General features: G+C 59.7%; 2 protein-coding genes across 8 annotated transcripts; one reads left to right on the top strand and one right to left on the bottom strand.

Moving 5' to 3' along the window:
* The first annotated feature begins 12,567 nt into the window (after positions 1-12,567).
* On the top strand, positions 12,568-23,526 carry CXCR5 (C-X-C motif chemokine receptor 5). Its single transcript, XM_059707745.1, has 2 exons — positions 12,568-12,729; positions 22,142-23,526. The coding sequence occupies exons 1-2, from the start codon at positions 12,670-12,672 to the stop codon at positions 23,201-23,203; spliced, it is 1,122 nt and encodes a 373-aa protein (XP_059563728.1). The 5' UTR covers positions 12,568-12,669; the 3' UTR covers positions 23,204-23,526.
* A 1,278-nt stretch (positions 23,527-24,804) lies between these two features.
* On the bottom strand, positions 24,805-54,473 carry BCL9L (BCL9 like). Of its 7 annotated transcripts, XM_059707669.1 has the most exons (10): positions 53,149-54,472; positions 37,275-37,373; positions 35,599-35,990; positions 34,830-34,949; positions 32,265-32,469; positions 31,542-31,626; positions 29,156-31,445; positions 28,485-28,763; positions 26,185-28,106; positions 24,805-26,085 (listed from the first exon to the last, which is right to left on the bottom strand). In XM_059707669.1, the coding sequence occupies exons 2-9, from the start codon at positions 37,298-37,300 to the stop codon at positions 27,016-27,018; spliced, it is 4,488 nt and encodes a 1,495-aa protein (XP_059563652.1). In that variant the 5' UTR covers positions 37,301-37,373; positions 53,149-54,472; the 3' UTR covers positions 24,805-26,085; positions 26,185-27,015. The 7 variants fall into 7 exon arrangements, with proteins under 7 accessions (XP_059563652.1, XP_059563654.1, XP_059563658.1 ...); XM_059707671.1 differs by lacking the exon at positions 24,805-26,085 and having other exon boundaries at positions 26,737-28,106; positions 28,485-28,661; positions 53,149-54,473; XM_059707675.1 differs by lacking the exons at positions 24,805-26,085; positions 35,599-35,990; positions 37,275-37,373 and adding an exon at positions 35,481-35,575 and having other exon boundaries at positions 26,737-28,106.
* Positions 54,474-55,602: the final 1,129 nt, after the last annotated feature.

The raw sequence follows: 55,602 nt of genomic DNA, 5'->3' as shown, positions 1-55,602 counted from the left end.
CCCCAGTGGGGACCCCCACCCTGAAGGGGATGTGACCAGCTGCAAACAGCCATCAGTCCCTCACCCAGGCTGGCCAGGCACCCCAGCAGGACCCCCACCCTGATCCAGGGCACCCTTCAGGGCAAACCAGCCAGCCCTCACCCATGCACCAGGCCTCTAGCCTATCTAATAAAAGGGTAATATGCAAATTGACCCTAACAGCAGAATGACTGGTCACTATGACACACACTGACCACCAGGGGGCAGACGCTCAATGCAGGAGCTGCCCCCTGGTGGTCAGTGTGCTCCCACAGGGGGAGCTCTGCTCAGCCACAAGCCAGGCTGACGGCTGCCAGCACAGTGGTGGTGGTGGGAGCCTCTCCTGTCTCCTCAGCAGTGCTAAGAATGTACGACTGCAGCTTAGGCCTGGTCTCCGCTGGCAAGTGGACATCCCCCGAGGGCTCCTGGGCTGCCAGAGGGATGTCCAACTGCCAGCTTAGGCCCCATCCCCTGGGGAGTGGGGGACAACCCCTGAGGGGTTGCAGACTGCGAGAGGGCACAGGCGGGGCTGAGGGACACCCCCCTCCAGTGCACAAATTTTTGTGCACCGGGCCTCTAGTATATATATAAATAATCTATCCCACATTCAAAGGCTGTTAAATTGTGTTGTTTACCCATATCTTCAGAAAAAAAATCACTTCTACTGTCGTGGTAAACAACATGCTTCCCTATTTATAATGGTCTGGCCCTCTAGCAACTTCAGCGCGAAATTTTAGCTAATTTGCCTACAAACATCAGGTGGTCATAATAATCTGGCTACTCAGTGTGTGTGTGTGTGTGTGTGTGTGTGTGTGTGGTGTGTGTGTATTTCAGAGAGGAAGGGAGAGGGGGAGAGAGAAAGAAACATCAATGATAAGAGAGAATCATTGATTGGCTTCCTCCTGCACGCCGCCTATTGGGGATCAAGCCTGCCACCCGGGCATGTGCCCTTGACTGGAATTGAACCCCAGGCCCTTCAGTCTGCAGGCCGAGGCTCTATCCCAGGGCCACACCGGCCAGGGCCCTCCACTTTCTAAGAAAAGCACCTTTCCGGATAGCGCTATACTCTTTAATATCTTCTTTACTCAGAAAGCCCCTTTCTATGTTTTGACCCAGGTGTGTTAAGAGTTGGTTAGTGATAAGAAAGCCAAGAACCAGAGAAATTAGTCTGAAAACAAAGGAAAAATAAATAAGCCTGAACAGTTCACAAAAGAGGAAACAGTATATAAATGGGCTAGAAGACACATGGGAAATGTTCAACTTCACTAATAACAAAAAATGCAAATTTAAGCACCAGGTATCATTTTCCTCTATCAAACTTGCAAAAGTAAAAAAAATAAATAAATAAAGAAGAAGAAGAGGAATATCCGCGATGACAGGCCGGCAGCGCACTGGCGAGTCCTGGGGCTGCCGGCGGCGAGATGAACTGACACCACTGGTAGGGAAACGACTCGGTGATCGTATCAATGACACTCCTGCCAAGTTATCCTGGGAAAACGATCGAAAATATATACACAGAATTACTCACAGATGCAGTGTTATTTGTAAGCCTGAAAAAATAAAAACGTAGGTGCCAAAATATAAGAGGCTGGTTCAAAAATATGTAGCATATTTCCACAGTAAAACATGAATGGAACCACTAGCAAAAATGTTTTGTAAAGTTTCTAGTAACATGGGAATATGCTTTATTTCAATGTTAAGTAAAAAGAGCAGAAGGTAAGATTATATATATAATCTCAGATATGTTAAAAAAAAAAAAACACCCAAAACAGAAACAAAGAAAGAATAAAATATACTAATTTATTAACAGTGGTTGTGTTGAGGTATTGGAATCATTGGTAACTTTTTCTCTCATTCTCCCCCCTTTCCTCTATTTTTTTATAATTGTCCTTATAATAAAAACTTGATTAAAAATAATACGTGGCACCCTCCCTGGTGTGGCTCAGAGGACAGAGCTTCGGCCTGTGGACTGGCTTCATGTAGAAACCACTGCTCCCCAACCTGCTCATCCAAATGTGGTGATGAAATGACTAAATGCAGGCCTATGCAGTGAATTGTGTGGCCTGTGGAAGGGATGGCATAGATCTGCTTTACACACTGATGTCAAAAGCCCATGATAGTCCAGCGGGTGTGGCTCAGTGGTTGCACGTAGACCCAGGAACCAATTCGATTCCAATCAAGAGCACATGCCCTGGCTGCGGATTCAATCCCCAGTGGGGGACATTTAAAAAGTTAAAAAAAGATAGTCCACCCGTTTCAATGGCTTTAATGCCGCCCATCATCTTTTAGTTGACACGGTGACAGTCTGGGAGCACTCACTGGGCATTAGAACTTGGAGGGACATGGATTGGATTGTGAGGGCGGCGAGGACTCCCAGAGAGGCGGGTGGGCGACAGGGCGAGCGGGCGTGTCTGTGCCTGAGCAATGGGCAGGGAAAGCAGTGGGTGGCACCAGTGAGACCCTCTGAACAGCCGTCTGCTGGGAGCTCTGTCAGCACTTGCTTGGGTCACTTTCTGTTGTCACTGGGAAACCTGTGGGGCTTTCTCCTCCCAGATGAACCGCATCTACGCCCGGGCCACTTTCACTCGCTCCCGCTGCCGGCGGCTGGGCGATCCGCGCCTGGCAGCCGCCTGGCACTACAACGGTGCTGATTTGTGGGAAGGGATCCGCGCCCACAGATTAGGGGCAGACATGGTATCCCATGAGTCATTGGCTCAGTTCAGTTTCATGCTCAGATAACTCTCTTGTACGCTCTCTGTTTGGTCCTTGAATGGGGCAGGGCTTCCTGTAAGCTGAGACACTGGTAAAGTCCCCTCCTTGCCATTCACTCTGACTTTGAACCCACAGTTCAGTGCTGAGCTGTTCTCACTCCTTTGATGACTGGAGTTGCCAAATCCCTTTTTGTCTAGGCTACTGGTTTCATGTAGAAACCACTGCTCCCCAACCTGCTCATCCAAATGTGGTGATGAAATGACTAAATGCAGACCTATACAGTGAATTGTGTGGCCTGTGGAAGGAATGGCATAGATCTGCTTTACACACTGATGTCAAAAGCCCATGATAGTCCAGCGGGTGTGGCTCAGTGGTTGTGCATAGACCCAGGAACCAAAAGGTCACCGGTGTGATTCCCGGTCAGGGCATATGTCCAGGTTGCAGGCTCGATCCCCAGTAGGGGCACGATCCTCTCTCATCATTGATGTTTGTCTCTCTCTCTCTCCCCCTCTCCCTTCCTCTCTGAAATCAATAAGAATCTATTTAAAACAAACAAACAAACAACAATAACAAAAACACTCCATGATATAAAAAAAATAACACCAAAAAGCATTTGTAATGTGTGTGTTGTGTGTGTACTTATAATTGCATAAAAATACTTTTAAAAATATTTATTCATTAAGGTGATTGGGGTGCCATCGGTCAACATGAACATACAGGTTTCAGGTGTGGGTTTCTATGTGACAAGATCTGTGTATTGTCACCACCCAGACTCAGTTCTTCTCCTCTAACCATATAGTAGGCGCTCCTCCTCCCCCCACGCCTTCCCTCTGACAACCACCAAACTTGTGATCATGAGTTTCCGTTTTATATCCCACATATGAGTGAAATCAGATGGTTCTTAGCTTTTTCTGACATTTCACTTAGCATAATGTTCTCACGGTCCCTCCATGCTGTTGCAAATGGTGCTACTTCATCCTTTCTGATGGCTGAGTAGTGTTCCACTGCGTACATGGACCACATCTTCATCCAGTCCTCTATCGCAGGGCACTTTGGCTGTTTCCGTGTCTTGGCCACCGTGAATAATGCTGCCATGAACATAGGGGTGCATATACCTTTGTAAATACATGATTTCAAGTTTTTCAGGTACATACCCAGGAGAGGGATTGCTGGGTCGTATGGTAGCTCTGTTCTTAAATTTTTGAGGAATCGCCAGACTGCTTTCCATAGTGATTGTACCAGTCTACATTCCCACCATTTTCATTTGTTTCAAGGTATTTTTTTAATGCTAAGTTTGTGTTTTAGCATTTTTTAAATCCTCACCTGAGGAGATGTTTATTGAATAGGATATGTTTATTGATCTTTGAGAGAGAAAGGGAGAGAGAGAGAGAGAGAGAGAGAGAGAGAGAGAGAGAAACATCAATGTGAGAGAGAAACATTGACTGGTTGCTCTTGTATGAGACCAAACCTGCAACCTCATTATGTGCCCTGACGGGGAAAGGAGCCCACGACCTTTCGGGGCATAGGACAACGCTCAAGTAACTGAGCCACACCGGCCAGGGCTCAAGGTATCTTTTGTGATTTTTCCTCCATTTCACTGTTAACCCGCGTCCAGACAGGAGCCCTCACACACCTTTTGGGCCGCTGTCTGAGAACCTCTTCTCTCTGATGTGTCCCAAACAGCTCACCTCCCGGGAGAAACTGGCTCCACAGAGAGTGGTGGTGGCCAGTTTGGGGCTCCTTCCCTCCCCAGGCCCCTCCCCAAGGCCTGTGTCGCCCCTGCCCAGCCCCAAATGGCCTCTCTTTCTAGCTGACCAGGCCCCAGCCGCCGGACCTTGTTCGGGACAGTGAGTCCCACAGCCACAGAGCTGGGCCAGCTCCTCTTCCACAGGCGGGCTCCTCCGTGGGGCTGGGTGTATCCGGCTTCCTGCTCCCCCCGGGCGGGTGGGCAGAGAGGGCAGAGAGGAGCAGCGCGGCTCTGGGTCAGGGGGCCAGGCGCTGCCCTTGTGGATAAGCCGGGCCTCTCTCCTAATTCTGCCTCCAGGGCACCCCTTCACGCCCTGCCCTGCCCTGCCGGCCTGGAGGGACAGGGGCGGGAATCCTCTGCCAGAGACTCATCAGGAACAAGCAACAGCTTCTGCTGTTTAGTTTCCAGAACACCTGGCTTAGCTGGGAGCAGGATTTTCTTCTATTATTTTAAATATCTTTTTATTGATTTCAGAGAGGAAGGGAGAGGGAGAGAGAGAGATAAAAACAGCAATGACGAGAGAGAATCATTGATTGGCTGCCTCCTGCACACCCCACACTGGGGATCAAACCCACAACCCAGGCATGTGTCCTTGACTGGAATCGAACCCAAGACCCTTTAGTCCGCAGGCCGACGCTCTATCCACTGAGCCACACCAACCAGGGCTGGAAGTAGGATTTTAGATTCCAAAGGCGATTCGTTTCCTGCACGTGTTTACCCACCCATTCGTCTCGCCTCTGCTGGCACCGGGCAAGGTTATCACCATGAGGAAGAGTTGGCCAGTACACAGATGTCTCTACTGCAAAGAGGAGCAAAGCAAATGCCCACCCCCTCTCCACCTAAAGAAGAAGCTAAAAACATTACTCTCCCTTGGATAACTGCTCAACAAACGTCACTGAGCACTTACTAGGTATTGGATGTTGCATGTATTGACCCTCACTGATCCTCACACTAATCTTTTAAGAGGGATATTACTGTATCGTTCACACTTGAGGAAGAAGATAGAGACGCCTCCTTTTCCTCAAGTGTAAACAATACAGTATTATCTGCCTTCACCGGCGGCTGAGTCACAAAGCTGAGACTCAACGCCCGGGTTTTCTCCTGGCCTCATGGCAGCCCCAGGAGAAGCACTACAGGCCCCACCCCCAGAAAGCCACCAGGGGCTCATCCCAGACACCCCACCTCTCCTCCACCCTCCACTGCCGCACCCTCCTTCCCTCTGCAGTCAGTCAGTCAAAGACAACTTTTTAAAATATACATATTTGTACTGATTTCAGAGAGGAAGGGAGAGGGAGCGAGAGATAGAAATCAATGATAAGAGAGAATCATTGATCGGCTGCCTCCTGCACACCCCTCACTGGGGATCAAGCCTGCAACCCGGACATGTACCCTGACCAGGAATCGAACTGTGACCTCCTGGTTCATAGGTCAACGCTCAACCACTGAGTCACACCAGCTGGGCTCAAAGACAATTATTGTGTACCTACTCAGTGCAGAGCTCTTGGGGACAGAGAAAGGGTGAATCATGAATGACTTTGTCACCAAAGACACTCACAGGAGAATAGAGTACCTGAATAACTACAATGCAGGGTAAAAGTGAGAAATATAGGTAAAATGCTAGGTCAAGTTCAAGGGAGGAAAAAACAGCTTTGATGCAGGAGAACCTTTGTGGAGGAAGGAAAGCCGAGAGGGGCACGGAGGACATTTCAGCCCAGAGGAGAGGGAAGGACGTGAAATGTCAGGAGACCCCTTAGCAACAGTGAGGAGGCAGGAGGGAGGGGGAGCAGGCGTCTGTGTGGTTGAGGAGCGTGTGCCTACAGGGGAACAGCAAGACATACATTTGGAGAATGTATAGACATTTCATAAATGTTTGTTATCTGAAGAGCAAAAGCAACACACTTGGCCCGGCCAGCGTGGCTCAGGGGTTGAGCGTTGACCTATGGACCAGGAGGTCAGGGTTCGATTCCTGGTCAGGGCACATGCCCGGGTTGTGGGCTTGATCCCCACTGTGGGGTGTGCAGGAGGCAGCTGATCCATGATTCTCTCTCATCACTGATGCTTCTCTCTCTCTCTCCCTTCCTCTCTGAAATCAATAAAAAGATGTTTTAAAAGCACACAAACAGAAAACGCAAGAGCAGTGCACTTGGACCAGCGTGCAGGGACCTCTGCTGCCAGGCCCCCACGTCTGGCACCTGTTGCCTTGCTCCCAGGAGCCCTGACGGGTTTGCCACCATCCTCAGGTGGCTGAGGCCCGGCAGCTGCTCTATCTGGGCCACCCCTGCCTTCTGCCAGCTGGTCTCGGTGCCAGGAGCCCTGTCCCCACTGCTGTGTCATCATTTACTCTCTTTCAAGTGCCTGGCCCACACCAGCAGCCCCCGTGCAGCCCAGGAAGCTTCCTTTCCGGGCGAGGGCGAGTCATTCGGAAACTCTCTGATGAGCTGTGATGTGTGCGGATAGGGCGGTGGGCCAGCTCACCCTGCCCCTGCGGAGGTGAGTTTCACCTTTTTGCCTTGGGCCCGGCTCACTTTCACTGCCCAGGGCGTGGCGATGCCTCTGGTGATGCCTTTGCACAGCCCGCCTCGGCCTTTGCCGTCCAGGCTGCGCTCAGCCACCGAAGCCAGACCTCTACTCCACCCACCGCTGACCGCAGCTCGCTCTCCCCTCACTGAGCGGCTCGCAGGGAAAGATGAACTTCTTGCCACTTGACTCTCTCTAGAACAAGCGGGAGCGGCCCCACAGGCCAGGCTCATCCCCTGCTCCTTGGAGGGAAGAGAGCTGCACCCCATGTCCGAGGTCTGACGGGGCTTCCTTTCCCACTGGACAGACCTGACGTGACTCCTGAGAGGGGCTGAGCCTTGGTTTTCTCATGAATAAAACGGGCTGAGCAGGCCAGGGCCTCCCTGCAGAGCTCCCGCTAGAGGCTCTCCCTGCACAGGGCGGCGGCCTCAGGACCGCCCAGCCCCGGGCCTGACAGCTGTGCTTACCAGTTTGTGAGGACTGAGTTGACATCATTGTTTGCTCTCTTGGCACCCTGTTTTTTGTGTTTGTTTGTTTGTTTTTAATAAATATATATATATATTTTTATTTCAGAGAGGAAGGGAGGAGAGAGAGAGAGAGAAACATCAATGATGAGAAGAATCATGGATCGGCTGCCTCCTGCACGCCTCACACTGGGGAAGGAGCCCGCACCCAGGCATGTGCCCCGACTGGGAATCAAACCCCGACCTCCTGGTTCATAGGTCGATGCTCAACCACTGAGCCACGGCGGCCGGGCGGCACCCTGTTCTTTTCCTTCAGAGCACCCCCAGAATTTCATAACGATAGGTTGTCATGAACGCCGCCTCCTCTCCAGACCGTGAGCTATGACGGGGCAGGCGCCATGCTCAGCTTTGTGCCTCGCTGCTTTCCTAGCCCCTGGCCCAGTGCGTGGATGTCATGGAGCTGGCGGCTGATGGAGGAAGTACCCGTTCGGTGACGGAAGGAGCCGTCCTCATAGGGACAGTCACTAGGCCTGTCTGTCTTGTTTGCGGCTCCCCCCCGCACTTAGTAGGCAAGTAGTCGGTGGTTTTGGGGAGTTGAAGTGCAGCACACCCCCATGGGCTCCATCCTCCTCAGGTCTTCCTTGCTCCAGCCCAGCCCACTGCCCTCCTGCCCCTCCCCAGATATGCTTGCACCTGTGCACCTCCCTTCCCCGCGTCCTGCCTGCACTTCCTTTCCAGGCCCCTTTGAAAAAGCATGTGTGTGGCCTGGCCAGCGTGGCTCAGTGGTTGAGCATCAACCTAGGAACCAGGAGGTCAGGGTCCAATTTCCAGTCAGGGCACATGCCCGCGTTGCGGGCTCGATCCCCAATGGAGGGCCTGCAGGAGGCAGCCAGTCAATGATTTTTGTCATTGATGTTTCTCTCTCTCTCCCTCTCCCTCTTCTCTGATCAATAAAAAAATAAATAAAATGAAAGTGTCCTCAACTTGCCTGTGTCCATGAGTGTGCTGACGTGCATCCATGTGTCTGTCTGTCCTCCTCTGTTAGACAAAATGCTCCAAGGACAGAGCCTGAGTCCCACCTCCTTGACCTTCCCATCCCCGCTCCAGCCACTCCGCTGTCCTCAGGACACAAGCACCCGACTGGCTCCCTAACCCTGGCCATGCGGCTGCCCCGGGGTCTGGCCTCCAGACACACCCGTGGCCCCTAGGACCTTGAGGTAAACTTGTGTCTCCTGCACCTGCGGCCCATTTCCTCCCTCCCCGCGGACTCCTACCTGTTACCTACAAGAGAGGCGCCAGCGTGGGTGTGGGCGCCCAGCCCTGAGAGCTGTACCCTCCACTTCCTGTGTTTTGCATGGGCTTCTGGGTCTCTGGTGTCTGCGGGAGCTGTTCACACTCACAACTGCTTCCCACTGCTGATCAGTTCCCACAGGTGCGACGATGTGATCAAAATACCGCGTAGGGGCGGCCGCGGTGAGAGGAAGCGAGGAGTGTGAAGAGCTCAGCACAGGTCAGGCACACGCAGCACCTGGTCCACAGCCCACGGGGCGTGGGCAGCGCTGCCCTGCCAGCCGGGCAGGTGCCGTCCTTTGCAAAACGAAATCTGCAGGAGCATGTTGTGCGGTGGTGGGGGGCCGGGGGGAGCCAGCCCCACGAAGGCGGCCTCGGACCCTGCTCTGCGATCACTCTCCCATCATCCTGAGTGAGGAGATGAGCCTCTTTCCTCTTCCCCTCAAAAGTGAGCCCAGGAAATGGGGGGCACCTGTAATAGTGTCAAAAATAAAAATGAAAATATTTTTCAAAGTGTGGCCAGGGACCACCCAATGTGGCTCAGTGGTTGAGCATTGACCTATGAGCCAGGAGGTCACGGTTCGATTCCCGGGTCAGGGCACATGCCTGGGGTGCAGGCTCGATCCCCGGTGGGGGCGTGCAGGAGGCAGCCGATCAATGATTCTCTCTCATCATTGATGTTTCTATCTCTTTCTCCCTCTTCCTTCCACTCTGAAATCAATACAAATATATTTTTTAAAAAAAAGGTATGGCCAGGGATGATGCCAGGACCTCCTGCACGAAGCATTTGAGGATTAAATATAAATAAATATTAAATTAAATATGAAGATTAGGTAAAACTAAAGTTAAAAATTGTAGGCCTTTGTAGATAGGTAAATGCTATGTTAATATTACTGTTATCCTTTCGGGGGCCTAGAGGAACGCCCGACACTTCCCCAGGCTGAGCGCTGCTCAGGTGGGGCCCGTGGGGCTCTGTTCTGAGCGGCTGTGAAAGCCCCCGAGGAAAAAGAGAACAAGATCTCCACCCAGTTAGAGAGAGAGAGAGAGAGAGAGAGAGAGAGAGAGAGAGAGAGGCCCAAGTCAGTGCAAGAAACACTCGGAGAAAAACCTAATTTCTATGTAGAAGATGGGAAATGAGCTCCAAGACTAGTGATGGCAGCAAGTATCTTGAATGAATAGAAACGTAATATAATCCATGGCCTTCGGAGTGAAGTTACAGAGAAAAACCCACGGAGCCACCGCTCAGCAGCCGGCCACCTGGGGCTTGACACCCCGTGTCACTCTGAGGAGGAGCCTGGGACAGTCTCGCCTCCGGTGGGCTCTCGGCGAGCGGGGGCGGGAGCTCTCAGAGTGAAAATATAACCAGGTTGCATTTGAGGTAACATCCGGGCTTCCAGCACCCTCCAGCTGACGACACACGGGGCGGGGTCCTTCCTTCTCCTCTTTCGAGCGGAGGGGCACACCCTAGGCACTGCCCCTCTATGCCAGGGGGCTAGTCTGGCTTTGGGTTTGAAGATGATAGAATCATCTTTTCCAACGCAGCAGTTATTCTCTGACTCTTCTGAAGCAGGAGTGGGGACCGCCCGGCCTTCGGGCCATAGCAGGCCCGCAAAATCATTGGGTCTGGCCCTGCCGCGGAGTTAGGGAGAGTGAATTAAATGTTTAACCACACGCAGCAGGCTAGTTTTTAAGTTGATAATTCTGTGTGGGCCACGAACGACGTTAGAAATATCCAGTGGCCCTTGGCAGAAGAAGTGCTCCCACCCCGCACAGCACCATTAGAACTCGTGGTCACTAGGCATTTACCTATTGAGGGCAAACTGAGTTGGCCAGCAAGTCAGTGCCTGGGGCAAGTGGGCCTTGGGAAGCTGTCGATTGAATGTGCCAGCATCTTCAGAGACAGGAAGGGACACCGTGATGGGTCCCTGGTACAAGACGCATTAGGAGCCCGGCTGGAGGTGCTCAGTGGTTGAGCGTCGGCCTATGAACGAGGAGGTCAGGGCACATGCCCGGGTTGTGGGCTCGATCGACAGGAGGCAGCCGATGAATGATTCTCTCTCTCATTGATGTTTCTCTCTCTCTCTCCCTTCCTCTCTGAGATCAATACAAATATATTTTTTAAAAGTTACTCTTTCTAAGCCAACGTGATGGACTGGAGCCGTCACACGGCGTGTGCTATGCATGTTGCCAAGGCAGGCGAGAGCCACAGGAAGCCCATCTTAGTTGCAGTGACATAAGCTCAGATCTTCAGTAAGAAAACTGTTATCGTCCTCTATTTTGTCCTGGTCAGATGTCGACCATTAACCTCAAATCACCCCGATGTCCACGCACAGGCTGCTGAGGGCCGGAAGCCAGGTCCCCTGAAGGCTGGCCGAGGCCCGGGAGGGTGCGCGTGAGAAGTCTAGTGAGGAGGCAACAACCGGCTCCAGAGGACGCTTCTGCGAAGAGGAGTTAGACGCCTGCACGTGAGGCCGAGCCAGGGCCCGGGAGATGCGTGACAGGGGACGTGTTTGGACTCGGCGTGCGGGACGCGTGTCTGACGATTCCATCATCTCACAGGAACACACCGGCTCTTGGAAGGAACAAGTGATGGTGTTTGTTCAATGCTGGGTGACCGTCTGGTGAGGACGGAGTGACAAGAATCTTGTATTTCCTGTATGAATCATCTAATTCCTACATGGTTTTATATCCTATATTCCTTCCTGATCAATGTCTTCGGAGTGGCAAAAGCTAAGGTGAATGTATCAATGGATTGGAGCGCAGGAATGGGGGGGGGGGGTCCTGGGGACAGCACTCTCCTCGGCCTCGGGTCCTTCTGAGTAAAATCTGCTCTAGCTGGTAGTCATTCCAGGATGTTCATAATTTAGATGCCAACCAAATTCATTTTTGGCTAGCACATCATTATTTTTCTTAGTCAGAAAATAGCTCTGTGGCTGTTTTTATTTTCGTGCTTTGGTAATTTGGATAATTCCATTTTTGTCCTCTACTAATATTTTGGTGTTGTTCCCTTTGAAAATGTCTCACCTATTTCTTCTAAACTTGAGCTAAAGAGGGTTTGGCTCAGTGGATAGAGCGTCGGCCTGCAGACTGAAAGGTGCTGGGTTCAATTCCAGCCAAGGGCACATGCTCGGGTTGTGGGCTCGATCGCCAGTAGGGGCCATGCAGTAGGCAGCTGATCAATGATTCTCCCTCATCATTGATGTTTCTCTCTCTCTCTCTCCCTCTCCCTTCCTCTCTGGAATCAATAAAAATATATTTTTAAAAAAATAAAGACGGAATGGGTTTTCTCTCCGCCTCGACAAAAGGATGGTGGCAAGTAGGGTGGGCCAGGGTCCCAGTTTGCCTAGGACTTAGGGCTTTCCCAGGACAAGGGACTTTCAGTCCCAGGCGCCCTGGGTGATCGGGCTTCCTGGTGGCGAGAAGACGCAGGTTGGGCCATGGCTTGGAGGAGTGGTCCTGGGAGGGCTTTCCTGTTCCCTGTCTCTGTGGAGTTTCCCTCGTTGCCCCACGAGCTGGTGTGGTTTTCATTACAAGGTACACTCCCTGGTGGGAGCTGGTGGAGGTCCAGGGAGAAGTGCGGGGCAGCCTTTCAACGAGTCACACGCCCCGAATGAGACAGCGATTGCCAGGAAAGAAGCTGAAATGCTTGACTAGCACAAAGGCTGCGGGGATTTTCCCTCTCTTAAAAAAACACACGGGCACACACACACACACACACACACACACAGAAAGACCCAGTGGAAAAAAAGTGATGAGCTGTGAGGCAGGCAGCGGGCCCTACGCAGCCCGGCCCGGGGCGACTGCGCACGGCTCATTTGCTTAAATTTGCACCTGTCGGCTGCCACCTTCCTATAGGTGCCGCCTGGGAGTTTCTCAGCATCAGACCACGAGTGGCCAGTTTGGGGACAAACAGCTACAGCCATGAACTACCCCTTAACCCTGGACATGGACTTCATCATCAACTACAACCTGGAGGACCTGGTGAGTAGGGACAAATGGCTGGAATTCTAAATATGTTGTGCCCAGGGCCCCTGGAAGAGCCCCGGCTGTGGAGTCCCCTCCCCCTCTGCAAGGACAGAGTTTAGACAGACCCATGGGCCCGTCCCATGACGGAGCAGATGAGCAGAGCCGGTGCCTTACCTAGACGCCCTTTAGCCGGAGCGGAGGTGGGGGTTCAGCTCTGTGGCCTGGGGCCAGTCCGTGGCCTGCCTGCTCTCCCTGCCTCTCAGGGCTGATGTAGGGCTCAGGCTGGGAAGGACTCTGGAGGGTCCTTAATCTCAGGGGGCTGGCACTTGCTCGCCTCTTGCTGGACAGTTCTATCAGGGGCACTCGTTCTGCTGAGGACTTGGCCTCAGCCCCACACTGGCTTGCGGTCTGGCCGGGAAAAGACAAATGACTCCCAGACGCTCTCAGACCATCCTCACGGCTCAGCGGCTCAGCGGGACAGGTCTGAGCCAGGTGGTCAGCACGAGAGAGCGCCCGGGGGCCGGAGTCGGGGCAGGGGTCCCAGTTGGTGAGAGGACTCCGTTCATCCCAGAAATGTCTTAGAACACGGTGCGGCCTCCCCGCAGGCCGGGCCCCCGCGCTCCGGTGCCTGGGGGGCTGAGGACAGGTCCCGGCCTCACTCTGCCCCACCCCAGCCTCTCCCGTGAAGCGAGTGGGTCCTCGGGCTGGGTGGTCACTGGATCCCAGAGAATGTGTGTGTGGAGCATCTAACCAGAGACCCCAGGACTCCTGCTGGCCGGCAGCAGAGGACTGCCTTAGGGATCTTCTGGAAACTTCTTTGTGGTCTTTTCTCCCCTCCCCCACGGCCAATGGCACTTCTGGGCTGGACTATGAAGGAACCAAACCCTTTCTCCTCACCTTCACCTCACCCTCCAGCTCCCCTGGCTGGAGTCCATATTGTAGCTCATCCACCCTGTCCTCAGACTTGCTGGAAAGGTCTGCCTCTCGCCCGCCTGGGTCCCGGGACGTGGGCGTGAGATAGGGCGTGGGAGAGAAGCTGAGGGAAGGGCTCGCTGCCTGCCGTCTGGCCTCAGCCCCGGACAACAGTCGAGCCAGAACCATCAGTCTAATCAGACCCCGTGAAAAGGAAACGGCCTCTTCTTCAAACATTATTCAACGTTTCACGACAGCTGAGCACCTGGCAGGCGCAGGGCTTAGCGCAGGGCCCTGCGTGGGTGCCCGGGCCTCCTGCCCACGAAGCTGGTCGTGAGCTGGAGCACAGAGTCCGGGCAATGCCCTGAATCAGGCTAAACCCCCACAGCCCTGACCGCCCCGGCCCCCTGAGTAGGTTACTGGGTGTCTTCCTCTGCTCCCAGCTTCGAGCTGACCACCAGCCCTGACCCAGTTGGCTATCAGGAACCTGTGACAGGCCTGGCTGGTCCCGGCTTCTGAGAACCCTCACGATTTCCCCTAACTGCTCGCCTCGCTCCACTGCGTGACCTACTAGACAGGTGGTGGCTGGGGGCAGGGAGACGGGGCAGGTCCCATCCACCGAGGACCCACAGCCCGGGCAGGCGCCTGGGGACTGCTTCGTGTCGCACTTCAAACGAGTGGTCTCAGGCCAGATGTCCCAGTGACCCAGTGACTCAGTCAGGGCCCATCTAGGGCGGCTCGTCTGCAACCAGCTCCCAGCGCCTGGCGTCACCTTCCCTAGCTCCTGGGCGCGCCTCCGGGCTGTGGCCCCCGACGCACGGACCCCACCCCGCTGACGGCCTTTCTGACTGTCCCTGTACGAGACCCTCGGTAGCAGAGTAGAAGGATCTTGCACGAAGTCGCTTCTCAATAAGTATGGATTGGTTTGCGATTTATCGAAGGTCTTAGCTCACTGTTTCTCTATGTGTTAGTCCAGCTTCAATGCCTGCTGCCTCCTGCCCACCCCACCCCCGGCCTTGCCCCCATCACATGCTCCCGGTCCCAGAGCCCTGGTCTCCATGCTCCAGGGCTGAGGAAGGCCTGGGGCTCGAGGCGGTCAGCCCCGAGCCTGTGGTCACCCTCTGTCCTTTCCCCTCTGGACACCTAAGCGGCAGGCCAGCAGCTTACAGGCCACCCTCTGAAGCTGGCTGCGAACTCCCGCGAGGGGAGGCTCCAAAGGGAACACAGCCAGAAGCCCAAGTGCCAGGGCTGAGGAGCCGGCCGGCGTGGGCGTGCCAAGACCTGTCCTGCTGGGAAGGGCAGACTAGCAAAGCCTGGTCCACAGGCACCTGGATCTGAGAGCGGGCGCCTCCTCATGACAGAACCAGGAGCTGGGCCACCTACAGGCGGGGGAGGGCATCCTCAACGGCACCTCCGGCCCCACCCTGCATCCACCCAGGGGGTAGCGACTACAGAGCAGGGAGAAGCTCGCCCATCCCCAGCTCCTGACCCCTGACCCCTGGCCCCTCGCCAGGGACAGCCCCATAAACTCTGGCTCCAGTGTGATCAGAGCGGCACAGGCTGCAGAGCCCGTCCACATGCCATCTCCTCTCATCTCACCCCGGAGGTGCGACAAGGACCCCAGCCGGCGCGAGCGTCTCTGAGCTTTATCTTGGGGGGAGGAAGGAGCCCCTGCAATGAGCTCCAAAGCCCCAGAAGAGCCTCAGTGGAGGAGGCCCCCTGGGTGTGACTGGAGGAGTTGGAGATGAGGGAGACCAGAGCCAGCCCGGGGAGGGTCAGCACTGGGGGCATCCGGGCTCTGGCACAGACCGCAGCCCCCTTAGGAACTCTCGCCGCCTCGAGTCTGGTCCACTCTAGAGCAACGGCCTGCAAAGGGGCGTTCGTACTGAGAATCAGGCCCCAGGCCCGGTGAGTGTCCTCTCGGAGCGATCAGTCCTGACCCAGCCCGAGGCCTCAAGAGGCTGCTGTGCACACCCAGGAGGCACCAACCTGCCCCTCTGGCTGCGTGGCTCTGTCTCCAAAGTGAAAATTGGTGTGGGGCGCCCAAGGGGACCCCTAAACCTAAAGACTCAGTGCGGAAGTAGGGATAGTCTAAAGTCTCCCCTCAGAACCACAGCCAGAGCCATACCTGTTCCTAAGAGCCGAGCCCCGTAAGCCTGTGGACTCGCTCCTGAAGGGGGGGGGGTGGCGGGGGGCCACGAGGAGAGGAGAAGCTTGGCAAAGGGCAAGCCAGTGACCCAGGTATTCTTTTGGGGAGTCCGACCCTCCAAAGGAAGAGTGGGGGCCCTGGCCAGTGTTGCTCAGTGGGTAGAGCGTCAGCCTGGGAACTGAAGGGTCCCAGGTTCGATTCTGGTCCAGGGCACATGCCGGGGTTGCAGACTCGATCCCCAGTAGCAGGTGTGCAGAAGGCAGCCAATTAATGATTCTCATCATTGGTGTTTCTATCTCTCTCTCCCTCTCCCTTCCTCTCTGAAATCAATAAAAATATATTCAAAGGAAGAGTGTGGTGAGGGATACAGAGCTCTGTCTCACCCTCAGCCCAGGCCCATTCTTCCGGACTCCAGCCCCTCCTCAAGGGTAGAATGAGAGAGACACACTGGCTGACTCCACTCACAGCTCCCGCCTCTCGGCTGGGCTATCCAGACGGGAACATGCACAGAGGCACATGTGCGCTCCCTGTAGTCAGCCGTGGTCTACACCTGTGTGTAGCTGCTCTGCCCGGGGCGTCCGGCTCGGCTCCTTGCCCCCAACTTGGGGCTGAGAAGCAGAGTCAGGCTGGGGCATTCATTGGCTGCAGGACAGACCAGTGAGAAAACAAAACAGCTCCCACTCAGGTCCGAGCCACATGAAGGTCAGGCTGAGACCCAGCTCCGCCCTGGGGGGGCGGGGTGGCAGCCAGGGGATCCCCGCAGCTAGGAGCTGGGAGCAAAGGCCGCTGGAGGGCAGGGCAAAGCCTTCTTTCTGGAGTAGGAATCCCTTCCCACACACGGGGCTCAACTCCCTCTTCCTCCCAAGAACCCCCGATGTCGGACAGTTCTGCCTGTTAAAAGGTTCTTTGTCCTCCGCCTGGAGCCCCTGACCCCAGCCTCTGCCCGGTCCTCCTGGTCGGCCCTCTGAGCCTCACACCACAGCCCAGCTTGCCCTCTCGCCCGCGGGCTCTTGTCAGTCCTCGAAGAAGACAGTTCGCCCAGACTCACGTCTCCTCTTCACCCCCGATGAGAATGCCCCCCCACTGCCAGCTGCCCACTCGTGTCCGGACCAAACATGGGCTGGGGCTGGACGCCACCTGCAGGCTTCTGTTCCCCGAGGGCAGGGCAGGGCCTTTGTTCTGCTGGGGCCACGTGGGTATTTACAACCTCATTCCCACAAAATTATCAACTTAGCCCGGCCAGCGTGGCTCAGTGGTTGAGCTTCGACCTATGAACCAGGAGGTCACAGTTCGATTCCTGGTCAGGGCACATGCCCAGGTTGTGGGCTCGATCCCCAGTGTGAGGCCTGCAGGAGGCAGCCGGTGGATGATTCTCTCTCATCATTGATGTTTCTATCTCTCTCCCACTTCCTCCCTCTCTTAAATCGATTTTTTAAAAAAATTATCGACTTAAAAATTAGCCTGCTCTATTTGGTCAAATACTCAGTTAACTCACCCCTAACACTGTGGCAGGGCCAGACCAGAAGATTCTGTGGGCCTTGCATGCCGGCCGGACGTTCCCCACCCCTGCCTAGAGTGAGGTCACAGTAGCACTTCCGGTAGCCGTGTCACCCCCTGACTCACTTACACTCTCAGTCAGCAAACTCTCAGGTCCTCTTCTCAGGTACTGTCACTGAGCCAGGTCTCCCCGAGCTTGTCCCTGCCCAGCTGAGGCCTGAGTCTAGCGCTCTCTTCTTTCCTATCAGTTCCATCTGGTCGGTGTGTGCTCCCAGTCCAGCGTGGAGAGGACTCTGCCTTGTCCTGGAGCGTCCCCCAACCCGCCGCCCACGCCAGGGCGGAGAATGTGAGAGGAGCGGGTCCAGGCCTGTCCCTGGGGCAGCCTGGCCTCTGCCCGCCTGCTTCAGAGTCCTCGGCCGCATGTGCGCTTGCCTTCCTTGGGGCCTGGGTCCCTGGCCAATGTGTAAGGCGGTCCGTACCGACCTACACCCGGGCTACTGTGGCCCCACCTAGGCACATCTGTACCTATACAGGGTGCATGCTGCGCCATAGTGTGTGTGCGTGCAGGAGAGTTGTACATGCATTAGAGTGTGTGTGCATGAGAGTATGTGCACGCATGAGAGTGCTTCATGCATGAGTGGTGTGCGTGCATGCGTGGTGTGCATGCATGAGAGTGTGTGTGTGCATGCATGAGAGTGTGCGTGCATGAATAGTGTGCACGCATGAGAATGTAGAAGAGGAGAGGATGGGTTACTGCTGGGCCAATTGCCGGCATGTGCTGCTTCTGGGTGTAAGTCTTGGAGAGCACCCTTCTGCATCCCACTCCTCCTGGTATTCAGAATTCCTGATTCTTCACCGCCTACCAGGCCAGAGCCAGCCTTGCTGGGTTTGAGGAAGGATGGAGTGCCTGATCCCCGGGTATGGGAAGTGGTTTCTAGACCAGCTTCCTCACCTGCCACTCCCAAGCCCTCAAACCAGCTGTTTGATGGGCTGTTTGATGCTCCTGCCAAGATGTGCCGCCAACCCCCAGCGCCCGCAGAACAGTGTCCTTCTGTCCCCTCCTGCCCGAGCGCTTCGCCAAGCAAATCCCTCCCGGCCAGAAAGGAGATACAGACCCTCCCCGCAACCTGCATCACAATCTGGGTTCCTGGGAGAGGGGCCTTGGGGTCCCAGGCCATCCCACTGTGCGGGCTTAAAGTGAAAACAAATGAATCCACCAGGACACTTTCGAGAGGGCGGACTGAAGTGCTTCTCAGAAAGGGCTTCTGGCCAGACGGGTGGCTGTACCCAAGCTCTCCCCTGGGCCAGGGACGCTGAGCTCCCAGCACAGCCGGTGCAGGCCAAGCCCAGCCCCATGGGCTATCCCCAGCTCTGCCTCTCTTCTGCCTCTGAACTGCATTGCGGTGCGTGGATTCCAGGATGAGTCAAATGGTTGTGTTCAGTAACGACATTGGAAATTGCTTGTAATGTGGAGAGAGAACCTGAGGCATGCTCTAGACCAGCCGTGGGCAAACTACGGCCCGCAGGCCGGATCCGGCCCGTTTGAAATGAATAAAACGAAGGAAAAAAAAAGACCGTACCCTTTTATGTAATGATGTTTACTTTGAATTTATATTAGTTCACACAAACACTCCATCCATGCTTTTGTTCCGGCCCTCCGGTCCAGTTTAAGAACCCACTGTGGCCCTCGAGTCAAAAAGTTTGCCCACCCCTGGTCTAGACTCTGCAGGGTATTGGAGGAAGCAAGAGCTGCAGAGGGTGACAAGCAGTGTCCGAATGTCCCCTGGGACACAGAGAGACTTTTCTAAGTCCCAGGATAAAGGGCCCAGCCTGCTCTGGGGCACTGTTCTCAGAGCTGCTCCGGACACACCTGCTGCACGGCCCCGGAGAGTGAACTGCGCCTCCTGAGGGGGCTACAGGGGCCTGCCTCCAAGAACTCGCCCGCCGCCCGGCCCGCGTGGCTCAGCGGTTGAGCGTTGACCTATGAGCCAGGAGGTCACGTTTGATTCCTGGTCAGGGCACATGTCCGGGTTGCGGGCTCGATCCCCAGTGTGGGGCGTGCAGGAGGCAGCCGATCAATGATTCTCTCTCATCATTGATGTTTCTCTCTCTCCCTCTCCCTTCCTCTCTGAAATCATTAAAAAATAAAAATAAAAGAGCTGGCCACGCAGGTGCCCGCCCTGGTCCTGTGGCAAAGGCGCGCGTCCTATAAGAAGGGAAGATGTGCAGCCAAAGGAAGAGCCGGGAGGGACGGAGGAGGCGCTGGAGCAGGCCTTGACTTGACGGCCCAGGCATCGGGCTGTCAGGAAGGACTGCTCAGCCAAGGGAAGCGTGGGGCCAAGTGTTGGAGACCAGGATGTGCTGGGTGTCCGGGCAGCAGGCCAAAGCCATAAAATGAAGTGTGAGGTTTCAAAGGTCAGAGGAAGGTGTATTTTGTTGAGCGTTAAAGGCCCTTTGGAGGCATTTAGACCTCACCCTGCAATTCCAGGGTTTCCAAATGAAAATAGAACCATTTTCTTAAACAAAAGCCTTAGTGGGAAACACCACCTTAGTGGAGGAGCCTGGTGTAAAGGACGGGGTGGGGCTGGAGGCTGCCGCCGCCCACCCTCCCCGCAGAAGTCCCGGACCGCTGCGGGAGTGCCCGCATGGTGTGGCAGTGTAGCAAGAGGGCTGGCTCTCTTTCCCTGAGAGAACTGGGAGGTGAACCCCACTTCTTCCTGAGCCCCACATTGCATCCCATGTGTGAATGCATGACGGCGGCTTACTCCAATCTTCTTTTAAAACCTTTATTGTTGAAAGTATTACATATGTCCCCTTTTCCCCCGCATTCATCTCTCCCCCCCGCACCCCCAAGTGCCTGTGTCTGATGCATATACACATATGATGTCATTGGTTGATCTCTTTCCCCCTCGCCCACCCTCCCGGCCTCCCTCTGAGCGATGCGGCTGTGCCTCTGGGTCTACTCTTGGTCATCAGTTCATGTTGCTCATTAGAGCCCACATGAGTGAGACCCTGTGATGCTTGTCTCTCTCTCTGACTGACTTGTTTTGCTCAGCGTCATGCTCTCTGGGTCCAAGGCTTACTCGATCTTGAGGCACTTTCTCACAAACATGACTTTCCTCATCATTGGTTTTGCTATTCAGTGTGAAATTGGGAAGAAAAGAAAAATTAAAAAACCACCATTTATAGGTAAACCAGGAATAAGCAGGATCTGGTGCGATGGGGATTTGGGGTTGGAAAATCCCTCCTCTGTGTAGGAGCCAGGCAGAGTGAAGGCCCACAGAGGGACACTGGTCCCCAGCATTAGGGTGTCGGTGGGATGGAGGGGATGGCAGAGGGATGGGGGGCAGAGGGTCTGCCATGGTACGAAGGTATCCCCTCACCCACTTCTCCAGAGTCACCTGCCCCGGGGACCCTGGGGGACGGGAACTGGGACTCCTGGGGCGCTGCAGACGCCTGGCTGTGCAGGACCTCACTCTCCAGAAGGAGGGCAGCACGGGACCCCAGAGCCAGGCTGCCAGGACCTCTCCCAGCCTCTCCCTCCCTGGGATCCTTGATGACAGGCAGTGTCTTTTGTAACCGACACTCACTGGTTATCGTTGGTTTTGAAAATGCCATAGAGAGAGGTCTGGTGAGGGGAGAGGCGGGAGGGAGGTGGAGCAGGTGCAGGGGGGCCAGCTGTGAGTGAAAGGTATGAAAAGGCACAGCCAACCCCCCCCCTCTTCCTTTGCGGTTAGCTGGGTAAGCAACCTGAGTGCCGGGGAGGGGCGGGGGGGGGGGGGAGGAAGAGGAGGAGGAGGAGGAGGAGGAAGCTGGGGCAGGGGAGCAAGGACAGAGTGGGCACACCCCCTTCCCTGGGAACAGGCTCCTCCCTCCTGCCCCCTGGCCTGGTCTCCCTCCCTTCCTCTTGCTTCTGAGGCTGCCAGGGGAGCAGAGAGCGAGCAGGAGCTCTAGCGATGGGAGTGTCCGGCAGGGCAGCCCAGGCCCTGCCCCTGGTGGTGGCGGCGCTGGCTCTGGAGTTAGGTCAAGTGGTTCAAACGACTGATCTTGAGCGAGATGCCGTGGTAAACTAGGAACATCGCCTGCCTGAGCCTGTTGTTAGATGAATGGAAATGGAGGCTGTTACTGCAGCTTCAAGGACACTGAAGGCAGACGGGAAGAGAGGGCACATCAAGAGGGGCCAGCAGCCCTCGGCAGCACCGTCGCTGGGGGGGACTCTAGGCTTTACGAATGGAACAGACAGCTCTGGCCCCGCTGGAGCCATTCCCACTCTGGAGTCTGGATTCCAGCCCTGAGCTGCACCTGCACACGTGGGGACACAGACAGGCGTAGCTTTCGAGGCACAGCCCGTCAGAGGCCGTGCAGCATGCCACACCTGTGTGTCCTTCCATCTCCATCACTCCCCTGAGCTATCAGTCCCTTTTATTTATTTTTAAAATATATTTTTTATTTCAGAGAGGAAGGGAGAGAGAGAGAGAGAGAAACATCAATGATGAGAGAGAATCATGGATCGGCGGCCTCCCGCACGCCCCCTCCTGGGGATCAAGCCCACAACCCGGGCATGTGCCCTGACTGGGAATTGAACTGTGACCTCCTGGTTCATAGGTTGATGCTCAACCCCTGAGCCACAGCAGCCGGGCCAATCGGCCTCTTTTACAGATGAAAACTGAAGTGGGAAAAGGCGCTCAGAGCAATGTGGTCAAGGACACCGAGGGAAGTTGGGGTGTGGTCAGTGGGACACCAGGGAGTGCAGGCAAGAGCAGTCCGTTGGGGATCAGGACAATCTGTGGGGAGTCGGGGCCCCTCTCCAGGGAGCAAGGCGGGTCCTCAGTTCTCTGCCTTCCTGTCTCCTCACTCCTGCGACCCAAGGAACTAGGAAACTACAGCGACAGCACGGAGACCGCCCCCGTGGAAAACCACGTCTGCTCGGCGGCCGAGGGGCCCCTCCTGACCTCCTTCAAGGCCGTGTTCATGCCCGTGGCCTACGGCCTGGTCTTCCTCCTTGGGCTGACGGGCAACATCCTGGTGCTGGCGGTCCTGGAGCGGCACCGGCACACGCGCAGCTCCACCGAGACCTTCCTGTTCCACCTGGCGGCGGCCGACCTGCTGCTGGTGCTCATCCTGCCCTTCGCCGTGGCCGAGGGCTCGGTGGGCTGGGTCCTGGGCGCCATCCCCTGCAAGGCCGTGATCGCGCTGCACAAGGTCAACTTCTACTGCAGCAGCCTGCTGCTGGCCTGCGTGGCCGTGGACCGCTACCTGGCCATCGTGCTCGCCGTCCACGCCTACCGCCACCGCCGCCGCCTCTCCGTCCACGCCACCTGCGCCGCCGTCTGGCTGGCGGGCTGCCTCCTGGCCCTGCCCGAGCTGCTCTTCGCCAAGGTCAGCCAGCCCTCGCGCAACACCTCGCTGCCGCTCTGCACCTTCTCCCAGGAGAGCCGCGCCGAGGCCCGCGCCTGGTTCACCGCCCGCTTCCTCTACCACTTCGGCGGCTTCCTGCTGCCCGTGCTGGTGATGGGCTGGTGCTACGCGGGGGTGGTGCGCAGGCTGTGCCAGGCCCCGCGGCGCCCGCAGCGCCAGAAGGCGGTCAGGGTGGCCATCCTGGTGACCAGCGTCTTCTTCCTCTGCTGGTCGCCCTACCACGTGGCCATCTTCCTGGACACCCTGTCCCGGCTGCGGGCCGTGGGCGGCAGCTGCGCGCTGCGCGGCTACCTGTCCGTGGCCATCACCGTGGGCGAGTTCCTGGGCCTGGCCCACTGCTGCCTCAACCCCGTGCTCTACACGTTCGCAGGGGTCAAGTTCCGCAGCGACCTGTCGCGGGTGCTGGCCAAGCTGGGCTGCGCGGGGCCCGCCTCCCTCTGCCAGTTCCTCCCCGCCTGGCGCAAGAGCAGCCTCTCCGAGTCGGAGAACGCCACCTCCCTCACCACCTTCTAGGTCCCAGCCCCCCTTTCTGCTTTGACTTTCTTGAGGGGCACCCTGACTCTGGAAAGGGGCATCCCTTTCGCAGGAATGGGATCCCAAGAGCTCGCCTGGCCAGAGAGGCGGCCGAGGCTGCCTCCGGGACATCCCTGCGGCTCTCCTCCCCCGGGGCTGGGCTGGGTCCAGGGCCCAAAAGGCACTGTGCCCACCTGAGTCACCCGGGCTGAGAGGGCCCCGCCCGCCTTCCTCATCTGAACCACCCAAACCTCGAGAAACAGGTTTGCTTTTGTCTTCACCAAAGTGGAAAGCCATCAACCCCCAGAATGCACGTCTCACAGGCCACCGGCCCGGCTCCGGCCGCCTCCCGCCCCGAAGGCAACGCTGAGCTGCGGGTTGGAGGTGGAGGCTGAGGAAAGGCAGGTGTGGCCTCAGCCTGATTCAGCCTCGGACACACGGACCCCTCCTGCTCGCAGGAAGCTCAGACCGATTCAACCCCGGCAGCTGTCCCCGGCTCTGACCACACTGTCCTGGGCCAGCTCCGTGTCCCTGGGCCCCGGGAGGGCAGGCGCATGCACCTCGGAGCAGCCAGTGCCCCAGGGAACTCAGGCCGAGCCAGGAGAAAGGAGCAGGGGGGGGGCTTCTCCTGCCCCCACCGCAAGGAGGGACGTTCTACTACACCAAAGCCGCCCCCTCCTCTGCCCAGGGGTGGGCCTGGGCGCTGAGGCAGGAGGCAGGCGGAGGCTCCCTGCCCCTCGGGAAGTGCCTCAGCCAGGAGGGTCCCCCCACAGCAGGAAGGTCAGGACAATACGCAGACCTGAGGGGAAAGCCAGGGAGAAGCCTCTGGAGCCAACTCCCCAGCCCCGGAGGCCAGGCCGGCACAGGCCCGGGCAGCGGCCCTGCCCCGGAGGCCAGGCCGGCACAGGCCCCCAACTCCCCAGCCCCCGGAGGCCAGGCCGGCACAGGCCCCCAACTCCCCAGCCCCGGAGGCCAGGCCGGCACAGGCCCGGGCAGCGGCCCTGCCCCGGAGGCCAGGCCGGCACAGGCCCCCAACTCCCCAGCCCCGGAGGCCAGGCCGGCACAGGCCCCCAACTCCCCAGCCCCGGAGGCCAGGCTGGCACAGGCCCCCAACTCCCCAGCCCCGGAGGCCAGGCCGGCACAGGCCCCCAACTCCCCAGCCCCGGAGGCCAGGCCGGCACAGGCCCCCAACTCCCCAGCCCCGGAGGCCAGGCCGGCACAGGCCCCCAACTCCCCAGCCCCGGAGGCCAGGCCGGCACAGGCCCCCAACTCCCCAGCCCCGGAGGCCAGGCCGGCACAGGCCCGGGCAGCGGCCCAGCCCCGGAGGCTGCTCCTCAGAGGGTCAGAGGGAAGGGGAGTGGCTCTCGCACTGCTTGCTCGCCCACCGGCCCACCTGCCGCCCCTGCCCCCAGCCTGCGGTCCGACTGGAGTGGGAGAGCCAGGCCCCTGCTCCCGCCAGGGCACATCTGAGCTGCCCACTCCCCCGCAGGCCAACCGGCCACATTCCCGACGAGGCCCCCACGCGGGGACAGAGCTTTTGTCTCCCGGCATCCAACCGCAAGCTGGTCAGCGGAGCCAGACATGGAAGCAGAGGCAAGAGCTCAGGTTTTGCATTTTCTTTTTAATAAAAAGGCACCTATAAAACAGGTCAATACAGTACAGGCAGCACAGAGACCCCCGGAACAAGCCTAAACATTGTTTCAAAATAAAAACCCAAAGGATGTCTTCACATATTGTATTTATATATTTATATTTATATATATTTATATAATGGTACAAAATGGCTGGGGATGGCCTTGGATGGAGGAGGCTGGCCTGTGGAGTTCACCTGGAAAAGCTACTCTGACAGCAGGTGGGAAGAGGAGGGTGTCAGGCCTTGCAGTCCGTCCCTCCCCTCTGGGCAGGCAACACTGAGTCAGTTTGAGAGTTTGGGGTGGGGGTGAGGTCTCAGGGATACAGGCCCAGTGCAGGCAGCGCAGGCAGGGCGCCTGGCTGGAGGGTGGCAGTGGCTCCTGGACACAGAGGCCTGAGGCCTGGGTCCTGGATCCTGGGCCGGGGAGGCAGGAGCCTGCAGCCAGCCGCGAGGAAGCGCTGGGTCGGGCTGACAGTGGACTGAGCACAGCACCAGACGGAGAAGTGGGGGAGTCCCTGTGTGACCACTGCCGAGGTGGGGCCAGGCCCTGGCAGAGGACACCTTGTCTAGACGTGGCCCTGGAGGCCGGGGAGCGGCCTGCCCCACATCAGGAAGGGAAGTTTCACAAGTTTTACTCCTGGGTGTGTGTGTCTGGGGGGGGGGGGGGGGGTGCACAGCACCCAGTGTGTATGGCTTCAGCTCGACTGAGGTGGGGGGAGCTCGGAGGGGGAGGCAGTGACTGCGCCTGGGTGGGCACAGCCCGGGCCCTGGGCAGAGGGGCTTTGCCAGTGCGTGGGCAGCAGGCAGACAGGCCAGCAGGACGCCCCTCTGCTCGCAGAGGCCGGGAGGGACAGGCTCGGCCACACCCTCCCTTCTTCGGTGATAGAATTAGGTGGCAGCCTCTGGAGACTGGGGGCCCAGGGGTGACCTGGCCCAGAGCCATTGCTGCAGGCACAGGGCCCCCTGGGCCCCCCACTGTTCCTCACGGCTCCACACAGCCTCTGCCTTTTCTCTTCCCTCCCCTCAGCCTGGGGACCCAGGACTTCAAGTTCTGGCTAAGATGTAGCTAGGGGGACATCAGCCATCCACAACCGGAAGCCAGGGGCGCGTCACTCACACACACTCACACGCACGCACGCACGCACGCGCTCCTGAATCACTCAGCAGCCTGCTGTTCCACAGGTCTCAGCCCTGCTGGGCTCACCAGGGAAAAGCCAGGTGGTCTGACCTCAGTTCAGGTGTGGGCCATCTATCCAATGTGGGGGCTTTCTGTCAGGTATGTGGGGCTATGACAGGTCTGGGGGGCTGTCAGGTGTGGGGGGCTATGTCAGGTGTGCGGGGCTATGACAGGTGTGGGGGGCTTTCTGTCAGGTGTGGGGGGCTATGTCAGGTGTGGGGGGCTTTCTGTCAGGTGTGGGGGGCTTTCTGTCCGGTGTGGGCTATGCATCAGGTGTGGGCTCTCTGTCATTTCCCCATTTGGGGGGACCAGAATGGCACCCTCTAGGGACCCAGAGATGCTGTGAGCCGTGGACAGGTGTGTCAGGCTGCAGGCCCTGGGGCAGTAATCTGAAAGAGGGGAAGAGCTTCTTTCATCCCTCTTTTGGGTGACTTCTATCAAAGCACAGGACTAAGGCGCACACAGACCAGGACAAAACACAGCTCTCTATGCGCCAGCGGCAGCCCCGCCCACCTGGCCGGCCACCTGCGGGGGGGGGGGGGGGGGGCGGGTGAGGGGGTCAGCCACAGCAGCAGAGAGAGGAGATGAGGCAGGAAAAGAGCAGAACCAGGAGCAGCAAGGCTGGAGCCCTGGAGAGAGTGGTGGGAAGGGGGATGGAGAAGGGACATGTCACCTCCTCTTCCTCTCCCCTCCAAGGACTCCGTACAGGACTCGGAACACAGAGCTGAATGAGGGGTGCAGAGACACAGGGGAAACAGGCTCCAAAGACTTGGGGGTGGGGTGGGGTGGTCTGATGGCCACAATGGAACAACTCCCTACCCAGAGCCCTCCCACTGCCATCCCACTCAGCTGCCAGCACGTCTGGTTGCCACAAATGCCATTCCCCACACAAGCCCCTCCCACCCTCCAACCCACCCTGGACCCCAGGTCACCCCAACACTGGAGGGAAGACACTTTTCAGGTGACACTATTTGCAGTACTGCCCGGCCCAGGCAGGGAGTGCTAGAAGGGCAGGTTGGCCATGCCGCCCGGGCCGGGGAGGTAGCCCATCTGGCTGTCCAGAGACACACTGCGCTGCCGCAGAGGGTGGGACACCATGAGGTTCTGCTGGGGCGGGGGGCCCATGAGGGAGCCCTGCGGGGAGAGCATGTGGGGGGGCTGGCTGTAGACCTCGCCCCCCACGCCCCGCTGCTTCATCAGCATGAAATTCTGCTGGGTCATGAGGCCTTGCGGCGGGGACATGACCCCCTGGTGCAGACCGTGGGGCACCATGCCCTGCTGCGGGGGCATACCTGTCCTGCCCAGCAAGGACATCTGTCCGGGGTGGCACATGGGCATGTTGAGCCCCCGCTGGACACCCTGCTGGCCTGGGAGGTTGGGGGCCCGTGAGGGGGTTTGCTCCGCCATCATGTTCTGCAGGTTCATGAGATGCAGATTGGGGGGCTGGGCCTTGGGGGGCTGGTTCTCGCTCTTGGGGAAGTACTGGAGGGTGCTGCTTGGCTTCTCCGAGGGGATGATCCTGGACAAGTCGAACTCGGGGATCCCCGTCGGGGTGGGCCGGATCACCTCGCTCAGCTCGGGGTCGTTCAGGACGGATGCCACCCCTGGGAGCACACCCGGCGGGTACGCGTCGCCCATGCGCCCAGCCATGCCTTTGCCCATCAGGTGCTGCTGGGGGGGCATGGGGCCAGGTGGCTGGCCGGGCAGGTCCTCGGGGGGCAGGGGCATGCCCGAGGGGTAGTGCTGCTGTAGGCCCGGCCCCCCACCCCCACTGGGGATGGCACCGCCGCCATGGGGCTGCTGTAGCCGTGGGGGGAAGGGCATCATCTGGGAGGAGCTGGGCACAGGGCCACAGGGAGCATTCAGGGAGTCTGGGCCCCCTGGAGCCATCATCATTGAGTTCTGAGGAGGCCCCCCTGTCCCCTGAGCATTGGGGTGCAGTGGAATGTTGGAACCCAGAGGGGTGGGGGAGGGGAGCATGGCAGGCTGGGGCTCGTGAGACAGGGGCTGCTGGCCTGGCAGGGTCACGCCCATGGGGCTCTGGGCAGCAGCTGAGCTCAGGTGCATCGGGTTGGACTGGTTAGCGCCGATCCCTGTGGGGAAAGAGAAAAAGGGATGAGGAACCCCGGGTACCAGCTGGTGCCAGGGGGGAGGACCCCACATCGGCCTGCCCCGGCTACAAGGAAAGGGGCGAGAGGCATGAAGGTGAGAAGCCGAGAGATCCAGGTCCGGCCCAGGTTGCCACGGACACACCTCTGGGTGCTGGACAGACCCCTGAGTGGCCTGGGCTTAGTTTCCCCAAATGACTGTGCGAGAGGGAATGGCGGCCCGGACATCGCCCCTACGCCAAGGGCCGTGGGGGCGCACGTCACAGCCAGCACGCCCACAGGGGTGACTGCGCGCCGTGCCCGCTCTCCTCGCCCCCAGGGCCCACATCCGCTCTCCCCCTGGGCCCTTTCCTAGCCCCGCACCTGGCCCGGAGCCCTGCGGTGGTGGCGGGGGCAGCAGGGGCCGGTCGGGCAGCAGCTCGTCGTCCGAGGTGGCGATGGTCTTGATGGCGTTGTGGTAGAGCGGCGTGGAGCTGGGCATGGCGTACTTGGACATCTGGGACATCATCAGCGACAGCGGGTTCTGGGACGGCGAGGGATCTGGGGAGGAAGCGAACGGCAGGCTGGGGTTCATGAGGCCGCCGGTGGGGTTGGCGGGAGGCGCGGAGGAGCTGCTCCGGGGACCGCCGGGCGGGAGGGCACCTACAGAAGCGGGAGACAGAGCAGGGTGACGGGGGTGGGGGGAGAGGAACCTGGCTGTTCATACTGGGGGTGCAGGAGAGGTCACCCCCACACCTCCCCCAGGTCCTCCAGGCACACCTCCATCCGGGTGTCCACTACACACAGGCCCTCCCACTATTGTCACTGCAGCCCACCCTTCTCCAAGCAGCTCCTACAGCCTTGGGGGCCCAGGCGGTGGGAGATCCCAAGTGTGACCCCTCAAAATGCCTAGAGATTAGCATGTGCTCCTGGGAAAGCCCAGCAGAGCCTCCCACCTCTGTCCAGGGGCCTCCTCCATCACCTGCCCCGCACGAGCCCACCTGGAGATGCCCCGCGCCTGAGCCCAGTGCCCACACACCCGCATGCTGACTCACCCTGCTCCATACTGCCCAGGGTGGAGGATGAGTTCATGCTGAGAGGCGGCTGTTTGTTCGGGGGGACCCCAGGGCTGGGCATGGCTGTCTTGGGCGAGGCGACCCAGCCCGGAGAAGGCACCGCCATGGAGGGAGACTTGAGCCTGCTGGGAGAGCCCGTGGGCGAGCGGGCACTGAGCGAGGAGCCCAGGACCTGGGGCGACTTGAGAGGTCCCGGCGGGTTGGCAGAAGGCAAGGGCACCATCTGTGAGGGAGTCTGGGGTGACTTCAGGTTGGCAGTGGGCGAGGTGACCAGCGGGGAGTGCACCTGGCTAAGTGTGGGCGACTTCAGGTGCCCCATGCCCGGTGAGCCCATCTGGTTAATACTGATGGTGAGGTCTGAAGGGCGTCGGCCCAGCCCCCGGCTCGGGGCTGCGTGCACAGACCCCGGAGGGTTGGATGCAGGGGGCAGAGGCATGTGGCTGAGCCGAGTGGTCCCCACATTGCTCATGGGCATGGAGTTCTGGTCGGGGCTGAACATGTCCTGGGTGCTGCCCATGTCCGGTGGCAGGGCCTGGTAGGGCCCCTGGCCTCCGGAGAAGCCCTGCTGGCCCTGGCCGGGGAACTGCGAGGGCATCAGCATCTTCTGCGGGCCGCCCACTAGGCCGCTGCTGCTCTGAGCCCGCACGCGGGCCACGTCCTCGGGGCTGAGGCCCTGCGGACCCAGCATGTCCCCAGGGCCTCGCATCTTCTGCGCCATCAGCATCTGCTGCTGCGGGGTCATCTGCACATTCAGGTTCATGTTCATGTTCATGTTCACGTTCATGTTCATGTTGAGGTTGCCTGGCCCCAAGGGGGGGTCCACCTCCCTCAGCCCGGACTGCCCCATCGGGGGGCTTAGAAGGCCCCGGCCTCCGCCAAAGTCCATGCCCATGGGAGTGCCCGCCAGGCTCTCACCGCCCGCCATCTGCCCGGGGAACATGGCTGGGTCCATCTGCCGGTGCGCCTGCATCATCCGCTCCATCTCCACGCCCTGCCCCATGCCGCCGCCGCCGGCCATGCCCATGGGGCGCTGCATACCCAGGGACCGCTTCTCTAGCAGCTGGTGCCGCAGCAGCTCCTCACGAACCCGGGGGGTCATGAATCGCTCTGCTTCACTCTGCCCACCTGGGTAGGGCACGGGGTTCTGAGCAAAATTGCTGGGCCCCCCCATGGGGGGTAAGTCTTCGGTCCAGCCCATGCCCGGCCTCACAGGCCTCTGCATGGCATTCATAGGCACCTCCATGGGCATGCCCTGCATGCCCCCAAACCCAGGCACCCGTTGCATCTGGTTGCCTGGGAAACGGGGGCCGGGAAAGGGAGGTCCGCCCCGGAGCTGCATGGGATCTTGGACATCCATGGGCCCCCGCAGCTGGGAGCCCATCCCGGGCGGCCACTGGTCCCCAGGCTTGCTGTGGTAGGGAGGCGGCGGCCCCCTCACCATCACCGCGCCCATGCCCATCATGTCCTGCAGCGGGCGGCCCCCGTGGAGCCCGATCTGCTCCTCCTTCCGCCGCTTCTCCTCGTAGTACTCCTCCTGCAGCTTGCGCCAGGCCACCTGCTCGGGCGTCAGGCTGTCTTGGCCCAGCCTCTGCATCATCATGTTCATCTGCTGTCCCATGTCCCCGCCTGGGGGGTGCCCAGGCACCTCATGCTCCAGTGGGGGGCCCCCTAAGCTCTGTGTCTGCGAAATCATGGACTGCAAGGGCTCCTCGTACTTCTTCAGCCCGCCAGGAGGGGCAGTGGGGGGCTGCGGGGGCGCGGGAGGGGCTGGTGCTGGTGGTCCGACCTCACCTGCGCCTCCCGGGGGCCCCTTGAGGAAAGGCTCGGTCTCCCCACTGCGGAGCAGCAGCCGTTCAATATCCCGCAGAGTCTGCAGGGAGCGCTCCCGGTGCTCCAGCTGCTCCTTGGACAGCCCCTCCGAGCCCATCAGGCTGCGCTGCCCGCTTCCTGGGGGGGCGGCCTCCCCAAGGAGGGCAGGGCCAGGGGCGCCGCTGGGGTCTCCTCCTGGAGGCAGCGGGTTGTTGTTGGTAGCAGCTGTAGGGGTGTTTGGGTGGGTACCCCCAGTCCCACCACCTGTGCTGGCAGCTCCCACTGAGTTGGGTGTCAGGTCCTGATTAGTGTCCTCAGGAGGCCCCTCAGAAGGCAGAGCAGGGGGGGCACTGCCAGGGGCTGGGGGCGGTGGTGGCAGTTGAGGTGGCTGGGACTGTGGGGTGCCTGCAGACGGTGTGCTCAGGGGGAGCGGCTCTGGGGTGGAGAGCGCTTTGGGGGCCTGCAAGAGGACAGAGGCAGAGCGTGAGACAGGGCAGGGCGCACCGGCCCAGGTGGCTGCTAGTGGAGGCCCCAGGCCAGCCAGCACTACACCCACCTGGTCAAGCTTGGCCCGGGGCACGTTCTGCTGGTGGTAGGCCAGGATGGAGTCGGCCCGGCCCTGCAGCACAGCCTCCGCAGCCCTGCACGGGGTTCGACACAACAGCTCAGAGAGGAGGCAGAAGGGCCCCTCACCTTCACCACCCCAACCCAACTGGGCCCAACCCAACCCAACCTGACCCAACCAACCCGACCCAACCCACCCCAACCAACCTGACCCAACCCAACTTAACCCAACCCAACCAACCCAACCAACCCAACCCAACCAACCCAACCAATCCAACCTAACCCAACTCAACCTGACCCAACCCACCCCAACCAACCTGACCCAACCCAACTTAACCCAACCCAACCAACCCAACCTAACCCAACCCAACCAACCCAACCCGACCCAACCCAACCCAATCTGACCCAACCCGAACCAACCCAACCCAACCAACCCTACACAACCAACCCAACCCAACCAACCCTACACAACCAACCCAAACCAACCTAATCAACCCAACCAAATCCAACCAACCCAACCCGACCTAACCATCCAACCCAACCAACTCAAGCCAATCCAACCAACCCAATCCAACCAACCCAACCGGACTCAACCCAACCAACTCGACCCAACCAACCCAACCCAAACCAACGCTGGCTCCACAGACACTCCCACAAGACCCCGGGCTCCAGGTTGCTGGGTAAAGAGAGCCAGCACAGTCTGTGAGGCACTTACGTGTTGGCCAGGTGGGTGGTGAAGACATACACGAATTGTGAGGGAGGCTTTCCGGGGACACCACTGCCCCCGGAGGCATCTGGCCGCAGGGCTGCTGGGGGCCCATGCGGGGGGCCTGGGGCACTGCCCTCACTGAGGGGAAGCTGGGGGGTCTGGCCGGGACCCAGCTGTGGGGCCGCCATGGCAGGGTCTCCTACATTACAATCTGCAGGGAAGGGAAGGGAAGGAAAGAGGGTCAGCAGTCCAGATTTAGAAAGGAGAACTAGCTGGCACCCCCATCGCCCAGAGGCGCCAAGGGAAAGGTGCACTGTGGAAGGTGGTGCCCACGGGGCCCTTTGCTGCCACATTCTGGTGGTTTCCCAGCTTGCTTTCCACACGTACTTGCCCTAGACCAGTCTTTGACCAGGATGGCAATCGTGGGGACCATGTGGATGAGAAGAAAGGGAAAGGTTTGGCACCCTGAATGTGATGCCCACAGAGTCTACGAAACCTGCTCTTAGCCCTGCTCCATCCTCATGCCCTGGTCTCTGCGAGGGGAGAAGGCAAAAAGGGTGCACCAACTGAGGATTCAGACGATGAGTGATTTTTCACCACTAACTAGCCGGCTGTGTAACCTTATGAACAAGACACTTAGTCCCTCTCAGCCTCAATTCTCCTGTCCTGCATAAGGGGTAGTCAAAGAAATCTATTTTTTGTAACAAGTTCAAAAGCAAGTCACAAGCTAAAAAACCACTGGGGCCTAGTTAGTATAGCTCAGCAGTGGAGTGTCGGAATTGAACCATGCACCAAGAGGTCACTGGTTCATTCCCAGTCTGGACACATGCCCAGGTTGTGGGCTCAATCCCAAGTAGGGGATGTGCAGAAGGCAGCCGATCAATGATTCTCTCTCGCTATTGATGTTTCTATCTCTCTCTCCCTCTCCCTTCCTCTCTGAAAAGCTAACATCGTTCTAAGTGTGTTATATGTACCAACTCACCACATATCAACCCTAGGAGGTAAATATCTTTATAGGTGAATAAACCGAAGCCCTTTCCCCAATTTATACAAATAATCAGTGAAAACCTGGTCTATAAACCAAGGTGGTCTGAATGAAGAGTCTGTGCTATTCACTCTGCATTATACTGCCCCACCATCAAGAACTCTTTGAGAGTCTGGCTGGCATGGCTCAGTGGCTGAGCATTGACCCAGAAACCAAGAGATCACAGTTCGATTCCCAGTCAGGGCACATGACAGAGAGGAGCGTGCAGAAGACAGCCAATTGATGATGTTTCTCTCATCGATGTTTTTATATCTCTATCCCTCTTCCCTTCCTCTCTCTCTCTAAAAAAAAAAAAAAAAAAAAAAATCAATAAAGACATATTTAGCCCTGGCTGGTTTTGCTCAGTGGATAGAGCATTGGCCTGAGGACTGAAGGTCCCAGGTCGAGTCCGGTCAAGGGCATGTACCTTGGTTGCGGGCACATCCCCAGTAGGGGGTGTGCAGGAGGCAGCTGATCAATGTTTTTCTCTTATCGATGTTTCTCTCTATCCCTCTCCCTTCTTCTCTGTAAAAAAAATCAATAAAATAGATTTTAAAAATAAATGTAAAAAAAACATTTAAAACAAAAAGAACTCTTTGAGAATCGGCAGGCAGTACCACTAAAATAGTACTAATGGTGGCCTTGGAACTGAGTATGAGGTGTTAGCAACATCTTCTCTGTATTTCCCAGGGTCTCCCCGCATTTTTACAATGGTGCAGGCTAGCATCATAAAAGCCAATGTGACAGCCCAACCAGCGAGGCTCAGTGGTTGAGTGTTGACCTATGAACCAGGAGGTCATGGTTCGATTACCAGTCAGGGCACACGCCCAGGTTGCCGGAAGCAGCCAATCAATGATTCTCTCTCATCATTGATGTTTCTATCCCTCTCTCCCTTTCCCTTCCTCTCTGAAATCAATTTTAAAAAATTACTTTTTTAAAAGTGAATAAGATAGAGGAGGCATATCTGTCCTTAGAGGCAGTGACCACCCTCATCTATCAGCCAGGGGCTCATGAACCGAGAATAAGAGGAGTGGGCACCCACCCACACTTTGTCCTGGTGATGTATTCCGGGCACTTGCCAGGAGTCAGTTAAAGGTCAGGGAGGTGCGCCAGAGACACAGCCAGTGTTAGCTCACACCCCGGAACGGCATGGGCATCAGAGCCAACTGTCCCACTCCAAGTGATGCTAGAATCTCGCTGTCCTCCCTCCACTGACCAGCAGGTGGCAGCACAGGCCAGCAATTCTTGGAGGTATAAGTGGAAGAGCCAGGAGGGGCCACCTGAGGTTCACCCCACCCTGCCTTGGTCCTTAGGGAAAGGGGGGCACTGAGCACCTAGGAGGCAGGGGCAGAGCTGTCACAGTGCAGGGAGCAACAGTATGGAGGTGGGATCAGAAGGAAGGAGCCTGGCTCCTGACCCTGGCTGCCTGTCTGCCCAGGCTCAGCACTCTGAAGCCCGAGGGGAGGGGAGGGGAGGAAGGCTCCCTTAGGGCAGCCATCCCCCAAGGGCAGCGTGGGCCACAGCACCCTGGCGTGATGGGCACTCACTGTGGGCGGCCCCGATGGGCTTGTCGTCCTCCTCGCTGTCTGGTCCTGAGCACCATTCGTCTCCGCTGTACGGCTGCTTCCGCTCCAGCACACAGCGCCGCTTGCTGCGGGGCGCCACCTCTGCTGGGCAGGAGGGGCAGGCGGGCAGAGTGAGCGCCTCAGCCTGTCCTCCACCTCCAGGCCCATTCTCCCAGATGCCCCAGGGCGATGCCCAGGCTGTGGTGGGCATTTCGCCAGCCCTTGGCCCCCACCACACCACCATTTGTTCCTGATTTCTCTCTACAGCCCCACGGCCTGCCTCCCCTCCCCCAACCAGCACCAAGCACAACTGGTTCTAATTAAGGCTGGGGCGGGGGAGGGGGAGGCCTCTGCTACTCTTCCAGGCTAGTGGCTGCAGCAGCTCCCACCAGCCCAGAGCCAGGAGGCTCCTGGGGGGTGGGCCTGCTCCTCCTCACGGAGCACCTTCCTCCTCCCCTGGAGGTTCTGGTGGGACAGCCGGAGAGGAAGAGACTGACCGGGAACCCCACCACGGGTGGCCCCAGCATGGGTGGCACCTAAGGATGACAAATCTCCCCCCTGGCCACTCCCAATCCTGAGAAAACCACCGGTGGGTGGGTGTAATGGGGATAAGAGAAAGGTGTCCCCACATACATGCTGGAGAGAAGCAGGGGATGAGGACTGGGAAGGGGACAGAAAGATGGGCTCCGCGCAAGTGTGGGCCATGGGCTGTCGAACATGCTGGACTCCTGGGGGTCAGAAAAGGGGGTACCTTTGGCCTCTGAGTCCAGGGAGGGCGTCCCAGCCTCACGCTGCTCTCCAGAGTCCACAGACACACTCCGCTCCCTCTTCACTTTGCCCTTGAGCGAGCTGAAAGGGGGCACCCCGGCCTGGGCCTGGGTGTTCTTCAGACTGGAGTTGCTGGGTGAAATCTGGTTGGCCTTGGCCCCATGGTTCCCCGCCCCCACACCCTTCGAGCCCAGGTTGCAGGTGGGTCCTTGGTTCACATTCTGATGCTGGGATTGGGCCCCACCATTCCCTGTCTTGCCATGATTGGTCAGCTTATTTTCTGGGTGCATTGGTTTGGATGGGGCAGGGGGGCAGTGGCCACGGGGGGACAGTGGTGGGCTCCCTGGAGCTTCTCTCCTCCTGGGGTGGGGCAACCTGGGAGAAGGCGAGAGAGACAGGAAAGGTTAATCGTGACAGGGGCTTAGCACGCCTGCCCCTCCTGCCTCACCTACTGGGAGGGGAGGGAGGGCTGAGTGGCATCTTAAGATGCCCAGCTTATTCCGACCTCCTTCCCCTGCTCCTCAGACAAGTGCTGATGCCATTCACATTGGAGAGTGAAGATGGGGCACCCTCCACCCTCAGTCCCCACAATTCAAATGAAAACCAGAGCCTTTCCTGGCAGACCCACCCACACCCCAACACCCCTCAGGCTGCAAGCCTCCAGGCACCACCACCCTCACACACTAGCACCTGACCAACATTTAGCATCCTCTTTTCTAGGGTCTGCTGTCTGGATTCCTTCCAAAGTCCCAAACCTCAACTTCCACGTGTCCCAGTCCAACAGGGAGGGGCACAGGACCTGAGGGTCACTACTCATGCCCAGCCCTGGTCCCCGGGGAAGTGGGGAAAAGCACCACCGAGTGGTTGGTACCCAGGCGGGAGCAGGAAGAAAGGGGAAGGGGAGTGGTGTGTGGAGCAGACTGGAGTGCAGCTCACAGCCAAGGATTCCCAGGCTGTGGGCCCTTTAAGATCCAGCTGGCTCCCCCCACCACCTCCCCATCCCCGGAGACCTATTAATAGCCGCTGGAAAGATCACATCACTGGGAGAGGATATTTATCCCCTCATTCCACACCAGCTCAGATTTATTTCAGCTCCGCTGTCCTGCAGCCGCCTGGCCTGTCTGCAGGCTCCTCCTGGGGAAGGGAGGAAGGCTGGCCACCCCCTCCCAGCAAGACTGGGGCCAGAGGGCACCAGGGGACCCACAGTGGGGTGGGAGGTAGGGGTTCCACTCAAACTGTTTCTCAGCAGAAAAGGCCGAAGGGACCACACAGCAGGCCTAGCTGGGTGCCATCCCCTGCCCCCCGGGTCCAGGCGCTCAGGCTGGGCTCCTGGCCCAGGGCAGGCCTTCCCATTCGGACCCCCTTGAGCTGGGTGCCATCCTCCGTCCCCGGGTCCAGGCGCTCAGGCTGGGCTCCTGGCCCAGGGCAGGCCTTCCCATTCGGACCCCCTTGAGCTGGGTGCCATCCCCTGCCCCCCTGGGTCCAGGCGCTCAGGCTGGGCTCCTGGCCCAGGGCAGGCCTTCCCATTCGGACCCCCCTTGAGCTGGATGCCAGGGAGCCGGATCCCCAAGCCAGCACAGCTCAGCCCCATGGCTCCAGGGCCCTTCCCTTCCCCACACTCCACACACACACGTCCCACCCTCCATGACACCCACACACCTTGTCTTGTTAGCCAGGATCCTCATGGCTCCCACACACAGTGGGGCTACGGCCCCTGCGTGCCCAGGGCCCAGCAGGTACTCGGTACTGGAGCAGGGACTGCAGCAACAAGCCCCAAAGAGAAAACTTGTGACTTGGGGAGGGGGTGAGGAGGGGAGGGGCAGAGGGAGGACCCAGCAGCCCTAGACTAGGGACCTGGACAGGGTGATGGAGAGGAGCGACTGCTAGGCGGGGTCTATCCTAGAGGCTAGTCCTAGCCTCCCGCCCGCACTGACCCGCAGGGAGCTGGCCTCTCTAGCACGGCCCGGCCAGGCGGAAAGCACTGGAGAGAGGGGGTGCGACGGTGCCCACGCGGGGCAGCCTGGCACCCTGGGGCCCTCTCTCTCCCAGCACACCCCGCACCCCGGGCAGGGCGCCCCTCGCGACCCACCCACTCCCCAGCGCAGCTTCCCTCCCAGGCGCCCCCGACGTGGGCAGCGGGGATGCGGACTCTGCCGCGCTCAGCCCGGGGCCGGGCCCGAGCCCATCCCGGCAGGCCCGGGCGGGCAGCGAGGCTGGGGCCCGGCTGCAGCTGGCGCGGCTGGAGACCGGCGACGCGGCTCGGATTCCTCCCCAACCGCAAGAATGCAGCCCTCCCCGCGCCCACCCCACCCCCGCGCGGGGCAGAGGAGGCCGCGGAGCCAGCCAGCGAGCGACGGCGACGGCGCGGGAGCCGATCGCCGGGACGGCGGCGCCCTCGGCCGGGCTGCTCGGCCCCAGGGCCCCGGCTGAGCGCGGGCGCCGCGGGGCAGGGGCTGCGGGAGCAACGGCGGCCGAACTCTGACTCACTCCCAGCTCCCACGTGGACGGGAGACAAAGACACGCACGGAGCCCGGGAAGCGGAGGAGCGCCCACGCCTCCCCTCGCGGGGGTGCTGGAGGGCGCCGGGCGCACCCAGGGCGCCACCCAGCCGCCCCGGCCCTAGGGCTGCCGCAGGGCAGAGCGCGCGCCCTGCCGGCTCATTGCACAGATGGAAAGACTGAGGCCGGCCCCAGAGGAGCCCTCGCAGCCGGTAGTCACAGAGAAACACACACAGGGCCATGGATACATCCCAACAAACACACCAGCAGAAGCCTCGCCCGCCGCTCCCCACCCCCCAGCCCAGCCCCCCCACCCCCCCACCCCCCCCACCCCCGCCGATGCAGGGGAGGGAGTAGGGAGGGTGCTGGGCCTGCAGCCTAGCCCAGGTGACAGACCCACCAGGCACTGGCGCCCAGTCCCCACCCGGCGGCTGGAGGCTAGGCTAGGCTGCGACCAGGGACCAGGACCCCCCTGGGCCCCGGTGAGAGTCTAACGGTCCTAACTAAACCCCGGGCACATGAGCCTTCGGGCTCAGATCTGTCTCTGGGAAGGGAGGGGCCTCAGGAGAAGGTTTCAAAGTCCAGGGCCCTTCCCGGCACCAGCTGGGGTTGGAGCAGAGGTGGGTCTCAGGCCCCACCACCTCCTTTATCCTTTAGCCTCACTGCTTACCACCTACTGGGAGGTAGTCTGTTTATTTGTTTTTAATCCTCAGATTTTTCCATTGAGAGAGAGTGGAAGGGAAGAAAGAGAGAGAAACGTCCTGTGAGAGAGGCAGTGACTGGTTGCCTCCCCGACGGGGAGGTACGTGCTTTTGACCAAGACTTGAACCTGTGAGACGCTTCGGTCGGAGGGTGACATTCGCCATTGAGCCAAGCTGGCCAGGGCGAGGGTCGGGTTTAGTCACCCATTTCACCAGGAGGACACTGAGGTCTAGGAAAAGGAAGGGACCAAGAAGTGGAAGTGCCAAGACCCCCGCCCATGGTGTCCCCAACACAGCAGTGCCCCTCTGCGGGGTCAGGACAGCGTGTGGAGCCTGTAACAGGCGGGCTGGCTTCCCACATGCCAGCCACTGGGCCAGGCCCACCCCCCTCCTAGGTTTACAGCTGTGAATACTGGACCTGTACTCAGCTGGGGGCGGGGGGGGGGGGGCGGGGGGCTGTTAGGACATGGGCTTCTCCAGCATCTCCCGAGGCCAAGGCCCTGAGCTCTCCTGCCACAGAGCAAGCTGAGTCAGGCAGGGATGAGTCAGGACTTTCCCATCGCACCCCCTCCCACTTTTATCCCCAGGAGTGGGCCCAGCTCCCAGAGACCCGCCTCCTTACACAATCCCAGGAGAGTTCGGGAAGGCCTGGGGATGTTAGGCAGGAGGGCTGGGCCCTTCCTCGTGGGTTCAGTTTTTTAAATTAAACTGATTGGGGTGACACTGGATCATAGGATCATGTAGGTGTCAGGTGTGGATTTCTACATGACAAGATCTGTATATGGCCCACCACCCAACTCAAATCATCTTCTGTCACCATATATCATACCCCCTTTACTCCTACCACCCACCCCACGAGTGAAGAGTCTCCCCAGGCCAGGCCCGGAGCCCCTGTGATGGTGAAAAGCAAGGGGTGGGGCTCTGGGAGCCCAGTGCCCTGGCTCCGCTGGGGGGGGGGGGCGGGCGAGGGGTTAGCCATGCTCACAGACAGGGAGCTGTGCCCTCCTCAGGGAAAGGCAGGCGGCTGCGACAAAGGGTGAGAGCGTTTGCCCCCTTGTGTAACTTGGGGACGGGGGCGGGGGGGGGGGGGCAGGAAGCAGGGCTGGAGCTGGGCGACCCGACTGGAGAGTCTCCATGGATGCCCAGCTCTCCAGGTCCTGGCTCAGCAAGAACCGCCACAGGCGTAGGGGCATTCACACACCCATGCCACCTGCCTCTTGCCCCTGTCCCCGCCTAGAGAGCCTCTGCTTGGCTCCCTGCCTGGCTCCAAGCCACCCAGTGAGAGAACTCGGGGGTCCACGCTCCCACATTCAGTGGGCAAACGCCTCCGGAGAGGAAGTGGATGGCTAGGGCCCTGAATGACAGCTGAAAGGACAGGGCCCTGCTGGGAGCAAAAGGGTGGGATCCTTGGCCTCTGGCTAAAGGGGTGCAGCCCCCAAGACCACAAGCCCCTGAGCCCCCTTTCTCCAGGGCAGCAGGTCTCCCTGGTCCCTAGAAGCTCTCCTCTAGCACCCAGCACTTCCTCCTCCTGGGTCCCCCGGCTGGACGGGAGGTCAAGGATCACAGCCCAGCAGGAAACCTGCTCAGGGACCAAGGTGTGGCTCAGAGACCCTCGTTGGGAACTTCCAGGCCAGGAGCTGGGGTGAGGGGTTTCCCCATCCAGGTTCCTAGCAGTGCCCCCCACTTCCCTGCCCCCTCCTGCCAAAGGAGACCATGCAAATCAACCATTTCTGCCTGGGAGTTTCCAGCCCAGCCCCACCTGCGCCCCAGCGTCATGTCAGGCAACCCCAACCCCACGGAGACACGGAAACTCCTGGCCCAAGCCTTCCCAGGCCGGGTCTCTGCACAGGGGGCTTCTACGGGGGGTCTGTGCCCTTTGGACCTTCCGGAGGCCGCAGGGCCAGTGGCATTGCCTGGACAAGCCTGAGGTCACCCCCCTCGGCTCCTTCAGACAGTGCCAGGCATGTCCTGGCAGTGAGGTGCCCCAAAGTTTGCTGCCCAATCCCTGCCTGTCCCCTCCCCCCGCGGGGAGCAGTAGGGGGCACAGTGAACCAAGACAGGCAGGAAGCCCAGGCAGAGCGGGCACTGTGGGCCAGGCAAACAGCCGGCACAGGAAACCGCAGCCCACCCCGCCCACCCCACCCGCCCGAGCCTGGCCCCCAAACAGGGCAAGGGCCAGGGGTCACCCCGGGGCAAGGGAGGAGCCAGCAGTCCTCCAGTCCCCTCTCTGCCCCAGACCCTACCTGGGGAGGGGAGGAAGCCAAGCTGGCAGGCATGGTGCTGCCTCTTTAAATCCACCGAAATCCGGAGCGAGGCCCAACCCAGCTCTGGTTTCACAGGAAGGAAGGCGCTGGAGCCAGCGGGGCAGGCGGTGGTGGCGGGATTAGCCCCACCAGCCCAACTAGCTGGGCCCGGCGGCTGCCCACGGGCACTTCCTGGCCCCTGGCACCTGCACCAAGGTGGGGAGGGGGGTCCTCGTGCTGCTCCCACCCTGGGGAACACCCCGCTCTCTAGAGCGGCCCGTGCCGGGCACAGGAGGCGAGAGGTGACTTCCCAGGCCTGTATCCCGAGAAGAGAGCAACCTGTGGGCCCTCACGGAGCTCTGGCCTCCGAGGGGTTAATCTGGCCCCTGGTTGGGGGGTGGAGGTTAGGGGTGGCCTAGGCACCTCCTCCCAACTGCCTGGCTGCGGGAACAATGGGGCCATTGTGGGAGGAGCGGCGGCAGCAGACTCGCTGGCACAGCCGCCTGTACCACAGGCCGCCTCACCGCTGCCGCCTCGGCCTCTGCTCTCCCAGGGCAGCCATGGCCGGGGCACACACACACCCCCCCCACCCCGCCTGCCTGGCCCCAGCTCAGCACCTGCAGCACCTGGAGGCCCTCGGGCTCTGCCTCTGTTCACATCCAGACGCTGACCCTCCAGGAAGCAGGGCATGTGGGCAGGCGGGTGGGGGCGGGGCGGACAGGACAGGATGTGTGATCCTCCTGCCGGGACGACAGGAAGGCCAAATGGGGTGGCCGGTGTCGGTCCTGGCACCGGCGGGCAAGGAGAGCTTAGGGCATTAGGAGAGCAGTGACTGGCAGGGTCCCCTGGGCCCAGGCCTCCCTTCCCACACGCATCCCCTAAACCTGTTCCTGAGGGGGTCCAGCGCCAGGGCCCAGGGGCCAGGACCTGCAGGCAGCGGGCCCGGTGCAGGGACTGAGAGCTGGGTGTAGTCCCGTTTCCCCTTCTGCAAAAGGAGGATAAATTCATAGAGTGAAATCCTGTTAGTAAAACTATCTAACAGAATGCCTATGGCAGCCGGCCAGTGTGGCTCAGTGGTTGAACGTCAACCTATGAACCAGGAGGTCGTGGCTCGATTCCCGGTCAGGGCACATGCCTGGGTTGTGGGCTCGATCCCAGTAAGGAGCGTGCAGGAGGCGACCGATCCATGATTCTCTCTCATCATTGATGTTTCTATTTCTCTCTTCCTCTCTGAAATCAATAAAATATATATATTTTTTTTTTAAAAAAGAATGTCTATGGCATACTCAGCCCTCAACAAACCACTTCTGACCATGATGTCCCCTTTTTTCCTGCCTGAATGGCACCCAAATCCATGGGCATTTGGTGAAGTTAGGACTTGCCGGGTATTTGTACCTGACCTACCCAGGAGCCCCTGGGCATCACACTGGTGGTCTGAGCACAGAACTTGGCCCTCCCTCTGCACCCCTCGCAGAGGCCAGGCACCGGCGAGCACTCCCCAGGCACCCCTGGGTTTACTGACAAACACGCAGACCTCAAGTGTGAACCCTGAGAGCAGCAGACCACTCGCTTAGCTTCAGGTCTGTGTCTCAAAACCACTGGAGGCAAGCATCCCAGTGCCAGGCCCCTCTCTCTCCTGACCCAGGCAGTCTCTCTGTTTGGGCTGGGTCAGAGCTGGCGTCTACTTTCTTGCCATGGACCTCTTTAAACAGTGGGGGGGTCGGCCCTGGCCAGTGTGCTCAGTAGTTAGAGCGTCGACCCTCAGACTGAAGGGTCAAGGGTTCGACTGTGGTCAAGGGCAAGCACCTCAGCTGCAGGTTGGATCCTGGCCCTGGCTGGGACGTGTGTGGAAAGCAACCAATCAAAATGTGTCTCTCACATTGATATTTCTCTCTGTCTCTCACTCTCTCTAAAAATCAATGGAAAAAATGGCCTTGGGTGAGGATTAGCAATAACAACAACACAACAGTGGAGGTCTGAGAGGGAATGAGGAGCAGCTGGGATACACAGTTCTGGAATCTAGGGGTCCAAGACCTGTTCTCTTCTCAGCTAGCGGGGCTCTCCCTCCCAAGGTGGCTCCACACACCCCCAGTGGGTTAACAAACCCTAAAAATAACCTGCTCCCAGCAGGACCCACCGAGTGGGACCCACCAGCCATCTGTTCCCATCTCTCCAGCTCACACTGGAGCATCTGAAAGCAGCCCAGAGCCCCAGCTGATCCCAAAAATAGCCCCAACCTGCCGGAGGAGCAGGCTCCAGGGGCCGGGCCCAGGAGTGTGGCCCAGCAGCGCCGCGCAGGCCGGGCCAGTGCTGAGCCGCAGCGGGCCCAGGGGAGTGCTCCCCTCTGCTCCCAGAGGAGGAGGTGAGCGGAGCCAGGGATTCCAGCCCACACCCCGGTCCCAGGCCAGAGAAGGCACCTGCCAGCCTAGCCAGGCCTCAGACCCGGGTGCCCGCATGTCCCAGGCACTCTGGCCACCTGCTGATCAACTGTCTCTAGGGCTGTGGCCAGAGACTGCCCAGAAGACCCAAACCACCTGTCCGTGAGCTCCCCTCGTGGGAGCAATGTCCCTGCTGCCCAGCCTGTCCTCACCCAGAAGGCCCAGGCGCAGCCCTCCACCCCCACTCCCATCCCAGGGCCTTTAGGAGCCCTGCCCACCAGCATCACTCAGCATCTCCCCTGCCCCAGGGCACCCAGGACTGCCTGCCCCACTCACCCGGCAGCCTAGGAAAGGATTCAGACACCACAGATGCTGATACCCCGCCCGTCCTTGGGGCTTCAGGACGCCTCCTTCCTGCCCACCTGTGTGCACCAGGTGACAGGCATGCCCACCCCGGCTTCCACACACGTCCCAGGCATGAGCACTGCCCCGCCCGCTCAGGGAGCCAGGGAACCTGGGCACCGAGGCAGGCCTAAGCGGTACCATCCATATCAGAGCTCCATGCTGCCATTTTTTTTCTCCCCAAGGAAGGTCCCTGACCCCTTAGCCAAGAAGGAAAGGGAGCAGCCATTTAAGGCGTTTAAGGACAGAATGCCTTGCTCAGTGAAAGAGCAGGGCAGCGAGGCCTGGGGTGGCTGGGGAGGTGCTGAAGCTGGCCTGTCTGCTCACAGCCCCGGGGCGGGGGGGGGGGGGGGTCCGCCTGAGAGGCTGGGAGAAGTGGGGAAGAACTCACCTAAGGCCCCAGCCCCCTCCAGGCCATTAGCTACTTGGCAAACTGTAATCAAGATGACAGCCAGCACCAATAGTGGGGGAAACTGAGGCAGCAAGAAGACAGGTCTGGCCCTAGCTGGTTTGGCTCTGTGGATAGAAGGGTTTCGGGTTTGATTCTGGTCAAGGGCACATGCCCGGGTTGTAGGCTCAATCACCAGTGGGGGGCGTGAAGGAGGCAGCCGATCCATGATTCTCTCTCATCATTGATGTTTCTCTCTCTCGCCCTTCCTCTGAAATCAATAAAAATATTTTTAAAAAGAGGGGGGGCATTAGAACCCAGCTGGTGTCTTCCCAACACCCCCCATGCCCTCACCTGCCTCAGGTCTCCCTGCAAACGCCTCTGGGGGTCGGAGTTCCCTTAAGAGCTGATAAAACTACCAAGGACGTCTCTAACAGGCTGTCCTGAGGCTTCACAGGCTCTCATTTAACCCTCAGCACAGCTGCTGCCCAATCACTTCTGCTCCCCACTTCACAGAGAAGGCGGCAGCAGTTAGGTCACCTGCTTAAGGTACAGCCCAGAGCTAGAGTGAGGACTGAGCCCATGCGCTCCAGCAACTGGGTTCTTCACCGGTGCACAATCCACACGCACCTGGTGTCAGCACTCCGCGCTGTGAGGCAAGTGGTGTCTGCTCACTCCTTCCACTCCCCCCTGCCTGCTGTGCACCAGGCTGGGGCTAGAGATCACAGCTCTCTCCCCGGGGAGGAGGTCAAAGAGAGGGTCCACTCCACCCACCTCAACACTGGTGCCCAGCCCACCTGGAGCTCCGAGAGCAAAGTCCTCGGGCTGCCCCCAGCCCACCCACCCTTCATCCGTGATGTCCTCAGTCATCCCCGCCTCTCAGAATCAGGCAAGTTACCATGACAGCAGCACAGCCCCCTCCCTGAGAAAAGGAGTCTGCTGCCCCTCCCACTCTGCAGGTGAGGGTCAAAGGTCAAGTGGGGTGGAGCCCAAGCCCCACCCCTAAACCTCCTCAGCCACACCTGTCACTGCTCCCCAAACAGGACCACTTCTTCCTGGTCCCTGTGGGGTGTGTCCTCTGGCGGTGGCTGGGGGGTGCAGGGGCGTCCTCCCTCCTGAGGACCGCCTCCAAGGGCCTCCTCCAGGTCCAGCTTTCCCTGCAGACCTGGAGCCCAGAGGCATGTTTGTTGTGAATTCAGGGAGTTGTTGCTAATAAAGGAGGAAGGGAGGGAGAGAGGGAGGGAGGGAAGAGGGGGTGGCAGCAGAAGAGTGTGTGTCTCTAGGGGCCGAGGCAGAAACCACACTGTGGTGGCTGGTGGCCACCCTGGCTTTGACTCTGCCAGCTGAGGCCAAAGCAGGCAACAAAGAGAAGAGCTTGGGGTGACCAGGAAGTTGTACCTTGCCCTCCACGGGTGGTTGGGATGACCCCCACCCCCCAACCCCCACCCCCACCTTCCACCCCCAACCTGGGGAGGGATCCAGTTAGTTAACCAGAGGCTAAATCCTGCCATGGCCTCGCCCCCACTCCCTACCAGCCTCCAGGGGGCTGGCTGTGAGCCCCTCTGGGGGAGGAGGATGAAGAAGGGGAGGTCAGAAACCAGGAGGAGGGTCCCAGGACAAAAAGCCCCGCAGGAGCCCCGGCTGATCAGCAGGGGCTGTGGGGAGCGGGAGAGGGGCACACACCAGCAGGGGACCTCCCTCAGGGCAGCTGTGTGTCTGGGCTCAGGCTCAAGGGTGTGGTCTGGGCCTGGGGCTCCCTGTGGAGCAGGTCCCAGCGAGAAGCCCCAGGCCAGCAATCTCTCAGGCCAGGATCTCTGCCCCTCCTCCTCCCATAACCCTAGTCCCATCCCAACACACACCACAGAAACATGCACACGCGCACGCGCGCGCGCACACACACACACACACACACACACACACACACGCACACGCACAGCCGCAGCTCCAGGAAGTCCCTGAGCTCCTGAGACACCCCCACCCGCTCCCATCCCGCCCCCTCCCACGTTGGCGACTTGGCTGGGAGCCAGGACTACCAGCTCCCCTCACACTGCCCCCCCCTCCCCGCCCTGTCCCAGGAGCAGGAAAGGAGCTGGGGGAGAGCCTAGAGATCCCTCCGTTCTGCCCCTCCTGCCACCAGAGCGGGGACAGGCAGACAGCTCTGGCCGCCTGGCCTGAGGGCCTGGAAGGAGAAAGGGAGGGGTGGGGAGGCAGCGGACCCCAGGGTCTGGCTCCAGTCACCCCCAGGGTGATCCTGTGTCAAGGGAAAGAGTGAGGTGGGTCCCCTGTCCTTGTGAGGTCTCCTTGATGACATCCCTTCTCCCCTGAAGATGCAAAATCCTGGGGACCAGGCCTGGCCTGAGGGCCTGGGGTCAGAGGATCAGCACAGCCGTCAGGACGCGGGGCTGCAGCTTCCACAGGCGGGCGGGAGGGAGGCCGGTGGCTGGGCTCAGTTTGTACTGGGGGTCAAAGGGGAGTTCTTTTCCAAAGAATTCTGGGAGAGAGGCCAACTAGAGCAAGCTGCTAACCACCTCTCTCTCTCTCTCTCTCTCTCTCTCTCTCTCTCTCTCTCTCTCTCTCTCTGGCAGGAGGGAGGGGATGTCCCTGCCAACCAGACTTAACCCTCTCCAGCCTGTGCTGCTCCCAGACACAGGATGGGGCGTCGGGAGGAGACTGGCCTGTGCTGGGCTCTGCTTCCAGGTCCAGGAGCCATGGCCGGGCATCTGCCAGAGCAAGGCTGGTGCCACACAGCCCATCTGGGACACCCGGCCCTGCCCGGCCCTGCCCTGCCCCGGGGGGAGTTCTGGGCTCGGCTCTTGAAGGTGTCTGCAGTGACGTGTGTGTGCGTGTCTCAGAGACAGAGATTGAGAAATAAACCGAAAATGCCTTGCCAAGGCCCTCCCCATGCTGGGTCCCTGAGCCAGCGCTCTGCCTGCCTGTCCCCCTGGGACCACAGGCCACTGCCCCCACACAGCCCCTGCCCCCAACACAGCCCCTGCCCCCCACACAGCCCCTGTCCCCCACACACAGCCCCTGTCCCCCCACACAGCCCCTGTCCCTCCACACAGCCCCTGCCCTCCACACAGCCCCTGTCCCCCACACACAGCCCCTGTCCCCCCACACAGCCCCTGTTCCCCACACACAGCCCGTCCCCCACACAGCCCCTGTCCCCCACACAGCCCCTGTCCCCCACACAGCCCCTGTCCCCCACACACAGCCCCTGTCCCCCACACAGCCCCTGTCCCCCACACAGCCCTTGTCCCCCCACACAGCCCCTGTCCCCCCACACAGCCCCTGTCCCTCACACAGCCCCTGCCCAGCCCTCTTCTTCGTCGCTGATTGGCCACAGGAGTTGCCAGAGGAAAGCATTGGTTGGGTTCCAGCCTGAGACCCCAGGGTGGCACAGGGGGTGGGGCTTTCACTGCCCACGGCCCAGGCAGAGGTAACTCTGCCATCCTCCCTACCTGGGTTTGGCAACAAAAACAAGCACCGGGCAACCTACCCCCCGCAGAGCTCTCTCCGGCGGCAGGGGAAGGAATGAGACTGAGCATGAAGGACTTCCCGGGCCCCGCCAGGTAGCTCAGTTGTTTAGAGGATCGTCCTGAGATGCCAAGGTTTCAGGATTGATCCCCGATCAGGGCACATATAAGAATCAACCAATTCGCCGAAACTGGTGTGGCTCAGTGGATAGAGCATTGGCTTGCGGACTGAAAGGTCCCAGGTTCGATTCCGGTCAAGGGCATGTACCTGGGTTGCGGGCACGTACCTGGGTTGCGGGCACATCCCCAGTGGGAGATGTGCAGGGGGCAGCTGATCGATGTTTCTCTCTCCTCTATGTTTCTAACTCTCTATCTCTCTCTCTTCCTCTCTGTAAAAAATCAATAAAATATATTAAAAAAAAAAAAGAATCAACCAATTGATGCATAAGTGGAACAAATTGATGATTCTCTCTCTCAAGCCAATCTGTTTTATTTTTTTTTTAAAGGACTTCCCAGCCTAGCTGGTTTGGCTCAGTGGATAAAGCAGTGGCCTGTGGACTAAAGGGTCCTGGGCTCAATTCCAGGCAAGGGCACATGCCCAGTTTGCAGGCTCCATCCCCAGTAGGGCGCATGCAGGAAGCAGCCGATCAATGATTCACATCATTGATGTTTCTATCTCTCTCTTCCTCTCTGAAATCAATAAAAGTATGTGTGTTGTTGTTGTTGAAGTATTTCCCAGGATCTGCTGCAATGGCAGTTGACCCCTCAAACACTTCACAATTCTGGGGCGGCACCACCCCGAGGACTTCAGGCCCCTCGGTCCTCTGTGGAGGCTGGAAATACGAGTGTCTGGTCTTGTTTTGCTCTTTGCCTCTAGCTGAGAAGTCAGCTTTCAGACCTTAAATTAGCCACCAAGCTCCCCGGTCCGGTGCAGCTGGCTGTTTCTTGTCCTCAAAAAGCAAGTGACCCCAGGGGTGGAGGGCTAACGCCCATTCCTTCGGAGCTCTGGGCCTCCCTGTGACGCCCACCACGGAGCCTCCGGACCAGAAGAGGGGGAACCGGTAGGTCATGTTGGGATCCTCATGGCACTGGGTGTCCATGAGGGACAGAGGGAGAGAGGCCAGCCCTGGGGACAATTCATCCCAAAGCCTCCCCACTCTACCACTTTCTCTCCAAGGACCACAGAACTGCCAGGAGGCCTGGCCCCACGCCAGCAAGCTCCCTATGGAAGGACAGGACTCCACGTCCCAGGCAGCTCCAGGGAGACGTGACTATACACCCCAGACACGTTCCCAGGGAGGAGAAGGCGGGAAAAGGCGCGGAGCACCCTCTGTGCACACCAGCAATGCACTCATCAAAGAGACAACTGCCCGCTCCTCAGAGATACTCCCCGACATGTGTAGCTGAGAGACGCACAGACACAACTCCCAAACACACACACCCAGGAAGGGCTCCTGCAGGCCGTGGAGGCTTTCACACTCACAGAGAAGGCCCAGGAGAGCTCAGGAACGAGAGGGGAGGGCCAGTGCACAGAGCTGCTGGCTGACAAGATGCACCACACTGGGACACACACACAGGAGTATGCACATGGCCATGTGCTAGCACACTCACTCACTCACACACACACACACACACAGGAGTATGCACATGGCCATGTGCTAGCACACTCACTCACACACACACACACACACACACAGGAGTATGCACATGGCCATGTGCTAGCATACTCACTCACACTCACACTCATACTCACACACACACACAGACACACAGGAGTATGCACATGGCCATGTGCTGGCATACTCACTCACACACTCATACTCACACACACACACAGACACACAGGAGTATGCACATGGCCATGTGCTAGCACACTCACTCACACACACACACACAGGAGTATGCACATGGCCATGTGCTAGCATACTCACTCACACACACTCATACTCACACACACACACACACACACACACACACACACACAGGAGTATGCACATGGCCATGTGCTAGCACACATACTCCATACACACTCACGTATACACACACAGGAGTACACATGTGGCCATGTGCTGGTGTGCGCGCATGCATGCACCCTGGCAGGACACAGGATGCACAGTGCGGCGTCAGGTTAGGAGACTGCTCTGGGTTGTGGGGAGAGAGGAGGGGGTGGAGAGACACTCAGAGATTTCAAAACAATCCTGGTTTCGAAATGCTGGACCCAGGGCCATTCCTGGCCTGGGGGTGGAGAGCCAGGGGGAGGGCAGTCGGCCAGAGCAGATCCGCCAATCAGCCCCTGGGAGGAGGGGGGTGGACAGCCCCAGGCCCTGAGGAAAGGGGGCTGGAAGGTACAGCATTGGGAAAGGCAGGTGCCCGGGGCCAGCAGGGAGGCCTAGGGAAAGGAGACACAGCCCCTGCCTCGGCCTCCGCTAGGCAAGAAGGTGGGGCAGGCTTCCTTCCCCTCAGGACTGGGAGGGAAGAGAACCCTCCTGTGCCTCCGCCCCCACTCACAGGCTGTGCTGACCACCTTCTCCCCTACAGACCGGTACCTGGCACCCCTCCCCACCCCACCTCCCCATGGCGGGCCTAAAGCTCAGGGGTGGGGCAGGGGCAGCAAGGGCCTGGGGGGGGGGGCGGTGTCAGGGAATTCCCACACTCAGGGCGGGGTGGGGGTCCCCTCCTCTCTGTGGGGGGAGGGGTGTTAGGAAGATGGGCAGGAAGCCACCCTTCTCCTCCCAGGGTACAGAGTGCCCTCAGGCCCGCCCCCCCCCCCTCAGAGGGAGTGGGCAGTGCTTGGGGGGGAAGGAGTGCAGACCAGTCAGGGGTGGGGGTGGAGGCCGGAGCCTCGCATCCAGCAGAGGCAATTCCAGGCTCTGGCTCCAGAGCCCCCGATCAAGTGCCAGCCCCGCGGTTTCCCCAGCCCCTCAGCTCCCAGCTACTCAGCCACCCAGGCCCTCCAGCCCTGGGAGTCACAGGGCAGGACCTGGACGGAGCCTCTACGGCCCATCCTGGCGCCTCGGCCAGGCAGCCTTTCCCCAGGTCCCTGGGCAGCCCGCAGTGTGGCTCTGGGTGGGCAGCTGGCAGGGCCGGCAGGCAGAGGCCCAGATGCCAAACTAGCGCAGCCAGGCACTCAACAGGTTGAGCCAGTCCCTGGAACAGCCCCACCCCAGGGAGAGCAGGGCTGGCAGAGGCTCCCTGCCCCAGGCACCCAACCTGTCCCCACGTGGCTGCCCACTTTCCCACGCTGCCATCCCCTCTTCCTCCTCCCCCTAGGTCAGCGCCCAGGCAGTGCCCAAAGCTCTCAGGACAAGGAAGGGATGCTATTTCCCCATCACCTTTGGGTGCCCAGGCTCCAGGAGCACCTCACTGTGAGCAGCCAAGACACCCCAGGAAGAGTAAACATGGCGCCAAGGCAATGAGAACCCCAAAGTGCCCCCACCTCCTTTCAGGCCCTCACTCCGACATCCTGGCCCCCACAGCTGCCCCGCTACTGTCCCCTGGCACTAGGATGGAATTTGGCACCAGAGGCAGTGTGGGGGTGCCCTCAGCTCCTGTCTGGGGCTCCTGCTAGAGCTGCCATTGCCTGCAACCCGGGTCCTTTCCTTGCCCCCCACTCCTGGGCTCCAGGGAACTCCCTCCCAGCCACTCCCACCCCAAAGTGGGCAGCCCCTCTTTGCAGGCATTGCCTTTAATCTAAAGCAGGTGCCAGGCATTCCAGCCTCTGCTGAGTCAACACTGCCACCCACCAGGCCTCTGCCCAGAATGCTACCCCTGCCTGTTCGTGGAAACTGAGTCCCCAGCCCAGAGCTCCTGCTGAAGCCAGGGACCCGGAAGCTGGGAGGCAGGAACTACCCAAAGTCAAGGGGGCCCAACACAGATCAATCGCAAGTTCACCAGGTCCCACATCCCCACTGCTGTGCCCGTCCCAGTTTCTGGGGACCAGCAATCCTTCCCCAGGCCTCTGCGGTTTCTCCCCACTTTGACTTTCCACCCCAGTCACTAGAGCCTCATTGGGAGTCTCCATATGGACCTCCAGAACCCACCTCCTGCTGCCCCAAGCACAGGAGCGACTCTGGACCCAAGAGTAGAGGCAGTCGAGCCCTCACAAGCCCCCTCCCAACATCAGCCCGACCCCACCCACATTAGGAGCAACACAGGTGAGCAACGCGGTCAGAAGGCTGGCCCTCGGCCAGACCCCTGGGGAAGGCGGCACCTTCCTTCCTGGCACCAGACGCCCGACCCTTCACCTGCTCGGCCACCCTCTCAGAGCTGACACCAGAAAGACGGGGCCTGAACATGTCCTTCGCCTGGGGCCATGGAATCGCGGTCCTGACCCAGAGGAGGAGAGCAGGCCGCCAGCAGCCCTAGCCCAGGAGTGGCTGCTCCCAAGAGGAGCTGGCAGAAGGGCAGGGGACGCCCACCGAACTCCGAGGTCGCATTAGGAAAGCTGCCTGGAGACATGGGTGGGTTGCAGCACACAGTGGGGGCAGCTCTCCCAGGTGTGCGCCATCACCTGCCCAGCCCACCTCTCCCAGAGCAGCACAGGCCTCCCCACCAGACACCGACGCAGACATACACCCCCAGCAGCAGACAGACAGATAGAAAGAGAGGAAGGGGAAAGTGTCAGAGAAACCCGGAAGGAAGGAAGCTGGACAGACAGACAGAAGCTGATCCTGGCTTTCCTGTTCCAGAGAGGCAGCCTCCAGATCCAGACCGTCAGGAGCCCGCTCCTCTCGGCTCCCAGGGGAGAAGGGAGAGGAGACACGGTCCCTCCTGAGACCAGATCCCAGCAGCCCCGGGACAGAAGGCGCCTCCGGCAAGCAAGAAGCCGAGCCTCCCTTCTCTTCCCCACACTGCTTTGGGCCAAGGCAGGGGCGCTTCCCCTTGCAGCGCAGGGACACCTCCAAGGAACTCTGATGGCCCCACCCCCACCGCCCAGCCAAACCCACACCGCTAAGAACTCGGCTGGGGAGACTCCTCCAGGCACAGCCCCTGCTGCCCCAGGCAGTGCTTGGGGCCAGAGGGTGACCCCAGTGATCCCCAAACCCAATGCGCCTCCTTCGAAGGCTCCCATCAGGCATGGAGGGGTGCTGGGACCCCAGGGGTAGGGAACCCTAGGAGGGGGACTACAACTCCCAGAAGCCCCCAGGGCAGGGCTGCTGCTCCAGCTGGCCCCAGGCCGGCCTTGTTCTCTGCTCTAGGGTGGCAGGGTCCGCTGGCTGCCCCTGAGCCCTCCCCACTGTGCTCTGGGGCTGCTACCGGATTGGGGGCCCAAGCGTAACCTCCACGAGCCCTGGGGGCGCTCCCGCCCATTAAACAGCTCGGGGGTGCGTTCCCGAGGGCAAACGATATTCCGACTGCGTCCCCCTCCCCAGGTAGAGCTGGACCTCCCTCCTCGCGCCCCTGCTGGCTCGGCAGGACCTGCGCCCTCAGCCCAGCCCGCCGCTCACCTCTCGCGGGTCGGGATCCTCACGCCAGGCCGGAGCTGGACGCCATGACCAGGTCCGGGTCGGTGGGTGGAAGGGGGTCCTGCTCGCCGGTCGGAGGTGCGGAGGGCGCAGGAGGTGGTCCTTTGATCCCGGATGCCTTGATCTCAACACCGGCCTGGCCGGGGCGAGGGTGTCCGGGTTCGCCGGGCGCCTAGGTCCCAGCTTCCCGGTCGCGGAGCATGGTCGTGGGCGGCGGGGAGCGCGCGCCCGTCCGTCCGTCCGTCCGGGTCTCGGGGCTGGGGTCTCAGCTCCCGCGCCGCCGCCGCCTCCTCCTCCTCCTACTCCTCCTCCTCCTCCTCCTCCTTCCTTCCTTCCTTCCTTCCTTCCTCCTTCCTTCCTTCCTTCCTTCCTTCCTCCTTCCTTCCTTCCTTCCTTCCTCGCTTCGCCTCCTCCTTTCACTTTCCCCGAGGCCGGCGGGGCGGCGGGCGCGGGGCGGGGAGAGGGCTGTCTGGGCGCTTATTGTTGGCCGCGCGCCGAGGGTCCGGGGCGCAGCCCCCGGGCGGCGCGGCGCGGGGGGACCCGGGCGTGCGGGCGTCGGGCCGGCTGGCTGCGGGCGGCGGCGGGGGTGCAGCGGCCCCGCGTCCGGGGCATGTCCGGCCTCTGGCTCCGCCGCGCGCCGCCGCCTTCCCGGGCTCCGCTGCGCTGCCGGGGCCTGGCCCGCTGCGCTCGGCTCCGCTCCGGCCCCAATACGCTCCGCACCGGGCGCGCTGGCGGCCTCCTTCTGCCTTCATTCCAGAGCCGCGCGGCCCCTGTCAAAATAAGAGCTCCCCCATCTCCGCCTGCCCAGCCGCTCCCGGCCTCCCAGCGGCCTGACTCGGTAAGGCGCCGTGCCGGCTGGCGGGGAGGCCGGTGGGTCGCGGCGGGCGGGGGCTGCTACCCCTCCCCTCCCCTCCCCGCCAGCAACCTCCCACGCGGGGGAGAGCTGGACAGCACTGCCCTCGCCTCCTACCCACACGGATGGGAAGCAGCAGGATGCCTGCACCCCCTCAACCCCACTCGCACTCCCGGGCGCTGGCTGTACCACCCACCTTCACGCCGCACTGGGCATCTCCTTTGGTCCTCTCTCCTGGAGACCAGGCCGTTCTTGAGGACATGGACTGGGTGTTGTCTTCTCAATTCTCAGGCAGAGTGGGTGCTGAGAAAATGCTTGTGGAAGTGAAACCTTGGTCTTCTCCCAAGAACTCTCTCCACACATCAGAGTGACACACACACTCCCCTATCTGAGAGCAGATGCAATGAAAATGAAGTTGTACTTTTTATTTCACATGTTACTTCAGTGTTTCCCACAAGCCGTGAGAAAGACGTGGCGGCCCCATGACTGGGGAGGAAACGTAAGTCTCCGGCTTCACAGCTGGAAAATGGAAAGCCCAGGGCTAGATGTGGGCCTCGGTATCCCCGGGCGCTTTCCGGCCCCCTGCCCGCACCCACCGGATTAACACCAACAAGGAAGGAGGATGGCTGTCTGTCCTGTATGTGCCCGGTTGCACCAAAAGATTCTCGGGGCCCAAACCATGCCTCCTACGCCTCTACATTCCCCACGGCACTCAGTGCTGGGCTCAGAGTAGGGCTTCCATAAATTCACTGGATGGGTGAGTGGTGCCAGCAGCTGGGCCAGTCCACAGAGCGTCCCAGTGCCTACTAACTGCTGCGCCAGCACCCAGCTGGGTTGGGGATTGACTCATCACACCCTGTGAGCTGGTATTATTCCCACTTAAAGGAAAAGCAAACTGAAGCCCAGAGAGGCTGAGCTCTGGTGTGAAAGAATCCCAGGGCCTAGGACAGCGATGGTGAACCTATGACATGCGTGTCAGAGGTGACACACGAACTTATTTTTTTGGTTGATTTTTCTTTGTTAAATGGCATTTAAATATATAAAATAAATATCAAAAATATAAGTCTTTGTTTTACTATGATTGCAAATATCAAAAAGTTTCTATATGTGACACGGCACCAGAGTTAAGTTAGGGTTTTTCAAAATGCTGACACGCCGAGCTCAAAAGGTTCGCCATCACTGGCCTAGGCCCTAGGGCAGCAGTGGGCAAACTACGGCCCCCAGGCCGGATCCGGCCCGTTCGGTTCGGCTGTTCTCTCCGGCCCGCGGAGCCGAAAGAGCGGAGGGTCCTCTTGCTCTCCCCTCCGCTCCTTCACCAGCAGCAGTGTTAACATGGCAACGTCGGGAAACACGGCCGCAGCTCCTTCTTCTGAGTCCAGTTTAACAACCCATTGTGGCCCTCGAGTCAAAAAGTTTGCCCACCCCTGGTCTAGGGTCATACCTGACCCATGTGATTAGGGTTTAATTTCCTCTCCCGTCTCCAGGGTCCTGTGGGTATAATATGAGCTACAACTCAGCCAGTGTGGCTCAGTGGTTGAGCATCCACCTATGAACCAGAAGGTCAGGGTTTGATTCCCAGTCAG

This window comes from Myotis daubentonii, chromosome 9, assembly GCF_963259705.1.
Source record: "Myotis daubentonii chromosome 9, mMyoDau2.1, whole genome shotgun sequence".
Classification (NCBI taxonomy): Eukaryota; Metazoa; Chordata; class Mammalia; order Chiroptera; family Vespertilionidae; genus Myotis; species Myotis daubentonii.
Note: the sequence above shows the minus strand (reverse complement) of the source record. Positions and strands in the feature narration are given on the sequence as shown.

What these genes read in the sequence shown, in the direction of transcription:
- BCL9L (XM_059707669.1), bottom strand. Translation starts at nt 37,300, where the DNA reads ATGAGGATCCTGGCTAACAAGACAAG. An exon ending in CCTGGACTCAGAGGCCAAAG is followed by an intron (nt 34,950 to 35,598) that starts GTACCCCCTTTT and finishes CCTGCCCAGCAG; the next exon opens with AGGTGGCGCCCCGCAGCAAG. An exon ending in CCTGGGCAGTATGGAGCAGG is followed by an intron (nt 28,764 to 29,155) that starts GTGAGTCAGCAT and finishes CCGCTTCTGTAG; the next exon opens with GTGCCCTCCCGCCCGGCGGT.
- CXCR5 (XM_059707745.1), top strand. Translation starts at nt 12,670, where the DNA reads ATGAACTACCCCTTAACCCTGGACATGGACTTCATCATCAACTACAAC. An exon ending in ACTACAACCTGGAGGACCTG is followed by an intron (nt 12,730 to 22,141) that starts GTGAGTAGGGAC and finishes CTGCGACCCAAG; the next exon opens with GAACTAGGAAACTACAGCGA.